This window comes from Heptranchias perlo, chromosome 20 (genome assembly GCF_035084215.1).
Source record: "Heptranchias perlo isolate sHepPer1 chromosome 20, sHepPer1.hap1, whole genome shotgun sequence".
In the NCBI taxonomy this organism is placed as follows: domain Eukaryota; kingdom Metazoa; phylum Chordata; class Chondrichthyes; order Hexanchiformes; family Hexanchidae; genus Heptranchias; species Heptranchias perlo.
The window spans coordinates 6,425,479-6,487,141 of NC_090344.1; the positions used below are offsets into that span (position 1 = coordinate 6,425,479).

A 61,663-nucleotide genomic window follows, 5' to 3' on the forward strand; every position below is an offset into this window, starting at 1 on the left:
CTCTTCCGCTGATCACAAGATCAACTCTTTTTACCAGGACACCGCTGTCCGTTTGATACGTCGCGATCTCCCAATCTCTGCACCTTCGTGGAAGGAACTGTTGCTGATTGCAGCAAACAACCCAAAAAGCTCGGTCTGCCGTTTCGGGAAGCACGGGACTCACATCCACACCTTCTGGATGGAGTGAATGAGAAAAACAAGACTTGAACACAATAACGACGAGTGTGGATTCGAACCCACGCGTGCGAAATACAATAGATTAATAATCCGTTGCCTTAACCTCTCAGCCACCGCATCACAAGAGTAGCACTCCGAAAGTCCTTTTATTCAAAATGAAAATACTGGCTAAGTTGCCAATCTGAAATAATAACAGTCGATGCTGGAAATCGTCAGCAGGTCAGACAGAATCTTTAGATACAGAAACAGAGTTAATGTTTCAGTTCGATGATCTTTCGTCTGAGCTGAGTCAGAATAAAAGCGCTTTCATTTTCTTTTTTTGAATGCAAAGCCCTGGACTCTGAGGACAAGAAAGTCGGACCATACAATGTGACCTGCCCATGCACCCAAATCGAGAATGTTGAAAATACCCAGTCAGCAGAAAACTTCGGTCGAAGAACAGATTTTATCACTGCATGCAGCGTGGGGAATTGCCAGGATGCCAAGCATTAGGATTCACTCGATATTTTGTCAGAGAGGCCGTTGATGAATTTCAGATGGAACAGCAACATGTTGAAATCCGGTCGGTGTGTGAAAGAAAGCGAGTGCTGATGGAAGGGGCTGGGAGTTCAGCAGTGTGGGGCCGTGTGCCCAAACACAGCAGTTAAATCCGATTCTCAATTAGTGAACCCATCCAAAAGATCTGTTTGTTTGGTTGAGGTTTTTTCTTATTCGTTCATGGGATGTGACCGTCGCTGGCGAGGCCGGCATTTATTGCCTATCGCAAATTGCCCTTGAGAAGGTGGTGGTGAGCCGTCTTGTTGAACCGCTGCAGTCCGTGTGGTGAAGGTTCTCCCACAGTGCTGTTCGGTAGTGAGTTCAAGGATTTTGACCCAGCGACGATGAAGGAACGGCGATATAATGTCGATGAAAACATAAATTACAAAGGGAGATTGATAGATTAGGTGAATGGGCAAAATTGTGGCAAATGGAATTCAATGCAGACAAATGTGAGGTCATCCACTTTGGATCAAAAAAGGATAGAACAGGGTACTTTCAAAATGGGAAAATGTTAAAAACAGTGGATGTCCAAAGGGACTTAGGGGTTCAGTTACATAGTTCATTGAAGTGTCATGAACAGGTGCAGAAAATAGTCAATGAGGCTAATAGAATGCTAGCCTTTATATCGAGAGGACTAGAGTACAAGGGGGCAGAAGCTATGCTGCAGCTATACAAAATCCTGGTTAGACCGCACCTGGAGTACAGTGAGCAGTTCTGGGCACCGCACCTTCGGAAGGACATATTGGCCTTGGAGGGAGTGCAGCGTAGGTTTACTAGAATGATACCCGGACTTCAAGGGTTAAGTTACGAGGAGAGATTACACAAATTGGGGTTGCATTCTCTTGAGTTTCGAAGGTTAAGGGGTGATCTGATCGAAGTTTATAAGATATTAAGGGGAACGGATAGGGTGGAGAGAGATAAATTATTTCCGCTGGTTGGGGATTTTAGGAGTAGGGGGCGCAGTCTAAAAATTAGAGCCAGACCTTTCATGAGCGAGATTAGAAAACATTTCTACACACAAAGGGCGGTAGAAGTTTGGAACTCTCTTCTGCAAACGGCAATTGATAGGAGCTCAATTGCTAAATTTAAATGAGCGATCGATAGCTTTTTAGCAACCAAAGGTATTAAGGGATATGGGCCAAAGGCAGGTATATGGAGCCAGATCACAGATCAGCCATGATCTTATCAAATGGCGGAGCAGATACGAGGGGCTGAATGGCCTACTCCTGTTCCTTTGTCCTATGTTCCTATATTTCCAAGTCGGGATGGTGTGTGACTTGGAGGGGAATGTGCCGGTGGTATTGTTCCCATGTGCCTGCTGCCCTTGTCCTGTTTAGGGTGGTGGATGGGGTGCCAATCAAGCGGGCTGCTTTGTTCTGGATGGTGTCGAGCACTCATCCAGGCAAGTGGAGAGTGTTCCATCACACTTCTCACTAGCGCCTTTTCGATGGTGGAAAGGCTGTGGGGAGTCAGGAGGTGAGTCACTCGCTGCAGAATATCCAACGTCTGACCTGCTCTTGTAGCCACAGTATTTATGTGGCTGGTCCAGTTAAGTTTCTGGTCAATTGTGACCCCAATGATGTTGATGGTTGGGGATTCGGCGATGGTAATGCCGGTGAATGTCAAGGGGACATGGTTAGATTCTCTCTTGTTGGAGACAGCCATTGCCTGGCATTTGTCTGGCGCGAATGTTACTTGCCACTTATCAGCCCAAGCCTGGATGTTGTCCAGGTCTTGCTGCATGCGGGCACGGACTGCTTCTTTATCTGAGGGGTTGTGAATGGCACTGAACACTGTGTAATCATCAGCGAACATCCCCATTTATGGCCTAAGGATGGAGGGAAGGTCATTGATGAAGCAGCTGAAGACCATTGGGCCTAGGACACTGCCCTGTACTGTACACTACTTTTTAAAATATTACAGATAAGCAGAGCACTTGAGCAGTCACAGCTGTGACTTTGACTTTTCTCCCTCTCCTCTAGATCTCCCCCGCAACTGCCACTAACCACAATCTTCTGTCACACTTCTCAACGAGAAATTTCCGTGCCTCAGTTTTCAGATGAAATAACGTCCATCTCTTCAGTCACGGACAGCCCAGAGAGAGTTTCTGAGTTTCAGGTCCCACTTTGCCTCAATCCTCCTTGAGGTACTATGAAAAAATGTCCTTCAGTTAATAATAATATTAATAAAAGTTCTTATCTTTTGGGGTTTTGTTTAGATTCCACGGCTTTTAAAGATCATTGCGGATATTTGACGAAGCGCCTCTTGATTGGCGGCTTCTCTTTGACAAAGATCCAGAAGCGATCATTGAGAGGCTGAAAATCAAGCTGTTTGATAAAAGCACTGATACTTCGGTATTTATCTAAGCAGTATGGGTTCTGGAAGTGCTCAGGTTGTGAGTTCAAGTTTCACCTTCAACAATCAAACCTTTCAATCCGGGCATTTTGACTGGAGTTCAAAGTACAACTGGTCTGTTCCATGATGCATCTACTTCTTAGTGTTCCCGTGTGGGCACTTGGGTTCCTCTGGCCTTCCGTCTTGCTTGAGCAGATGCGAGTTTCGTTGTTTTCGAGGGAGAGGGGGATCTCAGCGTCAGCTGTCATGGCAAAGGGGCCGGGATGAGATCTTTAAATCGAAGGAACCAAACATACGATTATTCTTTTCGTTAAGCGGATATTCATCCGTTGCAAATTTCGTGTGGGGAAAATTTGGAAGGGAAATATGCTGCCTGGTCTCACTGTGTAACGGGTGAAATTATTCAGCTTACAGATGTTAATACGCTGAAAGGTCGAGAGGCCTTTTCCAGCTCCCGTGTGGGACAAGTTCAGCTTTTGGGCCACTGGGTAAAGTGTTATTTTAATTCGTGCTAACGAATGACAAGTCATTTGGCACAAACAAGAAGGATTTTAAACTCACGAGTTCACTGTCCATGTTTCTGAGATCATGTTCAATAAAATCAAGGATACCCCTCAACACGTGACTGAGAATTTTATAACAGGGACCCTCACCCCCGTTCGACGTCTTCGAGGGATGATTCAGAGTCCTCTTATGAATATTTAAGATGGGAACTTAACGACGAGCGAGCCTGGGTAGCTCATTCGTTAAAGCATTAAACTTTTAAAGCGGGTAGTGATATCAGAGTCCAGTGTTCAAGCTATAAATTTTGAAACAGCTGGTAAGTTCTGCCTTTGTTGCGGAGCAACAGCTCCGGGACAGACGATGCCTGTGATGTGTTGTCAAAGCTTCGGTGGTGTCTTCTTTCCCAGGGATGGGCACTAATGCGTTGTCTGCAGCGGGAATTGCAGCTTCCCGCCAGCAACGTGTGTTTGGAGAGAGCGGGGCCGAAAGAGGGGCTTAATGTTGTTTCTGTCGTGGCCTCAATCAATCCGGGAGCTGGGGAACATCAAACATCGAAAAACTGATGTTTGTTGCCGCGGCCGCAATGCTGTCTTTAACTGTAGTTATTAACCGAAGCTGCACTTCAGGAGCCTTTAATGATCTCTCACAAATCAGCTGAAATTATTCGCAATGTGCAGCTTTGAGAGGGGCTTTCTGCACCGTCAGTTCAGGAAACGTGAGTGAGTGTTAAACACTGTCTGTATATGTGTCGTGTTTGAGTTTGTATTGAACTATACAGAGAAAGGAAAATATACCTGTTCTCTGAGGTGTGGTATTTTATTCACATTCAACCACAGACTGAATTCTTGCTTTTTTCACACTTATTGAATTTTAGTGGGTCACGTTTTCAAAATGTTTCTGCCCGGTTTCGAACCGGGGACTTTTCGCGTGTTAGGCGAACGTGATAACCACTACACTACAGAAACGCTGTTGCACACAATCGTATCGGAAGCCCTCAGAAGATAGCTGCCGTCTGCAAATGCTCTCAGTGTGGGAGACGGGTCCCTTTCCCGTTCAGAGGATTAACTTCTGCAAAATAGTTCACTGTATTAATTTCGCAATACTCATTAAACTCTGAAAAAAGACGAATAGTTGTTCAAATCGCCATTAATCAACTAATAACTTTTTGTTTCAGGCTGACGGAAATCCTAACTTTTTTTTAATGTATTCATTCACCAGGCAGAATATAGAAAGTTCAGAGGGGATGTGAAAGAGGAAATAAGAGGGTCAAAGAGAGAGTATAAGAATGGACTGGAGGCCAACATAAAAGGGAATCCAAAAGACTTCCACGGGCATGTAAACATTAAACGGGTAGTAAGAGCGCTACTCTGATGAGGGACCATAAAGGAGATCTGCACATGGAGGCAGAGGGGTTGGCACTAAATGAATACTCTGCATATGTCTTTACCAAGGATGAAGATGCTGCCTGAGTCTCAGTTTAGGAAGATATAGTTGAGATACCAGATGGGCTAAACATTGATAAAGAAGAGGTACTTGAAAGGTTATCTGTACTTCTAGGAGATACGTCACCCGATCCAGATGGGATGCATCTTAGGTTGCTGATATAAGTAAGAGGGGAAATTGCAGAGGTACTGGCCATAATCATCCAAATATCCAAAGATACGGCGGTGGTGCAGAGGAGCGGAGAATTGCAAATGTTACACCCTTGTTCAAGAAAGAGTGCAAGGGTGAACCCAGCAACAAGAGGCCAGTCAGGTAACCTCAGTGTTGGGGAAACTTTTAGAAACGATAATCCGGGACAGAATTAACAGTCACTTGCACGAGTGTGGATTGATTAGGGAAAGCCAGCGCGGATTAGTTAAAGGCAAAACGAGTTTAACTAACCTGATGGAATATTTTGATGAGATAACAGAGAGGGTAGATGAAGGCAATACAGTTGATACGGTGTATATGGACTTTGAAAAGGCATTTAATAAAGTGCCCCACTGTAGGCTTATCAGGAAGATTGCGGCCCATGGATAAAGGGGGCAATAGAAACATGGATACAGAATTGGCTAAGGGACAGGAAACAGAAAGTAGTGGTGAGCGGTTGTTTTGTGGACTGGAGGGAGGTGTACAGTGTTGTTCCCCAGGGGTTAGTGATGGGACCACTGCTTTTCTTCATATATATTAATGACTTGGACTTGCGTGTACTGGGCACAACTTCAAAATTTGCAGATGACACAAAATTTGGAATGGCGGTAAACACTGTGAAGGATAGTGATACACCTCAAGAGGTGATAGACAGACTGGCTGCATGGCGGACAAATGGCAGATGAAATTTAACGCAGAAACATGCATAGTGATACATTTCGGTAGGAAGAACGAGGAGAGGCAATATAAACTAGAGGGCACAAATCTAAAAGGGGCACAGGTTCAGAGAGTTCTGGGGGTTTATGTGCACAAATCTTTGAAGGTGGCAGAGCAGGTTGAGAAAGCCGTTAAAAATCATACGGGATCCTGGGCTTTATAAATAGAGGCATAGAGTAAAAAAGCATGGACGTTATGATGAACCTTTATCAAACACTGATTCGGCCACAACTGGAGTATTGTGTCCAGTTCTGTGCACCGCACTTTAGGAAAAATGTGAAGGCCTTCGAGAGGGTGCAGAAGAGATTTACTGGAATTATTCCAGGGATGAGGGACTTCAGTTACTTGGATAGACTGGAGAAGTTGCGTTGTTCTCCTTGGAACAGAGACGGTTGCGAGGAGAATTAATCAAGGTATTCAAAATGATGATGGGTCCAGACAGAACAGATGGAGAGAAACTGTTCTCATTGGCAGAAGAGTCAAGAAACAGAGGACATAGATTTCAGGTGACTGGCAAAAGAACCAAAGGTGAAATGAGGAAAAACTTCTTTACACAGCGAATGGTTAGGACCTGGAATGCACTGCCCGAGGGGGTGGTGGAGGCAGATTCAATCATGGCCTTCAAAAGGGAATTGGATAATTACTTGAAAGTAAAAGAATTGCACGGCTTCGGGGAAACGGTGGGGGATTGGGACGAGCTGGATTGCTGTTATATGGAGCCGAATGGCCTCCTTCCGTGCTGCAACCTTTCTCCGAAATCTATGATTTCATGGGATTTGACCGTCGCTGACAATGCCAGCATTTATTGTGTATCCCTAATTTGCCTTGAGAAGGTGGCGGTGAGCCGCCTTCATGAACCGCTGAAGCCCGTGTGCTGAAGGTTCTCACACAGTGCTGTTCGGCAGGGAGTTCTAGGATTTTGACCCAGCGTCACGTGAGCATGGTGTGTGACTTGGAGGGGAACGTGCAGGTGGTGTTGTTCCCATGCGCCTGCTGCCATTGTCATTCTTGGTGGAAAAGGTCGTAGGTTTGGGAGGTGCTGTCGAAGAAGCCTTGGCGAATTGCATTGCTACAGTGCATCTTGTAGATGGTACACACTGCAGCCACGGTGCGCTGGAGGGAGTGAATGTTAAAGATGGTGGATAGGGTGCCAATTAATCGGGCTGCTTTGTCCTGGATGGTGCCTAGCTTCTTGATTGTTGTTGAAGATGCATTCGTCCAGGCATGTGGAGGGTGTTCCATCACAGTCCTGACTTGTGCCTTGTAGATGGTAGAAAGATTTTGGAGAGTCATGAGCTGAGTCACTCGCCGTAGAATGCCCAGCCTCTGACCTGCTATTGTAGCCACAGTATTTACGTATTTTAATATATATTCGTTCATGGGATGTGGGCGTCGCTGGCGAGGCCAGCATTTGATGCCCATCCCTAATCACCCTTGAGTGGTGGTGGTGAGCCGCTTTCTTGAACCGCTGCAGTCCGTGTGGTGAAGGTTCTCCCACAGTGCTGTTAGGTAGGGAGTTCCAGTATTTTCACCCAGCAGTGATGAAGGAACGGCGATATATTTCGAAGTCGGGATGGTGTGTGACTTGGAGGGGAACGTGCAGGTGGTATTGTTCCCATGAGCCTGCTGCCATTGTCATTCTTGGTGGAAAAGGTCGTAGGTTTGGGAGGTGCTGTCGAAGAAGCCTTGGCGAATTGCTGCAGTGCATCCCAAAGATTGTACACACTGCAGCCACTGTGGGTCGGTGGTGAAGGGAGTGAATGTTTACGGTGGTGGATGGGGTGCCAATCAAGCGGGCGGCTTTGTCCTGGATCGTGTCGAGCTTCTTGAGTGTTGTTGGAGCTCCACTCATGCAGGCCAGTGGACAGTATTCCATCACACTCCTGACTTGTGCCTTGTATATGGGGAAAGGCTTTCGGAGTCAGGAGGTGAGTCGCTCGCCGCAGAATACTCAGCCTCTGACCTGCTCTTGTAGCCGCAATATTTATATGGATGGTCCAGTTAAGTTTCTGATCAATGGTGAACCCAGGATGTTGATGATGGGGGATTCGGCGATGGTAATGCCGTTTAAAGTCAAGGGGAGGTGGTTCGACTCTCTCTTGTTGGAGATGGTCATTGCCTGGCACTTGTCTGGCGCCAATGTTACTTGGCACTTATCAGCCTAAGCCTGGATGTTGTCGAGGTCTTGCTGAATGCGGGCTCGGACTGCTTCATTATTTGAGGGATTGCGAATGGAACTGAACACTGTGCAATCATCAGCGAACGTCACCATTTCTGACCTTATGATGGAGGGAAGGTCATTGATGAAGCAGCTGAAGGTGGTTGGACCTGGGACACTGCCCTGAAGAACTCCTGCAACAATGCCCTGGGGCTGAGATGATTGGCCTCCAACAACCACTACCATCTTCCTTTGTGCTAGGTATAAATCCAGCTACTCGAGAGTTTTCCCCTGATTCCCATTGACTTCAATTTTACTAGGGTTCCTTGGTCCCACACTCGGTCAAATGCTGCCTTGATATCAAGGGTCTGTAACTCTCACCTCACCTCTGGAATTCAGCTCTTTTGTCCATGTTTGGAACAAGGCTGTAATGAGTTCTGGAGCTGAGTGGTCCTGGCGGAACCCAAACGAGCATCGGTGAGCAGTTTATTGGTGAGTAAGTGCCGCTTGATAGCATTGTCGACGACACCTTCCAACACTTTGCTGATGATCGAGAGTAGACTAATGGGGCGGTAATCGGCCGGATTGGATTTGTCCTGCTTTTTTGGATAGGACATACCTGGGCAATTTTCCACATTGTCGGGTAGATGCCAGTCTTGTAGCTGTACTGGAACAGCTTGGCGAGAGGGGCGGCTAGTTCTGGAGCACAAGACCTCAGCACGACAGCCGGGATGTTGTCCGGGCCCATCGCCTTTGCTGGATCCAGTGCACTCCAGCCGTTTCTTGATATCACGTGGAGTGAATCGAGTTGGATGAAGATTGGCTTCTGTGATTTTGGGGATATCGGAAGGAGGCCCAGATGTATCATCCACACGGCACCTCTGGCCGCAGATAGTTGCAAACGCTTCAGCCTTGTCTTTTGCACTCACGTGCTGGACTCTGCCATCATTGAGGATGGGGAGGTTTACAGGGTCTCCTCCTCCCATGACTTGTTTAATTATCCACCACCATTCACGACTGGATGTGGCAGGACTGCAGAGATTTGATCTGATCCGTTGGTTGTGGAATCGCTTAGCTCTGTCGATAGCATGTTGCTTCCGCTGTTTAGCATGCATGTGGTCCTGAGTTGTAGCTTCACCAGGTTGGCACCTCATCATTTGGACGCCTGGTGTTGCTCCTGGCATGCTCTTCTACACTCCTCATTGAACCAGGGTTGATCCACTGGCTTGTTGGTAATGGTAGAGTGAGGGATATGCCGATCCATGAGATTACAGATTGTGCTGCTGCTGATGGCCCACAGCAACTCATGGATGCCCAGTTTTGAGCTGCGAGATCTGTTCTGCATCTATCCCATTGAGCACAATGGTAGTGTCACACAACACGTTGGATGCTATCCTCAGTGCGAAGACGGGGCTTCGTCTCCATGAGGACTGTGCAGTGGTGTCATGGAACAGATGCATTTGCGACAGGTAGTTTGGTGAGGACGAGGTCAAGTAAGTTTTTCCCTCGTGTTTTGTTCGCTCAACACCTAACGCAGGCCCAGTCTCGCAGCAAAATCCTTCAGGACTCGACCAGCTCGGTCAGTGGTGGACATTGAAGTCTCCCACCAAGGGTACATTCTGTGCCCTTGCTATCCTCAGTGCTCCCTCCAAGTGGTGCTCAACATGTAGGATGACTAATATCATCAGCTGAGGGAGGACGGTAGCTGATAATCAGCAGGAGGTTTCCTTGCCCATGTTTGACCTTATGCCATGAGTTTTCATGGGGTCCAGAGTCAATGTTGAGGACTACCCAGGGCCACTCCCTCCTGACTGTATATCACTGTACCGCCACCTCTGGTCGGATCTGTCCTGCCGGTGGGACAGGACAGACCCAGGGATGGTGATGGACGTTGGCTGAAAAGCATGATTCTGTGAGCATGGCTATGTCAGGCTGTTGCTTGACTCGTCTGTGGGACAGCTCCCCCAATTTTGGCACAAGTCTCCAGATGTTAGTGAGGAGGACTTTGCGGGGTAGCTGGGCTTGTTTTGACCTTTGTCGTGTCCCGTGCCGAGTGGTCCGTCCGGTTTAATTCTTATTATGACTTTTTTTTCAGCGAGATTTATACAGATGAGTTGCTTGCTCGGCCATTTCAGAGGGCAATTAAGAATCAATCACATTGCTGTGGGTCTGGAGTCACATTTCGGCCAGACCGGGTAAGGACGGCAGGTTTCCTTCTTTGAAGGATATTCGTGAACCAGATGTGTTTTCACGACAATCCGGTAGTTTCATAGCAACCCATTACTGATACCAGTATTTTAATTCCAGATTTTATTTAATTAATTGAAATTAAATTCCTCAGATGCCGTGGCGGGATTTGAACTTATGACTTGGAGATTATTCAGCCAGGCCTGCTGGATTACTATTTCAGTCACAGAACCACTCTGCTTCCGTACCGTATCTGGACAATAACATATTGATTTCACTCTGTTTATTAATTAGTATTAAAAAACCCGCATTCCCACAGGTCACACGGAGATGGGGCCTATTTTTAATAAACTATTAAAGGTGACGTTGGTTCTAAAAAATAAAGGTGACTAAAAAAGCAAAAAAAAACAAATAATGCGATTTGGTTCCAGTTTGGTTGAAATGAAGAAATAAAGTTGTCGTTGGACCCAGTCTCACCTTTATTCTGCCATTAAAAACAGGCCCATCCGTGTGAGCCGTGCGAATGCGGGTTGATGTTCGGGAGCTCGTGGGCCACGGACTCTGCCTCAGGCTGATTGGGACATTCCGTTACTGCGGGTTAAACAGCGCTGCTATAAAAAGGGGGAGTCGGCTTTCCCTTATTACTTACTTAGGAGAGTTTGCTTGTTATAATGGAGGGGTTGGGGATTCTTGTTTTATTATTTGTTGTAATCTGTTCAGCTCAGCCGCCCTCTCTTCTTTTCCCCGCCGATAAATGTTGGTTGTCTCCTAAAAACCGCAAAGTCTGCGGATTTCCGGGCATTAAAGCTCGTGAGTGTGTGCGGAGAGGCTGCTGCTTCGATGCGGGGAATCTGGATGCGCCGCCGTGTTTCTATTCACTGGACAATCTGCCAGGTGGGTGTATTCTTGGTCTGTCCATATTCTGGGCTGGGACTTTCCAGGGTCACCCGCCATCAAGCTGCACGCGGTTTCCCTGGACAGTTTCATCTCTTTCCTTCCTGTCCTACAACGCCAGTTGGAAATTCAAACGTTTCCAGTCCGGAGAGTGGAACCGGTGGTGGGATTGGGAGCTTCCAATCCCGCAGAGTAGATTTGATGGTGGGATTGGGGGTGGCTGTTAATCAGATACAGAAAGGGCAATAGTTAATCGCCCTTTGACCCAGTATCTGGAGTTCGAATCATTCTACTGTTGCTCGATAACTTGGGAGTCACACTGAGGAAGGGCAGAGTGAACTAGCTCCGGCCGCTGCTGTCACTGACCATTTCGATTTGATATTTGATTTCTATCGGAGATGCGGGCAATTTAATTCCAAGCAGCGCGGTGATGAGCTGTTGTTGGTCCACTGGTCTCCATTAGACAGATAATGGGGTGGGACAGAAACTGAAACATGGATGGGGTTGTCCCCCTCCCGGTAACGGTTCCCTTGACCCTCCCCGTGGGGCAACTAACCGCCTTTCATTGCCTCTCTTGCAGTCTGCACCAAGGATGGGCGGGTCCTGATCGCGATCTCCAAGGATTTGACGCTGCCTCCTGTAAACCTAACAACCCTCCATCTGAAGGATGGAGACGGAGCTGAGTGCAGTCCAACCGTGGCCTCTGCAGACACTGTGCTCTTTCAGTTCGCAGTCACTGAATGTGGCGCTACTCAGCGGGTAGGTATTGCGGGCTGGGAGTCCCGTCAATGGCTCAGTTCGGGACTGATGGTCTTCTGTCTCTTGTAGCTGGACGGCGTGAACATCCTGTATGAAACGGATGTGTTGGGTGAGTTTGAGATCTTGGATGGCGCTTTGGGATCGGTGACCCGGGACAGCCCTTTCAGGTGAGAATAGGAGCACATTCAGCGGGTAGAGACAGTGAGGAGCTGAATTCTCCAGCCGTGTCCGTTCTCTTGCAGGCTCCATGTCCAGTGCAGTTACAAGGGAAGCCAGGAGTCTGATCTGCAGGTGAAGCCCAGAGTTTTCACCCTTTCTCCACCACTGCCAGCCACTGAGGCCGGGATCCTGCTTCTGGAGCTGAGACTAGCGAGAGGTAACGAGTGCTCGCTGATAGTAGTGTCCAAATTCAGTCTCTCTCCAAATAGTGCCCGCCATTCATCTTTCTCTTTCCAGATGGTGGCTACCGGAGCTGGTACGTGGCCAGTGACTACCCGATCCTGAGTGTGCTCCGGGACCCCGTGTTTGTGGAGGTTCGTGTTCTGAACCGGAACGATCCGTCCCTTGTGCTGGTGCTCAATGACTGCTGGGCGACCCCCACCCCGAGCCGTATTCGGGGCTCCGATGGGACCTCCTGGTGGGCAGGTAAGGGATCGAGTGAGGGGGCTTGTGGCAGTGTGGGGATTGGGGAGGGGGCGACATGGGCGGGGATTAATACAGAAATCATTACTTCAGTCCGGGTTAGTGATTGGGGAAATATTCCTTCGAAGGTGACATTTTGGTCCATTCTCCGGAATAATTGGGTTGATGTAAACCTATAACCGTGTGGCCATCTATTGGAGGTCTCCTCTCCCCGTGACGCCCCTCTGTCTCTGTTCCAGGTGCCCCTTTGCTGGTGATAACTACAAAACCCGCCTCCTACCAGTAAACGCTGCTTCCCATTTGCGGTTCCCAACTCACCATAATCGTTTTGTAGTCAGCACGTTCGCTTTCTGGGACCGAGTTTCGGGCCGGGCTCTGACCGGAGAGGTGAGTTTCCTTCAGTGCTTCTTTCCCCGTCACTTGGTATCACTTGTTCCCTGGCTCTTAATAAGTGAGCAGGCCTCTGTTGGTCGGTTGACTGTAGAAGCATTAATCTGACTGTAACCTGTGGGATTGACCATACCGCACTGTCCCTTTGTAGGTTTATTTCCACTGTAGTGCTGAGGTTTGCTACCCTGCCACCCGAGAGAACTGCACGGCTCCCTGCAGCTCCAGTAAGTACCTGCGATCTGAATAGAAACTAAACCCTGATTGGGAGGGGTGGGTGTGGGACATCTGGACATGGGGCTCCCTCACCCTGTGCCCAGTGCTTTTTTTTTTCTTCAACCAGCACCTTTGTTTTTTTTGTGTCTTTAGGCCACCCTTTTATAAGAAGGGGGGGGGGGGTGTAGGGTGTGCTTAAGTACTAAAAATCAAATAAACCAAAACCAGGCATCAAATTAAAATTTTATTTTCCTCGTCCAGGATGCACTCCAGCCCCTGAGGTGCCCACCGGTCGCGGAAACTGTGCCCAGTGCTCGGCCACTTGCTCAGTGTCCCGGATCTGGGAACTTGTCCCGTTCCATTCGGTGCCGGTTTCCATTAGACTCGCAGTCTAGGTCAGCGGGTCTGAGCACATCTTGCACCAGGTCAGTAATTGTGAAGGATGCTCTAATCCTTGAGCTGGGATGAATGAAGTATTTTTGGTTCCTTGCTACTTGCCCGGATGCTGAGCTGTCCTAATTGCCGATCCCTGAGGAGCAGAATCCCCATTGTTGGCACGGGTGTGTTCCACATCCGGTTCGGAAGAGTCCACCCTTGGCCTTGGAGAACATTTAACCGGAATCTAATTTTCCCCTTTCTGACACCGGGAATTCAGGGTGGAACCGAACGGATGTCCCGGGGCCGGACACCTGGCCAATTGTCAAAGTCTCATGAAACTGCGGGTCAAAGTAATGCGTCAAACAGTGTCTCTTCACCAGGAGACCAGACTGGCCATTGTGGCGGCAGCAATTGCAAACTCTGCTCAGATGCCGTGTCCTTCTGAGAATCGGTTTGGTGAGAACTAGATGCAATTATAGCCGGAACTCTAAACTCAGTCCGGTACCCAGGGCCTTGATGTTTTTTGCATGAGGCCATCTGATTCCGGATTTGCAGAGAGCTGAAGATTTAATCATTCACTATAAACTCTCTCTTGTTCTCCTTGTCCCCCAGAAAGGCGAAGAAGCGCCGATGACCGGTCTGGTGTCTTGGTGACCGCTAATGGACCCATCCTTTTCCTGGAAGGTGAAGCGAGGTTGGCTGCTCGAATCCACCAGGACGAGAAAGGTAAGCAGTAAGCTCCACTTGTGTCTAGTGATGGAGTATCTGGTGCCCATCTAACCCTGGATTCTCCCCACAGATGCTGCTGTTGATTCACCCTCCCGTGTTCCTGGATTGGCGATTGGGGTAGCGCTGCTCTCCATGGCCCTGTTGGTCGGGGCTATTGCTATGTGGAAAATGGAGCCTGGCCGCAGTGTGGGCTCCGAGTGCAGCTCCATGGAACTGTAGATGTCTGTTGGATAATAAACTCCTGTTATGGATGATTGCAGGTCTCGTGTTATCTTCCAAATGCTCGCTGGATTTTACTCTTTGCAGTGAGTTAACTTGGTGCCTGGTTTGAGAATTGTTTGTGCAGCATCCGACGGCTGCAGCCAACAATTACCCCTGCCCCCACCCCCACCATTCGGATTGAGATCCGAGGCAAAGTTGCGGTGGGTTTGTCGTAAAATGGTGTCGGGCAGGAATGACTGGTTCATTTGCCTCTAACTCTGATCCTGTGGGTTGGTCCTGGGCCCATGTCTCTGGAATTACCTATTCCCTGAGGGCATCGATTTACCAGTTTGCCAAGCCTGAAGTGTTGGGCTCTCCTCGCATGCCTGCTGGCTGCTGGTCTCTCCAGCTTTTGGAACAGGAGAATCGACCAGATGAATATGTGGCTGCAGGGATGGTGTGGGAGGGATTTAAGTTCCTGAGACATTGGGACCGGTTCTGCGGAAGGTGGGACCTGTACAAGTTGGATGGGCTACGCCGGAGCAGGACCAGGACCGATGTCCTCGTGAAGGTGTTTGCTAGTGCTGTTGGGGATGGGAATTTGAGCAGGGAGGCGGAGGAGGTTGAAACAAGACAGAACGGGAAGAAGCAATAGTGGAAGGCAGAAAAAACAAATAGGCTCATAGTGTAAAATAATACTAAGATGGCTAGCAATCTTCAAAACCAGTCTAAAGGCGTTGTCTTAATGTGCAGAGCATTCGCAATAAGGTAGATGTATTAAATGCAGATCGATATTAACGGGTATAATATAGTTGCGATTATGGAGACATAGTGTCAGGGTGACCAAGGATGGGTACTGAACATCCACGGGTATTCAATATTTAGGAACGACAGGCAAAAAGGGGAAAGGAGGTGGGGTAGCGTTGCAAGTAAAGGAGGAAATCAATGCAATAGTAAGGAAGGATATTTCCTCCGAAAATCAGGATGTGGAATCTCTATGGGTGGAGCTAAAACACCAAGGGGCAGAAAGCGTCGGTGGGGGTTGTCTATTGCCCCCTCGCCCCAATCTGTAGGGGAGGGCATTAAACAGAAAATTAGGGACGCATGCAAGAAGGGTACAACTATAATCATGGGTGACTTTAATTTACACATCGATTGGTCAAACTAAATTAGCAATAATACTGTGGGGGAGGAATTCCTGGAGTGTGTACGTGATGGATTTCTAGACCAATATGTTGAGGAACCAACTGGAGAACAGACGATCCTAGAATGGGTATTGTGCACTGAGAAAGGATTAATTAACAATCTTGTTGTGCGGGGTCCCTGAAGGAAGAGCAACCATAACTTGATAGAATTCCTCATTAAGATGGAGAGTGAAGTAGTTGAATCCGAAACTAGGGTCCTGAATCTAAATAAATGAAATTACGAAAGTATGAGGTGTGAGTTGGCCAGGATAGATTGGGGAACTTTACTAAAAGGGATGACGGTCTGGAGGCAATGGCTAATATTTAAAGAACGTGTGCAGGAATTACAACAATTATTCATTCCTGTCTGGCGCAAAAATAAAACAAGAAAGATGGCTCAACCGTGGCTTGCAAAAGAAATTAGGGATAGTATTAGATCCGAAGAGGAGACATATAAAATTGCCAGAAAAAGCCGCAAGCCTGAGGATTGGGAGCAGTTTAGAATTCAGCAAAGGAGGACAAAGAGATTGATTAAGAGGGGAAAGATAGAGTAAACTAGCAGGGAACATAAAAACTGACTGTAAAAGCTTCTATAAAAATATGTCAAGAGAAAAAGATTAGTGAAGACAAATGTAGGTTCCTGACAGTCAGAAATGGGAAGTTATAATTGGGAACAAAGAAATGGCAGAACAATTAAACACATACTTTTTGTTCTGTTTTCACAAAGTAGGATACAAATAACCTTCCAGAAATGTTAGGGAACCAAGGGCCTCGTGAGGGACAAACTGAAGGAAACAAGTATTAGTTTAAAAAAAATAGTGCTCGGCAAATTAATGGGGCTAAAGGCTGAAAAATCCCCAGGGCCTGCTAATCTCCAACCCAGAGTACAAAACGAAGTGGCCCTGGAAATAGTGGATGCATTCGTGATCATCTACCAAAATTCTATAGACTCCTGAACGGTTCCTACATGACATTTATCCACGTTATACTGCATCTGCCATGTTCTTGCCCACTCACCCAACTTGTCGAAATCACATTGGACAATATATGATATGGATGAGGGAACGGAATGTAACATTTCCAAGTTTGAAGACGACACAAAGCTGGGGTGAAATGTGAGCTGTGAGGAGGATGCAAAGATGGTCCAATGTGTCGTTGTGGACAATGCAAGGACAAATCAAGTATGAAAATACTCAACTGGGAAGAGCGAATTTCAGCGAGTTGAAAAGGGATCGGGTCCAGGTGGATTGGAATCAAAGGTTGACAGGTAAAACAGTAAATGAGCAATGGGAGGCTTTGAGTGAGGAGATAGTTTGGGTACAGACTGGACACATTCTTACTCGGGGAAAGTTAGGGCATGGAAAACTAGAGCTCCGTGGATGACAACAGAGTATTTGAGACAGCATTTTGTACATTCTGAATACTAATGTCCGGACAGGTGTGCCCGCGGTTATCAACCACAACCTCGTCACCTCCACGCTGACAGATAAAAAGCGGCCACATTCTGCTTCAGTGAGATGAAATCTGAGAGCGGTTTCAAGGTCAATTGCAATTGCAAGTAGAATGCGTTCAGAGGACGTGAGATCATTGAGATACCTCCAAACACCCTGCCAGTTTGAACAGCAGCTCAACATCAAAAGTCTGGGGGGGGAAAAATGAGGGCTCGTCCGGGATTTGAAACCGGGATCGCTCACATATTTCAAGTAACAAACCCGAAGCGAAAATCTTCGCCCAAGAGCAACGAGCCCGCTGGGAAAAAAAACGCCAAGCATTAATTTCTGACTATCAGCGGCCACTTTCCCCAAATCTCCCTTAAAGGACCGGAAATAAAAATGTGTCCGTACATTAGTGAAGAATCATAAAGCCAATGTCTTCTCTGTTGGGTTTTGTTTAGGTCTCCCGACGCTGATAAAGAGGATTAGGGACAGTTGATGAGTTAATGGTTGTAACGGTGCAGATACTCCGGTGTAACGGTGCAGATATCCCAGTGTGAGGGTGCAGATACACCACTGTGAGGGTGCAGATACTCTGCTGCAAAGGTGCAGATGCTCGGATTTAAAGGTGCAGATACTCCGGTGTAATGGTGCAGATATTCCGGTGTAAGGGTGGAAATACTCGGATTTCAGGGTGCAGATACTCGGATGCAGGGATTTGTTGCCGCGACTGAAATGCGGCTGAGAACTGTTGTTATTATCCAAGGCAGCGCTGCAGGATCCTTTCATGATCTCTCACAAATCAACTGAAACCCATCGGAATGTGAATACAATTTTGCGTTTCCAAAACAAAAGGGAGTGACATTCATTGTGGAAACAGTCTGGCGTCACTCACTGCAGAAATATCCATGTCAGAGTGAAGCGCCTCTCCTGCAACCTTCGAACCTTGTCTGTCAAGAAGAATTCAGATTTCCGCGAAGCCAATCACAGGTCAAATGGTGGAAGATCGGCCGTGCTCAGCTGGCCATTGAAACCGGGCATTTGTTTTGCAGCCAAAACAAACATCAGAACCAGGAAATGCGAGACCATGAAGACAAAACTGTCCCCACCGTCCCTGGGTGGGATCGAACCACCAACCTTTCGGTTAACAGCCGAACGCGCTAACCGATTGCGCCACAGAGACAGCACACGTTTGTGTTGAACTACTGATTCAACGAACTAAAAATTCAGGTTGCAGCGATCAAAATAAATTCTCTCTGCTATCAGTTTACTTTTCCAAAATAAAGTGTGTGAAGTTTGCACGAGTGAAAATCTGTGCTCTATTATTCCTGAATATTAAGCTCACCTTGTCATTAAACACCTGTATGTTGGAGGACTCAGTCCCCTCGTGGTCGAGAGGATTGATTTCTCGAGCTGTGATTCGCCATTCTCCATTCCAGTAATATTCAGGTTTGCTGAAAATGAGATGAGATGAAATGAGCAGGTCCGACGAGCAGGTCTGTGACACGACTCGGTGTTTACAAAGATGTCTCTTGCACTTACAGTGAAGCGGACGGCACTTTTCACTCTTAAACCAGTAAGCATGATGTTCAGAAAAAGTGTGTCCGAGACATACTCGATTTCAGCGAGGTGACACTGGGTCAGAGTAAAGTTCAGTTCATGCGATTGCCGAGTGGCGAGAAGGTGGATTTGGAACTCCTGTGCGGCTGCACTGCGAGTTGTCCAGATCTGCTTGGAGCGATATTCACTTCAATTCATCACTGACAGGGACAATTTGATTCTAAGTTTCTTTTTCTCTGCTGCTTGGTGAGATTTCAAAAGTTGTAAACGACCCACACCGACCCCAAACTCGTCACTTCCACTCTGACAGATGTAACGCGATCACACTCTTCACTTCAGTGAGATGAAAGCCGGGAGCGATTTCACGGTCGAATGCAATGGCGAACAAAACTCATTCCAAGAAAGTGCAGGTCATTGAGGTGCCTTTAAATTCCTGATTCTTTGCACTGAACGTCTTCCCAAAGCGTTTAAGATTCACGTGGAGCGATTTGGGGACTTATTTTCCATCTTTGCAAAAGTTTCAACCGCAGGTCAAAATCAAAAGACGAGGGCGGAATGAGACGCCTTCCTGAAATTTGAGAACCAGGGAAGCAGACTTTAGAGCAAGGTTCTGTTTATTGAGAAAAAGCAGATACAATATTCATCCCGGAACGATCCAGAATCCGATCAGCTCGAAAAGTAACGGTTACCCCGTGATTTGAACACGCAGCCTTCTGGTGACGCAATAATTCATGAAGATTGAAGCAGGAAGTTGAAAAGTGGGAATTGATCGATTCAGTGAGTCGTCAAAACTGCGGCAAATATAGTTCAATGGGGTTGAGCGAGATCATCCAATTTAAATCTAAGAAAGATAAATCAGAATGTTTTCTATATGGTGAGAAACTGGGAACTGTGGAGGAGCAGAGAGATTTCGGGGTCCAAGTACAGAAAGCGCTACCAACTAGCGTACAGTTACAGAAATTAATTAAAATATCTAATGGACCGTCAGTACGGCCGGTTAACTCATTTGCTCAGAGTGTGTTGTAACGCCTTAATCACGGATTCGATTCTTATAATTTACTTTATTTATTTCGTCTTTTTGTAACTTTCAAAATCGAAGCTTTACAAAAAAATATATCAAGACAGATTCGAGGGGACAGTTTTTTGAATAACATCCATTCTCACTTTGCCCCTGGACCGGAGAAACACGTCTTTCTTTTTACTCGTTTTTTTGGCAACTGTCCCTGTGGTGCAATGACTACTATGTTGGACTTCTACTTGTTTTGTTTGATGAGCCATTCAAAGGTTGTGGATTCGAGTTGCAACGGCGTTGGATTTTAGTTCGGGAGCTGGGAAGTGAAATTTTGCAGCAAAACCGCAACAGGATCATTAATGTCCGTCAGGGATGTGAAACTGCCCCCGACACTTCATCTTACACAAGTGGCTCCAGTCACACCCGAATTCATGATTCTTAAACCACTCTGAGCTGGATTGGCGAAACTCTCTCAAGAAGGAGACTCAACATCTGCTCAGACCGAAAGTCAATCTGCTGGACTTCCGGCTCTGTCAGACTGCATGTTCCTTCAGACAGGTTTCCAACTGGACACATTCATCCTGCTGCCGTGGCAGCATTGGTGCTTCAGGGGTAGAATTCTTGCTTGCAGTAATTCTGTTCCTGTAAAACTAGCTCCTGAAGTGTAGGATGGAAAGTATCCTGGCTGAGCGGCCTCTGGCGCTGGTTTAAAGCTCCAGTTAAATCCCACGATTTGAAGATGGATCAAAATCATAGTTTGTGTCTACAAAACCGCAGCCTCCCTCCTGAAAACAAGTAATACTAAACATCTCATCTGGTCTTGCAACAGCGTAGTCCGGAGGAACCACATGGCAATTCAGATAATTAAATGAATTTTGGAACACAGCAATTGTACCTTCAACTCCGGTCGAAATGTTCACAAGGAACAGGATAGTTTGATCTTGCTGAGATTCGAATTAAAAACCCCGGCATTTCCTGAGCCTGTAACTAATATAAGGACTGATTGCGCCGCTGGAGCCCGGTCACTCTGATCACCTGTCCCACTCTGCTGGAAAGAATCTTAAGGTGAGAGGTCATTACCTGTGGAAACGTGTCCAGTCACTGTGATGAAACTAATATCTGCACTTTCACTTTCAGCTACTTTCACATCCTCTGCTCCATCGCACTGCAATCGGGTTTTCTGTGAACAGGTCAAAATGGATATTTGCAGAAATTCTGTCAGTGGTAAAATTAGAATCGAGAAACGCACCAAACATTGAAACCAGCGATTAAAACGATCAGATCACACTTCCACAAAACAAGGCCTGTCTTAAAAGGTCTGTTTAATGATCGAATAAATTAATTGAAGCCATTTGACCGCATTTGCCTCGTGCTGGGGTTGTTCGCCTTGGAGCAGAGAAGGTTCAGAGGAGATTTGATAGAAGTGTTCAAAATCATGAAGGGTTTAGATAAAGTAAACAAAGAGAAGCTGTTTTAATTGGCGGAATGGTCGGGAACCAGGGGACACAGATTTGAGGTGATTGCAAAAGAACCAAAAGCGATATGAGGAAAAACTTAATTACGCAGCGAGTAGTTCTGATCTGGAATGCGCTGCTTGAAAGGGTGGTGGAAGCAGATTCAATCGTGACTTGAAAAAGGAATTTGAAGGGGAAAAATACAGAGCACCGGGAAAGGGCCGGGGAATGGGACTAATTGGATTGCTCTTATAAAAAGCCGCCACAGGCTCGATGAGCCGAATTGCCTCCTTCTGTGCTGTAACCATTCTATGATTCGATGGACAGAAGCGGTCTGAATGAATGGGCGATCGGTTGTGGGTAACAGGGAAATTTTTGACTGTTTGTCCGGTTGTGTTCCTGACCGCTCCTTGTTCTCGGATTATGGTTTTCATTTTGGCCGTTTCACTGTTTGATATGTGAGAGGTCCCCAGTTCAAATCCCAGAACCCTCCTGTTTCACTATTTCCAGTGAGGATTCACTCATTTCTTTCTCACATCTTTTCAGCGTTGCAGAAAGCAGCATTGATTTAATTCTCGAGCATGTTTGAGTTCCAGAGGCCAGAATGCAGCCGGTTTATCGACGCAACACACACGGAGAAAGTAAAATGCCTCATGGCGGTGTGCAGATTGAAACTGAAGGTGAATTTATCCCAATTCAGGCGATCTCAGAGGTGCAGAACAAAAATGCTCCTTAATTGGTCGGGAAAACGAACCCTGTTCCCTCGCGTGCTAAGTGCAAATTCTACCAGTGAAACGGCAACGTTTGCATGGTATCGGGCTCTCTGTGTCCAGTTGGAAACCTGTTTGAAACAACATATAATTTCACAAATCTCCTCTGAGCACCTTGCGCATTCTGATTTACAGCCCTGCATTACTAGCACTCACTGCTTGTGATGGCCGAGTGGCTAAGCCGTTACATCTGAAACTCGACAGGGTCTTTCGGTGATTCATTGGAATCCTGCTCGTGGCGCTATTGTTTAAAGTTTTGTTCAATGCTCAAATAAATATGAACTGGAGATAACGGGCCGCATTTCCTTCTCTCAGACAGATCCTCCACCGCGGCAGAGCCTTTTAATTGGGAGCCCAGTGGTCTCTTGCAAAACTTCAAGGTGCTTGAAGGAAACTTCACAATAATCCACAACTGGAATATTGTGTCCAATTCTGAGCACCGCACTTTAGGAAGGATGTGAAGGCCTTAGAGGTGGCGCAGAAAAGATTTACTGGAATGGTTTCAGAGATGAGGGACTTCAGTTACGTGGATAGACTGCAGAATCTGTGGAGATTTGATAGAAGTGTTCAAAATCATGACGGGTTTAGATAAAGTAAATAAAGAGAAACTGCTCCCGTTGGCGGAAGGGTCGAGAACCAGAGGACGCAGATTTACGGTGGTTGACAAAAGAACCAAAGGCGACATGAGGAAAAACGTTTTAAATCAGCGAGTAGTTATAATCTGGAATGCATCTCCTGAAAGGGTGGTGGAAGCGGATTTAATCGTTAATTTCTAAAAGGAATTGGACAAGTATTTGAAGGAAATATATTTGCGGGTCTACAGGGAAAGAACGGGGAAATGGGACGAACTGGATTGCTCTTGAAGAGATCCGGGGCAGGCTCAATGGGCCGAATGGCCTCCTTCTGTGCAGTAACGATTCTATGAGCTTCATTTCAAATTCTGCTAACTTGATATTCAGGCTTATTTTCTATACTTTTATCTCTCTATCTCTCCCTGTCTCTGTCCCGCTCTGTTTTCTCCTGATGGACTTCTCAGGCTTCATTGAACGACCCAAGCTCATCGAACCTGCGACACCAGCAGAGAACGGTAAAGATCGAAAGACTGAGACGGTCGGAAAAGTAAAGGACCAACCCAGATGATGAATTCGGAGCCAATGTCCACATATTGATGTCTCTTCGTCCTCATAGTGAAATTATCAGTGCTTTTAGCCCAGCATAAAAACAAAGTCTTGTATTTATAAAGCGCTTTTCACGACATCAAGACGTCCCAAAGCGCTTTACAGCCAATGAAGTATTTTTGAAGTGTAGTCACTGTTATACTTGTGGTGGAGAGGATAATCTGCGGATGCCGAGACAGACAACAATGAAGCGACAGAGCAATTAATTCTGCAAAGTCTCACTTGATATTACAAGTCGCACATTCGAAACGAATGTGGTAAAGAGAGGCTAATATTGTTGATATGAAATAGTTAATGTAAGTCTTCACATTGCCGTACATCAGAATAGAAAAAGTGATAGGATGGACAGAATGGTGGCCGATCGGCTGTGGGTGGCACAGAATTCTGCATTGGTTGCACCCCTCTGTTATCAGTGGCTCGTTGGTCTTGGGGTATGATTCTCGCTTTGGGGATTTGCTGATTGTTATGTGAGAGATCCCGGACGAGCCCTGCGGTGTTACCATTTTTAGTCCAAAATCACTAATTGGCTTCTCACGTCTTGTCAGCGGTGTAGTCGGCAGGATTGTCTTAATTCCAGTGCATGGAGGAGAGAATGCAGAGGTTCTGTCGACGACAACACACATGGAGAAAGGAAAATGTCACAAGATGGTGTTCAGATTGAAGCTTGATGTCAACGTATCCCAATTCACATGACCACATGAATGGAGAATGAAAAATGCTCCTCGATGGAGCGGTGATCGAACTCGGGCCTCCCGCGCAGAAAGCAAGAATTTGATCACTGAAATAACAAAGTCCACACAGCAGCCGGCGGCATGCGCTCAGTTCGAAACCTGTCTAAAAGAACATACAGTCTCAGAGTTCTCCTGTCATAACCTTCTTCATTCTCTTCTGCAGCGGTGTCGGATTTGTCGCTTGCAGCAGCGATGACCAGATGATTAAGGCGTTAGACTTGCAATGTGATTTTCCAACCCAGCTTCGACGCAACACACGTGGAGAATGGAAAATGTCTCAAATGGTGCGCAGATTGAAGCTGAGGGCGAATGTCGCACAATTCACGCGATCTTATGAATGGAGAATGAAAATAATCCGAAACGAACCGGAAATCGAACCCCGGTTTCTCACGTGATAAATGAGAATTCTATCACCGAGACAGCAAAGTCAGCACATTAACAAGCTGTAAGTTTCCAGTTGGAAACCTGTCTGAGAGAACAAAGTGTCACAGATCTCGTGTGATAACCCTCCGCATTCTGATTTTTTGCTGTGCATCATCGATGTTTGCAGCTGCGATGGCCGAGTGGTTAAGGCGTTGGACTTGAAATCCACTGGGGTTTTCCTGCACAGGTTCGAATCCTGTTCGCAGCGCTACTTTTTAAAGTTTGTTCAGTGTTCAAATTAATCTGAACTTGAACGAACGGACCTTGTTCGCTCCCTCAGAGAGGTGCTCCATCGCCAACGACGCTTTTAACTCGGAGCCCAATGATCTCTTGCAAAATTGCAAGACACGTGAAGGAATCTCTCCCAAGCTCCATTCTAAATTCTGCTCGTTCGCAGAACTTGACATTTATACAATTTATTTCTATGTTTTAATCTCTCCCTGTCTCTGTCTCTTGACTTTGCCTGTTTTCACCTGATGGACTTCTCAGGCATCGTGAACAGCGAAGAATGATGGAACCTGCAACACCAGCAGAGAAGGGTAAAGATGGAAAGACTGAGACGGTAGGAAAAGAAAAGGTGCAACCCAGCTGATGAATTCGTAATTAATGTCCACACGTTTATGTTTCTTCCCATCACAATGAAAAAATCAGCAATTTGAGTACAGTACACTTATGGTAGAGTGTATAATATGCGGATGTTGAGACCGACAATCGAACCTTTGCTGTGGTGATGAAAGCGCCGAATCCTAAACACTAAACCCCAAGGAAACGCTGAAAATTCTTTGCTGCGAACAAGCAGAGCAACGCGGCCTTTCCTACTTGGCCCTTTGTAATTCAGGTCATTTTCCTGCCAGACAAACTGCTCGCACAAAATGGCATTTTCTGTTCGAAATAATATCGCGATAGAGGTGATGTTCAGGCAATGACATCACCAAGTGCAAGTAGGCATGTACATGAAATGGAAAGTGAGGTAAAATACGACCACAAGCTGCTGATGGACATGTTTCCATTTCCAAAATTCACGCACTGAATACAGCTCCTTGGAAAACTGCAAGGTCACGCAGGTCAATCGTGAATCGTTTGAAGCAACTGGCAGTTTAAAGTGGCATCTCCTGCTGCTTCTGTGGGGAGTGAGAGAGAGGCACTGTCGGTATTTGCGTGCAGTTTGATTTTGCACAGAACTGCACAGAGAAACAGCAAATATACCGGGGCTGTGAGATGTTCTATATTATTGATATTTCACCACAGGAATATCCGCAGTCAGAAGCTGAAAAGAAGGAGAGATAAGAGGCCTGAGAATAAACACAGAGCTGAATGAATCATGAAAGAGCGAAAGAAAAACAAATGTCATCAGTTCCACTTTCTCTCGTGCGCAATATTGGGAGCTCCCCAATGCCCTGGTGGTGAGAATTCGGTACTCTCACCGCCGCGAGGTTCGATTCCCAGTTAGGGAATTAACTTCAAAAAAGAGTTATGAACTTATTAAATTAATTACATGAAGCTAATTAAATCCTGTTCGTAGTTGAATCCCTGTTTTAATCACCATGAATCAATCGATAACTTTCTATTTCAGACTGAAGGCGATGTTGACGTGGTTACCGAGAGACAGTCAAAACTTTAAGAAGATTTTTATGCTTTGAATGTGATGATTTTTTTTCATTTTATAGACTGCATCTTAAGAGTGGGATTAAAAACGCAGTGGAGTCGTTGTTAAATTTAACATTAACTGGCAATTGTCGCTGTTTATCACAGGAGCGCCCGAACTGGTTCTCCGATCAAGATGAAAGTAACGCAACGAGGAACATCTGATACAACACGAAAGGCATCGGGCTATGACAAAAATCCCCACCGTTTTGCTTTTCCAAAATAAAGGGTGTGAAATTTATTCTCTGAACATAGGAACAGTCTGGTCTCACTCACTACAGAAATCTCCATGTCACAGAGAACCAGCTCTCCTGCTGCGAATGCAACCTCCCTTCGGGCCTTTCGGTGGCTTGTCTGTCAAGGAGAATTGTAATTACCGTGAAGCCAATGTTCCATTCCTTTATATGATTCATGTGCCTGATTCCCGACCGCAGGGTAAATGGTGGAATATCAGCCCTGCTCAGCTGGCAATGATTCCGGTACATTTTCTTGATTCCAAAACATGCGTTGAAACCCTGGAACTTTGAGGCGATGAATCCTGAGGAAAAATAAAATAAGGGCTCGAACAATCAAACTTTCACGCTGACGGATAACACCGCCGAGAACAGGTGAAGAGATCACCTGCTAAACCAATAATTCACTGGGCTAAACTTTGAGATTGCAGCGACCAATATGACAACTGTCTACAGTCAGTGAAAAATGAATGATGAGAGCTTGTAGGAGTGAAAATCCAACAAGTTGGTCTTCACTCTTAAACCAGCAACTATGAAGAAAAACTTGCCGGAGAAATACTCGATTTCAGTGCGGCGACACTGGGCCAGAGTAAAGTTCATTCAATATAATTGCCGAGTGGCTGGAGGGTGGATTTGGAACTCCTGACCGATTGCACCACGCATTTTCCAGATCTGCTTGGATCACCAATCCCTTCAGTTCATCACTTAGAGGGACAATTCGATTCTCGGTTTCTTTTTCCTGACGATTGATGAAATTTTACAAATTGGAAGCGATCAATATCAAAGCTAAACACGCCACTGACATGATCACAGATGCAAAGCGGCCACACTCTGCTTCAGTGAGTTGAAAGTCAAGAGCGATTTCACGTTCGAATGCAATGGCTAACACAATTCATTCAACGAAAGTTCAGGTCGTTGAGGTGCCTTTAAAGTCCTGATTGTTTCTATTGGACTTCTTCCCAAAGCATTTGAGATTCACGTGGGACGATTTGGGGACGTTATTTTCTTTTGTGCAAAAGTTTCAACTGCAGTTCAAGATCAAAATTCCTGGGACGACAGTTGTTCACAATTTATCGGTGCTGGGACCACTGCTGTTCACAATTTATCGGTGCTGGGACCACGGTTGTTCACAATTTATCGATGCTGGCACAACTGTTGTTCACAATATATCAGTGATGGGACCACTGTTGTTAACACTTTATCAGTGGTGGGACCACTGTTGTTCACAATTTATCGGTGCTGGGACCACTTTTGCTCAAAATTTACATTCATGATTGTGACACGGGAATCGGAAGTACAATTTCAAAATTTAGGGACGACACCTAATTGCGAGCTGTAGTTAATACAAAGAAAAATGCGAATAATAAAGGAAGACATTAGTAAATTTACAGAATGGGCGTGTAAATGGCAAATTAATTGCAATATTTATTATATACTCCCTTGCTTTTTTGCCCCCCCACTAAATGCATTACCTCACACTTCTTCAGATTGAATTGCATTTGCCACTTTTCTATCCACCTGTCCGCTCTATGGATATCTTCCTGCAGTCGACAGCTTTCCTCCTCACTCTCAACCACAGGAACAATTTTTGTATCATCTGCAAATTTCTTCATCATGCCACCTACGTTTAAGTCCAAATCAATGATCTGTACCATGAAAAGCAGGGACCTAGTACGAAGCCGCATGGAACCCCACTCGAAACAGCCTTCCAGTCACAAAAGCACCCGTCGACCACAACCGCTTGCTTCCTGCTGCTCAGCGAATTTTGGATTCAACTTGCCAATGTCCCTTGCATCCAATGGGCTTTTACATTTTTGACTAATCTGCCATGTAGGACTTTGTCAAAAGCCTCGTTAAAATCCATGTTGACTCCATCAATCGCGATACCCTCATCGATCCTCCTTGATACCTCCTCAAATAATTCAATTCAAACGACCATCCCTTAACAAATCCACGCTGACTGTCCTTGATGAATCCGTGCCTTTCTGAATGACGATTCATACTTCAGCTCGAGTTTAGGCCGACTGGCCTAATTTATCGGTGCTAATTTATCTATCCCTGTCTCCCTTTTTCAACAATGGTACAACGTTAGCAGTCCTCAAATCCTCCTGCACGACACCTTTTGCCAGGGTGGATTGGAAAATGATGGTCAGAGCCTCCGCTATTTCCTTCCTTGCTTCTGTTAACAACCTGGGATCTATTTCATCTGGGCCTGGAGATTCAGGTCGAGCGATTTGAGGACTTCTTTTTCCTCTTTGCAAACGTTTGTCCCGCAGGTCAAGATCACAAGTCTTGGTCCAAATTAGGATGTCTTCCGGCTTTGAACCTCAAATCGTGAATTATACCCCGATCCCAACGAGCCCAGAAACAAGAACGTGTCCTTAAATTAACGTGTTCCAGACACATTCTCTGAGAGGTCTGTCTGTGGAATGAAAGGGCGTTTTTGAACAGTCATTCTGGTATCCGTTTCCTCATGAAACCTGAAAAATATGAACACCACGTTGTTATTTTGTCGCTTAATTCCACAAATTCGGTAAAATAATAAGCTGCACAAGGCACTGCTGTGAGTTGAACCCAGGATCTCTTATTTACTAGACAGATGCTTTAACCAGCTAAGCCACAGCGCCAATTGCTAATATTTTGCCCCCACCTCCTCGCACTAATATCTATCAGCGACACTTCACTGTTGGGGGTTCAGGCCGTTTCATCTCTGTCCATTTCGCTTGTCCGTTCACCTGTGCATCCCGATCCTGCCTGCATTTCTCGCTGTGTTTATCTTTGTGTATCCATCAGTGCGTTGATACACGGATGATTACGTATGATTGTATTTGTTACATTAAATAAATTAGGGATTCAGACAATTCTCGCTCTGACATTGGAGAACTATTGAGCCGAACTTTCCAGCGAAGTGTTGTTTATTGTGGTGCTGAAACGAAAAAATCCTCAGAGGAGCAAAAAGGGAAAAGGAGAAAAACTTGTGAGGGAAAATGAGGACAACTCTCAAGGTTTTTACAAGTGTATTCAGAGAAAGAAGGGAGGCTTGGAGTAATGGGGGCCGCTTAAAGACAGATGGAGGTGATATTGTAATTGAAAATCAGGAAATGGCAGATTTGCGAAATTTTTAATTTGCATCGGTCGTCACAGAAATGGATGAGGCTAACATACCAGAGACACGAGGAAAACTGTTAATAAATCAAGGGGATTCGTACAAGTAAAATAATGGCAATGGAGAAAATAATTATGCTAAAGATAGACAAATCTCCAGGATCTGATTGTTACCATCCCAGGGATTAAAAGGAACAGGTGAGGAAATTGTACATACTTTAGTCATGATCGATCAAAACTCTCTTGATTGAGGAATTGTTATTTAACGGAGAGCATCTTGATTGGAGGTTTCTTTTTGAGAAAGATCTCGAAGTGGTAATTGAGAGACCGCAAATAAAGCTGTTTGGCAGGAGCGCTGATGCTGTCGGTTGTTCGCTGCTCTCGTGTTGCACAATTGTTAAGCGTGCGTTCCTTATTTATAGCAGTATGGGCTCCAGAAATGACCAGGTTGTGAGTTCGAGCGTCGTTTAAAATAATCAAACCTTTTACTCCGAACATTTTGACCGGAGTTCAAGGTACAACTGATACGCTCCATAACGCATCTTGTTAACAACCAATCCTTTTTACAATACGCCCTTGTGGGACAAACGTATGGAGGTCAACAATCTACTTCTTAGTGTTCCCATGGGAGCTCTTGGGTTCCTCCGGCCTGCCGTCTTGCAATAGCAGGTGCCAGTTTACTTGTTCAAAGGGGGAGAGGGGGCTTTTCGCGGCAGCTCATATGGCAAAGGGGCCGGTACGAGATCTTGAAATCTAAAGAACCAAACAAACAATTCTTCTTCTCGTTAATCCGATATTCATCGGTTGGAAGTTTCGTGTGGGGAAAATTTGGAAGGGAAATATGCTGCCTGGTGTCACTGTGTAACGGGTGAAATTATTCAGCTTACAGATGTTAATACGCTGAAAGGTCGAGAGGCCTTTTCCAGCTCCCCGTGTGGGACAAGTTCAGCTTTTGAGCCGGTGGGTAAAGTGTTATTTTAATTGCTGCTAACGAATGACAAGACATTTGGTACAAACAAGAAGAATTGTAAACTCACGAGTTCACTGCCCATGTTTCTTGCATCATTTTCAACAGGAACAAGGATTCTCCTCAACACGTTGCTGAGAATTTTATCAAACGGACCTCACCCTTGCTCGACGGCTGCTGGGATAATTCAGAGATCTCCCATGAATATGTACGATGGGAGCTTATGTAGTATCGAGCCTGGGTAGCTCAGTCGGTAGAGTATCAGACTTTTAAAGTGGGCAGTGAGCTGAAGGTTCAGCGTTTAACTCCCTGTCCAGGTTCCAAATTTCGGAACAGCTGGCAAGCTGTGACTTTGTAGCGGGACCTTCGATGTGTTGTCAAAGTTTCGATGGTATCTTGTTTCCCAGGGATGGGCAGTAATGCGCCGTCTGAGGCGGTTTCCCATCAGGAATTCAACTTTACTGTATTAGTTCACTGTATTAATTTCGCAAAACTCATTCAACTCTGTAAAAAAGACTAATACTTGTTCAAATCGCCATTAATCAACCAGTAACTTTCTGTTTCCGGCTGAAAGAAATGCTAACTATTTATGTGCGCTCATTCACCAGGCCGAATTTCGAGAGTTCAGAGGGGAAGTGAAAAAGGAAATGAGAGGCAAAGAGAAATATGACTATAGACTGACGGCCAGCATAAAAGGGAATCCAAAAGTTTTCGACAGGCATGTAAACAGTAAACGGGTAGTCAGGGGAGGGGTGAGGCCGATTAGGCACGATAAAGGAGATCGACTCATGGAGGCAGAGGGGATGGCACAGGTACCAAATGAGTACTTTGCATCTATCTTTACCAAGGAAGATGCTTCCTGAGTCTCAGCAAAGGAAGGTGTAGTTGAGATACTGGATGGTCGAAAAATTGATAAGGAAGAGGCACTTGAACGGCTGGCTGTACTTAAAGTAGATAAACCCCCAGGTCCGGATGAGCTGCATGCTCGGTTGCTGAGGGAAGTTAGGGTGGAAATTGCGGAGGTACTGGCCATAATCTTCCAACATCCTTCGAAATGGTGGTTGTGCCAGAGAACTGGAGAATTGCAAAGGTTACACCCTTCTTCAAAAAAGGGTATACGGATAAAACCATCAATTGTAGGCAAGTCAATTTAACCTCAGTGGTGGGGAAATTTTTAGAAACGATAATCCGGGACAGAATTAACAGTCACTTGGACGAGGGTGAATTGATTAGGGAAAGCCAGCACGGAATTGTTAAAGGCAAATTGCGTTTAACTAACCTGTAAGAGTTTGTTGATGAGGTAACAGAGAGGGTCGATGAGGGCAATTCGGTTGATGTGGTGTACATGGGCTTTCAAAAGGCGTTTGATAAAGTGCCGCATGGTCGGCTTATCATCAAGATTGCGGCCCATGGAATAAAGGGGGCAGGAACAACATGAATGCAGAATTGACAAAGGTCAGCTCACACCGCAACTGTAAAAATTGTTAAATAAATCAGAGCTGTAATTACTAAGCAGTGCTTATTTCTCCAAGAAATAACAATATAATCCAGCCGTATGTCCACCTCTAAGATTTCACGACATGCGACAAATTGCCTTTAAACTGTACCTTAAATTCTGCTCAATCACATAATTTGGAGATTTATACTATTTTTCTTTGCATGTATCTCTCTACCTCTGTATGCGTTTCTTCTCTCTATGTCTTTCCCCCTGATGGACTTATCCGGCTTCTTTGAACGGCCAGGTCTGGAAACCCGGGCGTTCCAGACGGGTTTCTGGAACGCCCAGGTTTCCAGACTGTCGGATCTTCAATTCAATTGTCGTGTTTCGACGGGATGAGCTTTGCTATTTTCCGCCTCCGTTTTCAGAAAATATAAACCCAGATGGGATTTCATCTCCTCGGGTCCCGTCACCTTCGGGTGATGGGAATGAACCCAATCTAACACTCGGTCTGAATATCCGTATTCTCATTGCTTCAGAATAAAATTACGGGGTTACAGTTATTTTGAGGACACATTTTAGAAATTAACACATAACAGACTTATTCGAAAACTAGAAGCACGTGGGATTAAAGGGCCGGTGGTAACGTGAGCACGTAATTAGCTAAAGGATTGGAGGCAGAGAGTAGTGGTGAACGGATGTTTTTCTGACTGGAGAGAAATATGCAGTGGGATCCCCCAGGGGTCGGTATGAGGACTATTGCTTTTCTTGTTATATACACATGACTTGGATGTAGGAATAGGGAGTACAGTTTCGAAGTTGGCGGATGATACAAAACTTGGCAACGTAGAAAATAGTGAGGAAGATAGCAGCAGAATTCAGGAGAACACAGACAGACTGGTGAAATGGGCAGTCACGTGACAGATTTAACGCCGATCAGTGTGAAGTGATGAACTTTTGGAAGAAGAACAAGAAGAGGCAGTATAATCGAAATGGAACAATTTATGGGGGGTTGCAAGAGCAGAGGGACCTGGGGGAGCATATTCACAAAACAGGGCAAGTTGATAAGGTAGTTAAAAAAGCATATGGGATGTTTGGCTTTGTAAATGGGGGCATTGAATTTAAATACAAGGAAGTCACATTAAACCTTTACCAATCACTGGTTAGGCCTCAGCTGGAATGTATTGTTGATTTCTGGGCACCACACTATACAAGGATGAAAAGGGATTGAAGAGGATTCAGAGCAGGTTGACCTGGATGATACCAGTGATGAGGGACTTCAGTTATTTGGAGAGATTGCAGAAGCTGGGATTATTCTCCTGACAGCAGAGATGGTTAACGGGAGACCTAATCGAGGTATTCAAAATAATGAGGGGTTTTGAAATAGCAAGTAGAGAGAAACTGTTTCCTCTGTCAACTGGGTCGGCAAACAAAGGTCATCGATTTAAAATATTTGGCAAAATAACTAGAGAGGAATCTAAGAGATTTTTTTTCACACAGAGGGTTGTTGAGATCAGGAACGCACTTCCTGAAAGGGTGGTGGAAGCAGATTCCACAGGATCATTCAAAAGGCAATTGGACATGTACTTGAAGAGGACTAATTTGCAGGGTTATGGGGAAAATCTGGGGTGTGGGTCTAATTTGGACAGGTCTTCGAAAAATAGCCGGCACAGGTACGATGGCCGAATGACCTCCTTCTATGCTGTAAGATTCTATGATTCTATGATTACCTTCTGAATCGTTGGAATTGATAATATTCAGTGTTGTGGAGCCAAGAAAATTATAACCATGATATTCGGCTTCTCCATTCCCTTATGAATATCGCAGATTATAATGTCCAGGCGGGGGTGGGACTGAATGGTGGATAGAGTGCGGAGATTGGAATGGAAGCCCAGCAGAATAAATTTGATCTCAACAGCAGGTGGTGAACCTTCTTCTCCGGAGAGGATCGTCATTTCAGTTCAGAAGGAAAAAGGTATCAAGAAAATCGGGTAAAACAGATACGGAATGATCCGGGACTGACAGCACATCCCTTTTAAACAGACACAGACACGGAATGATCCGGGACTGACAGCACATCCCTTTTAAACAGACACAGACACGGAATGATCCGGGACTGACAGCACATCCCTTTTAAACAGACACAGACACGGAATGATCCGGGACTGACAGCACATCCCTTTAAACAGACACAGATACGGAATAATGAGGGACTTACAGTACATCGCTTTTAAACAAACACAGACACGGAATGATCCGGGACTTACAGCACATCCCTTTTAAACAGACACAGACACGGGACTGAATCGGGACTTACAGCACATCCCTTTAAACAGACACAGATACGGAATGATCCGGGACTGACAGCACATCCCTTTAAACAGACACAGATACGGAATAATGAGGGACTTACAGTACATCGCTTTTAAACAAACACAGACACGGAATGATCCGGGACTTACAGCACATCCCTTTTAAACAGACACAGACATGGAATGATCCGGTACTAACAGCACATCCCTTTAAACAGACACACATGCGGAATAATCAGGGACTTCCAGCACATTGCTTTCAAACAGATCGACACACGGAATGATCCGGGACTTACAGCACATCCCTTTTAAACAGACACAGACACGGAATGATCCGGGACTTACAGCATATCGCTTTTAAACAGATACTGACACGGAATGATCCGGGACTGACAGCACAACCCTTTTAAACAGACACAGACACGGAATAATCAGGGACTTACAGCACATCGCTTTTAAACAGATAGACACACGGAATAATCCGGGACTTTGAACACATCGCTTTTAAATAGACACACACACGGAATGATCCGGGACTTGCAGCACATCCCTTTTAAACAGACACAGATTCGGAATGATCCGGGACTTACAGCACATCCCTTTTAAACAGATACTGACACGGAATGATCCGCCACTGACAGCACATCCCTTTTAAACAGACACAGACACGGAATGAATCGAGACTTCCAGCGCATCGCTTTAAAACAGACACAGACTCGGAATGATCCGGACATAAATCATAATTATGGTACATAAGCTTCTCTTACGTTGACCATAAGATTTACTCGTTTAACAATGACACCACTGTGCACTTTGATTATTCGCGACCTCACAATCTCAACACCTTCGTGGTTGGAACTGTTGCTGATTTCAGCAAACAATGAAAAAACCTCCGTCTGCAGTTTCGAGAAGGAAGGGATCCGACTTTCTGGATGAAATAAACAAGATTAAACACATCACCGACGAGGATGGGATTCGAACCCACGCGTGCAAAGCACAATGAATTAGCAGTCCATCGCCTTAACCACTCGGCCACCTCGTCACATGCGCAAACTTGTGAAAGCTCCTTTAGTCAAAATGAAAATACTGGCTGTGTTGCCAAACTGAAATAAAAAAGGAAATGCTGGATATCCTCAACAGGTCAGGCAGAATCTTTAGATATCGATACAGAGTTAACATTTCATATCGGTGACCATCACATGAGTGTTCTATTATAATCCTGACTTGCGCCTTGTGGGATGGCTTTGGGGAGTCAGGAGGTGAATCACTCGGCGCAGAATATCCAGCCTCTGACCTGCTCTTGTCGCCACAGTATTTAGGTGGCTGGTCCAGTTAACTTTCTGGTTCATGGTGACCACCAGGATGTTGATGGTGTGGGATTCCTGGAAAGATTCCAGGAATGAGGGGCTTTAGTTTCATGGATAGACTGGAGAAGCTGGGGTTATTCTCCTTGGAATAGAGACGGTTGCGAGGATATTTAATAGAGGTGTTCAAAATCATGAAGGATCTGGACAGAGTAGATAGACAGAAACTGTTCCCATTGGCGGAAGGGTCAAGGACCAGAGGATTTAAGGTGTTTGGCAAAAGAGCCAAAGGTGACATAAGGAAAAACTTTTCTACACGGCGAGTGTTTAGGATCTGGAATGCACTGCCCGAGGGGTTGGTGGAGGCAGATTCAATCATGGCCTTCAACAGGGAACTGGATAAGTATTTGAAACGAGAAAAAAAATACAGAGCTACAGGGAAAGAGCGCGGTGGGGCGGTGGGGTCCAGCTGGATTGCTCTTGCAGAGAGCCGGTACGGACTCGATGTGCCGAATGGCCTCTTTCCATGCTGTAACCTCTCTATGATTCTATTCTATGTGTCGGGGGCGATGCAAAGCGACCGGAGCATGACGTAAATCGACCTGCTCATGTCCATTCCCTGATAATAAATCCGAGTGTGATGTAAAGAAGAAATACATAATTATGGTACATATCTTTCATCTTATGCTCACCATAAGAGATACTTCGTTTACCAGGGGGCCATTGCGCACTTTGATTGATACTTCACCTGGATCACCCCTTACACTCCCAACATCTCCGAGCAAGAAACAGTTTGGGTGGCAATTCAGACTTTGCTGATTTGTGCAAACAGATGCAAGCCAGCAATGCGGAAACGCACTTCTTTGGAAAGAAGATTTTTCGGTGAGGCGGCCAAAATAAACAGCTCGACGAATTGTGGTCGAGGTGAGATTCCAACCAACATAATCGAAAAATTGGCTCCAGCATCTCAGACAGCTAAGCTACTCTCCAACATACCAGTCTGCCCATTTCTGATGAAAACGTTCAGAGGGCTGAAACCTGACCTCTGGTTCTTTCTCCACAGGCGCTGCCTGACCTGCTGAGTGTTTCCAGTATTTTCTGTTTTCATTTTTGTGATTTTACAATGGCTGTTTTCCTGAAAACACCCAATTTGACCCAAGGACAAAGCTCACACTTCACTTTCCCCACGCGCTTTGAGGTCTGTCGTTTCTGAACAAAATCCCCTCCGCGCCGGACATTCAAAGGACCTTTCGCTCACGGCCAACCTCCTGTCATCCACACTTTTTCACCATTGCCGCTCTTCTCATTTCTCCTCATTCCTTTTCAATCGGACATTTCCACAGACCTATTAAGATCAAGCGGAACATTTCCGACCTGACTGCACCGCTCAGATTGCCAAAAGTGCACCTTTCAGCCGTCATTCGCAGCTATGTCGCGCCGCCCGTCTCTCCCGCACATCAACTGCTCGGGAAAAAGCGCCAACGACCATGAAAACAAAACCCAGTTCTTCAGTTAACATCCCCCGTGTCAAAAGACACCCCATGGAAATTTCACGGAAAAGTATGCCGCTGTCCTTCCGAATGCCTGCCCTGCTTTCTTAGTGCTTGTCTCTGGAACAGTCACGCAGATCGAAATGTATCGATTGGTTTCAAGGCACAAATGAACATTGGTGCGAGCGGGACATGTGGCCCGAGAAACAGCGGTCGATGTGGAGCAAACTGAAAGGCGTAAGAATGTGAAAGTGAATGTTACAGTTGGCAAGGCCGCAGGAAAGTCTCAATGAAATGGACGATGATTGTGGAAGGAAGAAAATGCTGGAAGAAGCGACAGGTCTGAATTTTGGATCATCCAGCAGAGACACATGAGAGAACAAAAACAGGATACAGACAAAGGTGCTGGAGGCAGAAAGAAAAAGCACGAAATAAGAGGAATGAAAAGAGAGTGACTTAGTGGAGCGCGAAGAGATACAGTAGCATAGTGGTTATGTGAAGTTGCTAATAAGCCAGAGACCTGGACTCATAATCCGGGGTCACGAGTTCATAATCCCGCCATGACAGCTGGAGAAATTCAATTCATGAAAAATAAAAGTTGGAATTAAAATACCAGTATCAGTAATGGTGGCCATGAAACAACCGGATTGTTGCAAAAACCCGTCCGGTTTACTCATGCCCTTCAGGGAAGGAAACCTGCCTTCCTTACCCAGTCTGGCCTCTATGTGACTCCAGACCCACAGCGACCAATGTGGTTCATTCCTAATTGCCCTCTAAAATGGCCTCGCAAACCACTCAGTTGTAAAATCTCGATTAACAACAAAGTCATAATAAAACCGTACGGGCCACCAGGCATCGGACACGACAAAGGCTCAAACCAAGCCCAGTCGAGTCTGCAAAGTCCTCCTCACGAACATCTGGGGACTTGTGCCAAAATTGGGAGAGCTGTCCCACAGACTTGTCAAGCAACTGCCTGACATAGCCTTACTCACAGAATCATACGTTTCAGCCAAAATCCGTAGACTCTTCCATCATCATCCCTGGGTATGTCCTGTCCCACTGGCAGGACAGACGGACCAGACAGTGGCGGTACAGTGATATGCAGTCAGGATGGGAGTGCTCAACATTGACTGTGGACCTCATGGCATCAGGTCAAACATGGGCAAGTGAAACCACCTACTGACAAGCCATCAGCAGCTGATATCAGTCCTCCTCCATGTTGAACAACACTTGGAGGAAGAACTGAGGGTAGCTGGGGGACTTCAATGCTCATCACCAAAGGTGGCTCGGGAGCACCACTACTCGCCGAGGCCTGAAGGGCATTGCTGCATGATTGGGCCGACTGTAGATGGTGAATGAATCAACACGAGGGAAAAACCAACTTGACCTCGGCCTCACCAATCGACGTGTCGCAAATGCATCTGTCCATGACAGTATTGGTAGGAGTGACTACTGCACAGTCCTCGTGGAGACGAAGTCCTGTCTTCGCACTGAGGATACCATCCAACATGTTGTGTGGCACTACCACCGTGCTAAATGGGATAGATTCAGAACAGATCCAGCAGCTCAAAACTGGGCATTCCATGAGGTGCTGTGTGGCCATCCTGCAGCAGCATAATTGTATTCCAGCACAATCTGTAACTTCTTCGCCCGGCATATTCCTCACTCTGCCAACAAGCCAGGGAATCAATCCGGGTACAATGAGGAGTGTGGAAGAGCATGCCAGAAGCAGCACCAGGCGTACCTAAAAATGAGGTGCCAACCTGGTGAAGCTACAACTCAGGACTAAATGCATGCAAAACATGCGATAGATTAGAGCAAAGCGAATCCACAACCAACGGATCAGATCAAAGCTCTGCAGTCCTGCCACAGCCAATCGTGAATGGTGGTGGACAATTAAACAACCAACGGGAGGAGGAGGCTCTGTGAACTCTGCAGACATCCCCATCCTGAAGTGATGGACGAGTCCAGCACGTGAGTGCAAAAGACAAGGCTGCAAGCGTTTGCAGCCAGAAGTGCCGAGTGGACGAATCCATCACGGCCTCCTCCCCATATTCATAGCAGCCAGACATCAGCCAATTCGATTCACTCCACGTGAGATCAAGAAACGGCATAATGCACTGGATACAGCAAAGGCTGTGGGCCCCGACAACATTCCGGCGGTAGTACTGAGGTCTTGTGCTCCAGAACTAGCTGCGCCGCAAGCCAAGCTGTTTCAGGACAGCTACAACACTGGCACCTACCCGACAATGTGGAAAATTGCCCAGGTATGTCCTGTCAACAAAAAGCAGGACAAATCCAATCTGGCCAATTACTACCCCATCAGTCGACTCTCAATCATCAGCAAAGTGATGGAAGGTGTCGTTGACAGTGCTATCAATCGGCACTTACTCACCAATAACCTGTTCAACGATGCTCAGTTTGATTCCGCCAGGACCACTCGGCTCCAGACCTCATTACAGTCTTGGTCCAAACATGGACAAAAGAGCTGAATTCCAGAGGTGAGGTGAGAGTGACTGCCCTTGACATCAAGGCAGCATTTGACCGAGTGTGACACGAAGAAGCCCTAGTAAAATTGAAGTCAATGGGAATCAGGGGAAAATTCTCCAGTGGCTAACACAAAGGAAGATGGTAGTGGTTGTTGGAGGCCAATCATCTCAGCCCCAGGTCATTGCTGCAGGAGTTCCTCAGGGCAGTGTCCTCGGCCCAACCGTCTTCAGCTGCTTCATCAATGACCTTCCCACCATCATAAGGTCAGAAATGGGGATGTTCGCTGATGATTGCACAGTGTTCAGTTCCATTCGCAACCCCTCAAATAACGAAGCAGTCCGAGCCCGCATGCAGCAAGACCTGGACAACATCCAGGCTTGGGATGACAAGTGGCAAGTAACATTCGCGCCAGACAAGTGCCTGGCAATGACCATCTCCAACAAGAGAGAGTCCAGCCACCTCCCCTTGACGTTCAACGGCATTACCATCACCGAATCCCCCACCATTAACATCCTGGCGGTCACTATTGACCAGAAAATTTACTGGACCAGCCATGTTAATGCTGTGGCGACGAGATGCTGGGTATTCTGCGGAGAGTGACTCACCTCCTGACTCCCCAAAGCCTTTCCGCCGTCTACAAGGCTAAGGTCTGGAGTATAATGGAATACTCTCCCCTTGACTGGATGAGTGCAGCTCCAACAACACTCAAGAAGCTCGACACCATCCAGGACAAAGCAGCCCCCTTGAATGGCACCCTAGCCACCACCCTAAACATTCACTCCCTTCACCACCTGCGCACAGTGGCTGCAGTGTGTACCATCCACGGGATACACTGCAGCAACTCGCCAAGGCTTCTTCGACAGCACCTCCTAAACCGACGACCTCTACCACCTAGAAGGACAAGAGCAGCAGGCACATGGGAACAAAACCACCTGCACGTTCCGCTCCAAGTCACACACCATCCCGACTTGGAAATATATCGCCGTTCCTTTATCGTCGCTTGGTCAAAATCCTGGAATTCCATTCCTAACAGCACTTTGGGAGAACCTTCACCACACGGACTGCAGCGGTTCAAGAAGTCGGCTCACCACCACATTCTCAAGGGGCAATTAGGGATGGGCAATAAATGCCGGCCTCGCCAGCGACGCCCACATCCAGTGAACGAAGAAAACATTAATGTGAAGACATTGGCTGCAGCAGCGGGGTTGCACTTTTTATTTTCCTACTGTCTCAATCTTTCTTTGTTAACTGGACAAATCAAATTGGGCAGGGAAGCCTTGAGGAAGAGTTTATTGAGTGTATTAGGGATGGATTTCTTAAGCAGTATGTAACTGATCCAACAAGGGGCCAAGCAACCTTGGACCTGGTCCTGTGGAATGAGCCAGGATTAATTATTAATGTCCTAGTTAAGGATCGCCTTGGAATGAGTGACCATAACATGGTTACATTCCATATCGAATTAGAGGATGAGAAGATTGGTTCTCAAACAAGCGTACTGAGCTTGAATAAAGGAGACTATGATGGTATGAGAGCGGAATTGATTAAAATGGACTGGGAAAATAGATTAAAGGGTAAGACGGTACATGAGCAGTGGTGTTCATTCTAGGAGTTATTTTACAACTTTCAAAAAAAAATATTCCACTGAGGAAAAAAGGGTGTAAAAGAAACGACAGCCATCCGTGGCTAAGTAAAGAAATTAAGGACAGTATCCGACTAAAAACAAGGACATATAAGGTAGCCAAACTTACTGGGAGGATAGAAGATTGGGAAGTCTTCAAAAGACAGCAAAAAGTAACTAAAGGATTGATTATGAAAGGGAAGATAGATTATGAAAATAAATTAGCAAAAAATATAAAAGCAGATAGCAAGAGTTTCTATAGTTATATAAAAAGAAAAAAGGGTGGCTAAGGTAAACGTCGGTCCCTTTCGAGGATGAGAACGGGAAATTAATGGTGGGAAACATGGAAACGGCAAAAATGCTGAACAAATATTTTGTTTCAATCTTTACGGTAGAGGACACTAAGAATATCCCAACACTGGACAAACAGGGGGCTCGAGGGGGGGAGGAGCTAAATACGATTAAAATCACTAAGGAATTGGTACTCAGTAAAATAATGGGACTGAAGGCGGATAAATCCCCTGGACTTGATGGCTTACATCCGAGGGTCTTGAGGGAAGTGGCAGTAGGGATTGTGGATGCTTTGGTAATAATTTTCCAAAATTCTCTGGACTCGGCAAAGGTCCCGGCAGATTGGAAAACTGCTAATGCAACACCCTTATTTAAAAAGGGTAGTCGGCAGAAGGCTGGAAATTATAGACCAGTTAGCCTAACATCTGTGGTGGGTAAAATTTTGGAATCTATTATTAAGGAGACAGTAGCGGAACATTTGGATAAACATAATTTAATAGGACAAAGTCAGCATGGCTTTACGACGGGGAAGTCATGTCTGACAAATTTGCTTGAGTTCTTTGAGGACATAACGTGCAGGGTGGATAAAGGGGAACCAGTGGACGCAGTGTATTTCGACTTCCAGAAGGCATTCGACAAGGTGCCACATAAAAGATTATTGCTTAAGATAAAGAATCACGGGATTGGGGGTAACATTCTGGCATGGGTGGAGGATTGGTTATCTAACAGGAAGCAGAGAGTTGGGATAAATGGTTCATTTTCGGACTGGCAACCAGTAACCAGTGGTGTTCCACAGGGGTCGGTGCTGGGTCCCCAACTCTTTACAATCTATATTAACGATTTGGAGGAGGGGACCAAGTGTAACATATCAAAGTTTGCAGATGATACAAAGATGGGAGGGAAAGTGGAGAGGGAGGAAGACATAAAAAACCGACAGGGGGATATAGACAGGCTGGGTGAGCGGGCGGAGATTTGGCAGATGCAATACAATATTGGAAAATGTGAGGTTATGCACTTTGGCAGGAAAAATCAGAAAGCAAGTTATTATCTTAATGTCGAGAAACTGGAAAGTACTGCAGTACAAAGGGATCTGGGGGTCCTCGTGCAAGAAAATCAAAAAGTTAGTATGCAGGTGCAGCAGGTGATCAAGAAGGCCAACGGAATGTTGGCTTTTATTGCTCGGGGGATAGAATATAAAAACAAGGAGGTATTGCTGCAGTTATATAAGGTTTGATGAGACCGCACCTGGAATACTGCATACAGTTTTGGTCTCCATACTTAAGAAAATACATACTTGCTCTCGAGGATGTACAACAAAGGTTCACTCGGTTAATCCCGGGGATGAGGGGGTGGACACATGAGGAGAGGTTGAGTAGATTGGGACTCTACTCATTGGAGTTCAGAAGAATGAGAGGCGATCTTATTGAAACATATAAGATTGTGAAGGGGCTTGATCGGGTGGATGCGGTAAGGATGTTCCCAAGGATCGGTGAACCTAGAACTAGGGGGCATAATCTTTGAATAAGGGGCTGCTTTTTCAAAACTGATATGAGGAGAAACTTCTTCACTCAGAGGGTAGTAGGTCTGTGGAATTTGCTGCCCCAGGAAGCTGTGGAAGCTACATCATTAAATAAATTTAAAACGGAAATCGACAGTTTCCTAGAAGTAAAGGGAATTAGGGGTTACGGGGAGCCGGCAGGAAATTGGACATGAATTTAGATTTGAGGTTAGGATCAGATCAGCCATGATCTTATTGAATGGCGGAGCAGGCTCGAGGGGCCGATTGGCCGACTCCTGCTCCTATTTCTTGTTGACCTTCTCTGCTGGTGTTGCAGGTTCGATCAGGCATCGCCGTTTCAGGAAGCCTGAGAAGTCCATCAGGGGACAATACAAGAGACAGAGACAGGGAGAGATAAAGAAATGCATGCAAAGAAAATAAAGAGAATACATAGAATCATACAGTCATAAAATGGTAACAACACAGAAGGAGGCTATTCGGTCCATTGAGCCCGTGCCGGCTCATTGTAAGAGCGATCCAGTTCGTCCCACTCACCCGCTCCTTCACGTGTGTTGCGCCTTGGAAACTTCCACACCCTGTCCTCTGGAGCTCAAATATTCTCTGGAAAAAAATCAATTCTCCCAACAGCAACACCGAAATGATGTCGGAAGCTAATTGCTGACTTTTCACGAAAAGCACTGAGATAGGAAAGATCGTGCGGAATTTGAAACTGAGATCTCACGTATACCATTTAACGCAAAAGCTCTAAGCGAGAATCATACCCCGAGACCCACGAACCGCTGACATTGAAATCGTACACCAGTTAAAATGTGCGCTGCCTCCCACTGCCGATCGGCCATCCTTTCAGACCTCTTCTGTCCATCCAATCTCGTTTTCTATTCTGGTGCACAGCAATATCAAGTTGTGCATTAACTACTTCCAGCGACCAATATTAGTCTCCCTTTACCAAATTGGTTTCGACTGTACGACTTGAATTATGAAGTAAGACGTTTCAGAATTAGTTGCTCTGAAACTACATTGCTTGGGAGGATACTGAGAGATCCAGATGAACAGTGGAACGTTGGAGTGCATGTCCACAGATCCCAGAAGGTAGTAGAACAGATAGATAAGGTGGTTGTGAAGTCACAAAGGATACTCTCCTTTATTTGCGAGGCATAGAATAAAAGAGCAGGGAGGTTATGGAAGAAATGTATGAAACAATAGTTAGGCCACAGCCAGAATACTGCGTACAGTTGTGGTCACACATTACAGGATAGGTGTGATTGCACTAGAGAGGGTACAGAGGACATTTACGACAACGTTGCCAGAACTGGAGAATTTTAACGATGACGATAGATTGGATAGGCTGGGGTTGTTTGCTTTGGAACTGATGAGGCTTTTGGGAGATTTAATTAAGGTGTATACAATTATGACGGGCCTAGATAGAGTGGATAGCAAGAACCTATTTCCCTTAGCAGGGAGGTCAATAATCAGGGTACATAGATCTAAGATAATTGGTCGAAGGATTAGAGGGGAGCGGAAGATTTAATTCCCAGCCAGAGGGCGGTGGGTGTCGGGAATTCACTGCCTGAATGGGTGGGAGAGGAGGAAAACCTCATCGCATTGAAAAATAAAAACTTCAACATGCACGTGAAGATCCGTAACCTACAAGATTAGTGACCAAACGCTGGAAAGTGAGATGAGATTCGGTACCGATTTTTCGGTAAGCACAGGCAAGATGTGCAGAATGGCTTCCTTCAGTGGCCTAACTTTCTATGATTGGATGATATGATTGCCGTCTGTCTCGGCATCGCGATAATATACACTCTACCATAAGTATACTTTAATCAAATTGGTGCTTTGTTTCACTGTGAGAGCGAAGAGACATAAGTGTGTAGACATTGGCTGCTGCAACTCGGTTGCACCTTTACTTTTCCTACCGCCTCAGTCCTCTTCTCCAGCCTTCTCTGCTGGTGTTGCAGGTTAGATCAGCCTTCGCCGTTCAAGGAAGCCTGAGAAGTCCATCAAGGGACACACAGAGAGACATGAGACAGAGACAGGGAAAGATAGAGATATGCATGCAAATCAAATAAAGAGTATAAATGTCAGGTTTTGCAAACTAGAAGAATTTAAGTTACAAATTGGGAGAGATTCCTTCTCGGATCTTGAAATCTTAGAAGAGAAGATTGGACGCCCGATTAAAAGCAATGGCCACGTTGAAGCATCTGGGAGAGAGGTAAATGTGGTCAATTAATTCCATTTAATGTATTTGAGCATTGAAGAGATCTTTGAAGAGTAGCGCTTCGAGCAGAATTCAAACCGAGGCAGGAAAACCACATCGGAGTTTTGAGACCACCGCTTCAACCTCTCGGCCATCCCAGATGGAAACGGCATGTTCGTTCAAACAGGATTCCATTCAGAAACATGCAATTGCTGTATAAGTCAGCATTGGTGGCTCAGGGGTAGAATTCTCGCCTGCCACGCGGGAGACACGGGTTCGATTCCCGGCCAATGCACGATTATTTTGCATTCTGCACCAAGGAGGAACTTCGGAACAGGATTGTGGTTTTTGGTCCTTCCAGCCTGTTCCGCAACTCAATGAGATCATGGCTGAGTTGTGACCGAAGTCACTGTACCCGCCTTCGTCCCATAGTTCTCAATACGTTTGGTTAACAAAAATCTATAAATTACGGGTTTGAAATTAAAAATTGAGCTTACATCAACTGCCGTTTGTGGAAGAGACTTCCACACTTCTACCTCCCTTTGCTTGTGGAAGTGTGTCCTAACTTCACTCCCGAAAGTCCTGACTCTAATGTTTAGGCTATGCCCCCAAGTCCAAGACACCTCAACGAGCGGAAATAGTTTCTTTGTAACTACCCCATCAGTTCCTCTTAATATCTTGATAATTTCGATCATATCAGCCTTTAATCTACTAAATTGCAAGGAATACAACCATAGTTTGTGTAATCTCTCCTCGTAATTTAACGCTTAGAGTCCAGGTATCATTCTAGTAAATCTACACTGCACTCCCTCCAAGGACGGTATATCCTTCCTAAGGTGCGGTGCCCAGAACTGAACACAGCACTCCAGGTGTGGTCCAACCAGAGCTTTGTGTGGATGCAGCATAATGTCTATTCCCTTGTATTCTCATCCTCGAAATATACAGGCCACCATTCCATTAGCCTTTTTGATTATTTCCTGTACCTGCCCATGACATGTTATTGATCTATGTACATGTACACCTAAGTTCCTGTGGAACTTCACAGTTTCGAATTATTCACCTTTTGTAAAGTATTCTGATCTATCATTGTGAAGTCCAAAGTGGATGACCTCACACTTGCCAAAATTGAAATCCATTTGCCACGGTTTTGGCCATTCATTTATTATATTAATGTCTCTCTGGAATGTTATGCTTTCATCTGCACTGCTCACAACGCTGCTCATTTTGGAGCCATCCACAAACTTCGATATGTCGTTCTCGAACCCGTCATCTAATATTAATGAGAACGCCTGAACTGGGGGAATTCACATTCAGCATCAATCTCTTCATCATCCAGAGACATTTTATTTACATGTGTTGCGCCTTGGGAAACTCAGCACTCTGTCTTCTGGAGCTCAAACATGCTCTGCATGTAATTCAATCCTACCAACAGCAATACTGAGAAGATGTCAGAAGCCAATTAGTGTATTTTCACTCAACGTTGTGGAATAGCAAGGCTCATCCGGGATTTGAACGCGGAACTTCTCGGACTTTAATTAACTGAAGCCCCAAAGCGAGAATCATGCATTTGAATCAACCAGGCGCTGTTACTTGCTGTGTGCAGCCAGTGACAAGTTTCGTTGTCTTCCAAAGCCGATCGGCCATCCTTTCAGACCTCTTCTGTGCATCCAATCTCGTTTTCCATTCCGGTGTGCACTAATATCAAGCTGTACACTAACTATTTCCTGTCGCCAATATTAGTTTCCCTTTACTAAATTGGTTTCGTCTGTGCGACTTTTATTATCAAGCAAGACGTTTCAGAATTAGTTGCTCTGAAACTACATTGCTTTGGAGGGCACTGAGAGGTATCGATGAAAAGAGGGACCTTGGAGTGCATGTCCACAGATCCCTGAAGGTAAGAGGACACGTAGTTAAAGTGGTTAAAAAGGCATACAGGATACTCTCCTTTATGAGCTGACGCATAGAATGTAAGAGCATGGAGGTTATGGTAGAAATTTATAAAACAATGGTTCAGCCTCAGCAAGAAAGCAACATATAGTTGTGGTCACCACATTACAGGAAAGATGTGATTGCACTAAAGATGGTACAGAGGAGATTTACGACACTGTTGCCAGAACATGATAATTTTAGCTATGAGATTAGATTGGATAGGATGAGGTTGTTTGCTTTGGAGATGAGGAGGCTGTTGGCAGATTTTATTGAGGTGTATAAAATTATGACGGGCCGAGATTGAGTGGATAGCAAGGACTTATTTCCCTTAGCAGGGAGGTCAATAATCAGGGTACATCGATCTAAGGTAATTGGTAGAAGGATTAGAGGGGAGTGGAAGATTTTTTTCCCACCCAGTGGACGGTGGGGGTCGGGAAATTACTGCCCGAAAGGGTGGGAGATGCAGAAACCTTCATCGCATTGAAAAAATAAAAACTTCAATATGCATGTTAAGATCCGTTCCTAAAAGTATTAGGTATCAAACGCTGGATAGTGAGATAAGGCTAGGTATCGATTTTTTCGGCCGGCACAAGCACGATGTGCAGAATGGTTTCCTTCTGTGGCCTAACTTTCCAGGATTCGATGATATGATTGCCGTCTGTCTCGGCATCGTGATAACATACATTCTCCCATAAGTATACTTTAATCAAGTTGGTGCTTTGTTTCACTGTGAGAGCAGAGACATAAGTGTGTAATCATTTGCTACAGCAGCTGGGTTGCACCTTTATTTTCCTACCGTCTCAGTCCATTTTTTTACCCTCCTCTGCTGGTGTTGCAGGTTCGGTCGGCCTTTGCCGTTCAAAGAAGCCTGAGAAGTCCATCAGGGGTCACACAGAGAGACAAGAGACCGAGACAGGGAAAGATAGAGAGATGCATGCAAAGAAAATAAAGAGTATAAATGTCAGGTTTTGAAAACTAGCGGAATGTAAGTTACAGTTTGGGAAATATTGCTTCTCGGTCTTGAAATCTTGGAAGAGAAGATTGGACGCCCAATTAAAAGTACCGGCCACGTTGAAGTATCTCTCATGCTGGGACAGAGGTAAATGCGGTCAATTAATTCCAATTTATGTATTTGAGCATTGAAGAGATCTTTAAACCGGAGCACTGCGAGCCAAATTCAAACCAAGGCAGGAAAACTCCATTGGGGTTTTGGGACAACAGCTTTCACCACTCGTCCATCGCAGCTGGAAACGGCATGTTCGTTCAGACAGGATTCCATTTAGAAACATGCAAATTCTACCCAACCCAGCATTGGTGGTTCAGGGGTAGAATTCTCGCCTGCCACGCGGGAGACCCGGGTTCGATTCCCGGCCAATGCATGATCGTTTTGCATTCTGCACCAAGGAGGAACTTCGGAACAGGAGTTTGGTCTTTGATCCTTCCAGCCTGTTCCGCAACTCAATGAGTTGTGACCGAACTCCCTGTCCCCGCTTTCCTCCCATATCTCTCAATACCTTTGGTTAACAAAAATCTATAAATCCGGGTTTGAAATTAACAATGGAGCTCGCATCAACTGCCGTTTGTGGAAGAGATTTCCACACTTCTACCTCCCTTTGCTTGTAGAAGTGTGTCCTAACTTCACTCCTGAAAGTCCTGACTCTAATGTTTAGGCTCTGCCCCCAAGTCCTCGACACCCCAACGAGCGGAAATAGTTTCTTTGTAACTACCCCATCAGTTCCAAATAATATCTTGATAATTTCGATCACATCAGCCTTTAATCTACTAAATTGCAGTGAATACAACCATAGTTTGTGTAATCTCTCCTCGTAATTTAACGCTTCGGGCCCAGGCATCATTCCAGTAAATCGACACTGCACTCCCTCCAAGGACAGAATATCCTTCCGAAGGTGCGGTGCCCAGAACTGAACACAGTACTCCAGGTGTGGTCCAACCAGAGCTTTTTGTAGCTGTAGAATAATGTCTATTCCCTTGTATTCTCGTCCTCTAAATATATAGGCCACCATTCCATTATCCTTTTTTATTATTTCCTGTAGCGGTCCATGACATGTTATTGATCTATGTGCAGGAAAAACCTAAGTGCCTATGGAACGCCACAGTTTCGAATTTTTCACCTTTTGTAAAGTATTCTGATGTATCTTTGTGAAGTCGAAAGTGGATTACCTCACACTTGCCAAAATTGAAATCCATTTGCCACGGTTTTGTCCATTCATTTATTATATTAATGTCTCTCTGGAATGTTATGCTTTCATCTACACTGCTTACATCGCTTCCCATTTTGGGTCCATCGGCAAACTTCGATATGTCGTTCTCTATCCCGTTATCCAATATCAATTAGACCGCCTGACCTGGGGAAATTCACATTCAGCATCAATCTCTTCATCATCTTGAGACATTTTATTTACTTTACATGTGTTGCCCAGGCATAGAATGTAAGAGCAGTGAGGTTGTTCTTGAAATGAATATAACACTAGTTAGGCCACAGCTGGAGTATTGCATACTGTTGTGGTCACCACATTACAGGAAAGATGCGACTGCACGAGAAATGGTACAGATGTGATTTACGACGATGTTTAGAGGACTGGAGAATTTTAGCTATGAGAATAGATTGGATAGGCTGAGGGTGTTTTCTCTGGAACCGAGGAGGCTGAGGGGAGATTTAATTGAGGTGTACAAAATTATGACGGGCCTGGATAGAGTGGAAAGGAAGGACCTGTTTCACTTAGCAGGGAGGTCAATAAAAAGGGCGCATAGATTTAAGGTAATTGGTCGAGGATTAGAGTGGAGCAGAGGGGATTTTTTTCCACCCAGCGGGTGGTGGGGGTCTGGAACTCACTGCCTGAGAGGGTGGGAGAAGCAGAAACCCTCATCGGATTTAAAAAGCACTTCAATATGCACTTGAAGAGCCATAACCGACAAGACTACGGACCAAACGCTGGTAAGTCGGGCGATGCTGGATACCTCTTTTCCGGCCGGTACAAACACGATCGGCGGAATGGCCTCCACTGGCGTAAATTTTTCAGAATGTCTGATTCTCTGATATGATTGCCGTCTGTCTCGGCATGGTGATAACATACACTCTACCATAAGAATAATTTAATCAAATTGGTGATTTGATTCACTGTGATAGCGACGATACATAAATGTGTAGACATTGGCTGCAGCAGCTGGGTTGCACCTTTACTTTTCCTACCGTCTCAGTCTTTATTTAATCTTCTCTGCTGGTGTTTCAGGTTCGATCAGCCGTCGCCGTTCCATTTCTCGCTCAGGCCTACCCGCACTCGGTACTGTCATGGCCTGAACACGTCTTTCGTGTTCTCACAGAAAATGCCACTTTTGCGAGCAGCTTGTCTGGACTGGACTGCACAGAGCTGGGACACTGGGAGTATTCCATTAATGAAATCAATACTTCAAACAGAAAAAAATCTTCACTCACTCATCCTGATACATTAGGGTCTCATTAGAAGCCTAAAAAGCCCATCAGGCAACAACACAAGAGACAGAGATAGGGAGAGAAAGAGAAATGCATGCAAAGAAAATAAAGGTTTTCAATAGAATCATACAATCATAAAATGGTTACAGAACAGAAGGAGGCTATTCGGCCCATCGAGCCCGTGCCGGGTCATTTCAAGAGCAATCCAGTTAGTCCCATTCCCCCGCTCCTTCCGGTCGCTCGATATTTTTATGCCTTCAAGTATTTATCGAATTCCTTTTTAAAACCCACGATTGAATCTGCTCCCACCATCCTTTCAGGCAGCGCATTCCAGATTATAACTACTCGCTGGGTAAAAAAGTGTTTCCTCATGTCGCCTTTGGTTCTTTTGCCAATCACCGTAAATCTGTGTCCTCTGGTTCTCGATCCTTCCGCCAATGGGAACAGGTTCTCTTTATTTACTTTATCTAAACCCTTCATGACTTTGAACACTTCTATCAAATCTCCTCTTAACGTTCTCTGCTCGAAGGAGAGCAACCCCAGCACGGGGTAAATGCGATCAATCAGCTTCAATTCATTAATTTGAGCATTAAACAGCTCTTTAAACATTACTGTGACATTATGGTAGCGTGGCCTCGCGGTCTAAAGTGTTCCATCAAATTTCTATGGAGGCGTGGGTTTGAATCCCACTGATGCTAGAATTTCTGGCAATGTTTATTTTGATCTGTTCACAGAAAACCCGATTGTCGTGCGATGGAGCAGAGGATGTGAAAGAAGCTGAAAGTGAAAGTACAGATATTATTTTCATCAAGGGGACAGGACACGTTTCCACAGGGAAGGCTCTCTCACCTTAAGATTCTTTCCAGCAGAGTGGGACAGTTGATCAGAGTGACCGGGCTCCAGCGGCGCAATCAGTCAGTGCGTCGTCCTTTTATGACTGTGCACGGCAGGGAAATGGCGAGGTTGTTTGTCGAGTCTCACCTTGATAAACGAATCTTGTTCCTTTTGAACATTTCGAACGGAGCAAAAGGAATAATTGAGGTGTTCCAAAATGCATCAATTATTTGTGTCGCCACGTGGTTCCTCTTGTTGCAATAGCAGATGTGATATTTAGTGTTATCAGTTTACAGGAGGGAGGCTGCGGAATTGGAGCCACAAACTATGATTTTGATCCATCTGTAAATTATGGGATTTAGCTTGAGCTTTAAACCAGCGCGTTAGACCGCTCAGCCACGATAATTTCCATCTTGCGATCTTCAGGAGCTACTTCTACAGCATAGAATTACTGCAAGCAAGAATTCTACCCCTGAAGCACCAATGCTTGCACGGCAGCCGGATGCATTTGTCCAGTTGGAAACCTGTCTGATGGAACATGCAGTCTGATAGAACCGGAAGTCCAGCAGATTGACTTTTGCGGTGAGCAGATGACGAGCCTCCTTCTTGAGAGTGTTTCGCCAATCCAGCTCAGAGTGGATTAAGCATTATAAATTCGGATGGGACTGGAGCCACTTGTATCAGAGGAAGTGTAGGGGGTTGTTTCCCTTCCTTGAAGGGCATTAATGATCCTGTTGTAGTTTTGCTGCAAAATTTCACTTCCCAGCGCCGAAATCATCGAACCCTGAGCTAAAATTCAACGATGGTGAGATTCGGACACACAACCTTTGCAGTGATAAGAAGAAGTCCCACGTGCTACCCATGGCACCACAAATCGGCTATCGATTAGGTAATTTCACGTAACCCTTATGCTGCTTTGGAACTTTTGCTGCGGTGCAGTAAGTGGTTCAAAAGCTCAGTGGGGATTCATAGCGCTCCTGAGAAAGCAACACTGCGACGGTTTGTGCAATGCATAGTCCTCTCTCTCTCTCCCATTTGCACACTCTCGCTTTCTCCCTTGAGCTCTCACTCTCCCCGTTTATCTCATGAGGGCTGGAATACAAAGGGGTGGAAGTTATGTTAAAGCGACACAGAACTCTGGCGAGACCCCATCTGGAGGACAACATTCAATTCTGGGCACCCCACCTCAGGACGGATGTATGATCCTGGATGTTCGAGGGGCTGAATGGCCTACTCATGTTCCTATGTTCCAATAAATGAAATAATAATTCAAGTATAGAGACCCTAATGTATCAGGATGAGTGAGTGAAGAATGTTTTCTGTTTGAAGTACTGATTTCATTAATTGAATACTCCCAGTGTCCCAGCTCAGTGCAGTCCAGTCCAGGCAAGCTGCTCGCAAAAGTGGCATTTTCTGTGAGAACACGAAAGACGTGTTCAGGCCATGACAGTACCGAGTGCGGGTAGGCCTGAGCGTGAAATGGAAAAGTGAGGTCAAATACTCCCACAAGCAGCGGATGTCTCTGTTTCCATTTCCACATTGCACGCATGCACGGGCCGAATCGAAGCAGCTCCTGGGAAATCTGCGAGGCGACGCAGGGCTGCCGTGGATCATTTGAAGCAACTGGCACACACAAGATTCGGTCCGTTTCACGTGGAATCTCCTGTTTCTGAATCTTCTTTCCTTCCTGCTTCCTCTGCTCCTCCAGCTGCCAGTTGAATTAGATGCTTGATGCAAACACAGCGAATACATGAAACCCATCTTGACCTTGTCAGCATGGAGAGGGAAAGAACGGTGCTGGCCATTGAGAAGGGATGGATTTTGCACATACCAGGAAAAATAGTCGCAAAGGTCTCATCTCCCTGCTTCTTTGCTTTGCGGAATATCTTAGTATTCAGGAGATGATCTCACTGCCCCCCAGGCCCATGATCCCCACTCGCACTCTCCTTCCAATCTCAAACACTTTACTTAGGTTTGAAATCGTATATGTTTTCACTCTGGGGTTTAATTTGCAGAAAGCGATGCTGTGATAAGCCGGGACTATTGAGGAGATGCAGTGCAAGAAGATACATAAAAGGCTAATGATCACAATGACTGTTCTCACACTGTGAGCTACAGTTAAAGGCTGACAACATTTAAAGTCTCATGCAGCAGGTCCGGGTCGAAATCTTTCACGTGGCATCTCCTTCGGCTTCTGTCACTCCGTTTCCTCCACGTAGACTTCATTTGGAATTCCTGTGCGGCTGCATTGCGCATTTTTCAGAACTGCTTCGAGCGCAATTCGCTCCAGTACATCAATTGCAGATATTAGTTTGATCAAGGGGCGAGGACACCTTTTTCACAGGCAAGGGCTGTTCATCCTATTGTTTTTCTGCCAGATTAGGGCAGATGATCAAAGTGACCGGATTGGGTGAACTCTCTGTAAAGGTGCCTGGTGGGCTCGTGTTTATGATTCGGCGCTCACACCTATATAATTAATTACATGAAACCAAATAAACTCTACAAAAAGAGGAACATTTCTGTAAACACCATTAACCAACCTATAACTTTCTGTTGCAGACTGAAAGAGACGCTAACATGGTTACCGAGTGACACGCATAAGTTTAATAATGATTTGTTTTGTATGTGAAACGCTTTTCAGACTGCATTTTAGGAGACTGTTCGGAAATGTTCAGTGTGTATCACACCAGGAGTTTGGTGCAGCCGTTGTTAAATTGAACAGGAACAGCCGATTGTCGACCTATCAACACAGGAGAAGAAACTCTCCCCTGGAGGTACATCTGGAGCAAGTTCCAAAATAATGAAAAAATTCTGCCCGGGATCGAATCGGGGGCTTTTTGCTTGTGAGGCGAACGTGATAATCGCGACAATACAGAAACCAGAACAGGGTAAGTATTTGTAAAAATGCTCAGTGTTTATCACACCAGAAATCTCAGCGGGTATATTTGTTGCAATAATTAGTGACCATCTCGATTTCCATTGAATATTTCAATCAGCAAATCCCAGCGGGTATTTTGGGTTTGATAATCTAAATTAATTACTTGACTGTTTCCTGGAAGTGATGCCGGATGTGTGGCCGAGAGAACAATCGCTGGAGGAGAACTGGCGGTAACCTAACATACCCACTGTGGCATTACTCATGGTCGGTCGGATGACAATGTTTTATATTGAATGAATGGCTATGGAAATAACACACAACGGATTTACTGCTGCTTTAACACCACAAAGTATAATCACCATAAATGACCAAAGTCTCAGATCAGTTCGAATTGAATTACTGTTGGTGAGGGGAGTTTGTACATTGGAAGGAGTTTATACATTTACAGCTCCAGGTCAACCTGCAAACCTCGCTCGCCTGTCGGTGACGTCACCATGAGCTGTCTACCTTTCTTTGCGCTTCTGGACTTCTGAAGTGTGATTGAACCTGACCAAAAGTTTCCTATAATTATTGAGGAAGGAAGGTATCAGTGTAAATGTGCGATATAAACGTGGATGTTTCACTGGGTAACCATGGGAACCAGATACACTGCTCATTCCAGTTATTTGTCCAGCAGGAAACAGAAATCATTCTCTTCAACTGTACTCGCCCGAAAGAAAAGGAAAGAAACAAAACTGCTCAGTTCTTTGTTTTCGTTTCTTCTGCTGGTTTACGTTCACTCACCGAGAAAGTGAGAGAGAGAGAGAGACTGAGAGATTGGATTGGCTTTTTCACTTTGTAATCGATTATACTTTGTACTTATTGCAAGAGACGGTTTCATCCCAATTGTCATGTGCCTGATATTCTCATTAATACGAAGATGTGTTCAAAATGAGTTTCTGCTAATTTTACAAAAGCTGAACAGCGAAAACTGCTCTGAAACGAGTATCGCTTCGTAACTTTTAATGGAGATGGGTTGCTGGTTGTAACTAAATGAGTTTGTAAAATCAGCCCTCTGGAACAGTATCCTCGAAACGTGTTTCGGAGACATTGCATGAGAGGTCCGTCTGTACAATGAAAGAGCACTTCCGCACTGCAGTTCTGGAGTCCTTTCCTTGTTGACTCTGAAACTAATACAAATATTATTTTGTTCAAGATCATTTTGTTGCTGAACTCACAAATTGGGTAAATATCACATCGGAGGCTTAAGTCAATAAAGGACCGGACGAAACAGGCACTTTGAGCAGCGAAGCCACGGAGCCAAATCAAGCTGCAAAATCACCATCTCCTCTCACTGATACCTGTCAGATACTCGCAACTGTGTGTTGGAGTTTGAAGCCGTTTGGTTCATTTCTGTTTCTCTTGTCGATTTCGCTGTGTTTATCTGTGTCAACCTGTCGGTTGATTCTGAATGAAAAATGAAATAAAATAAAATCATTGATATCACATGGGCCAGTGGCGCAATGGATAACGCGTCTGACTACGGATCAGAAGATTGTAGGTTCGACTCCTACCTGGCTCGGGTTCGTGCGATTTTATCTCTGACTTTGGGGACGGAAGAATCAAATTTCGGAATAAGGTATTGTTTATGGTGAAGCAGCAATGAAAACATTCCATCTTGAAAGATTTAGGTTCAATTACAAAAAGAAACTGTGACCACAACGTTTTCCAACAAGCCGCCTTTTAGTTTCATGTCAGACACACGAACATTGCAGCACGACGTGGAGGCACCGCGCTGATGACCTTCAGGTGGATCCGGGCCGTTCAGACACTTCGTGTGACACAAGAGCTTTCCAATCCCCGCCAGCTCCTGGACGCCGAGACTTTCGTTAAAAGCAGCATTCACCGGCAGGACCGCTATTCCGCTCCCTTTGCCGGTCTGCGGGAAATCCGATGCTGAAAAACACAAAGCAGGACGGACAGTATCTGGAAAACAGTTGAACTTTCAGTGTTCAGACTTTGATGAGAACCATAAACAAGACTTTGGGTACATATAAAGTGGGTGTGGTGTAGCAGTGCGCTGTTCCTTTATAAACTGTGGGAGTGTAGATATGAGTGCGATGTTTATATATGAACTGTGGGAGTGTGGACATGAGTGCGATGTTTATATGTGAACTGTGGGAGTGTAGATATGAGTACGATGTTTATATATGAACTATGGGTCTGTATATATGAGTGCGATGTTTATACATGAAGTGCGGAATGACCGGGAGGGGCAATTCCTCCCGGGGTTATACGTTCTTCCAACATAAGGACACAACGTTCAATTAACAGTGGGGCGGAAATAGCTCAGTTGGGAGGGCGTTAGAATAAAGGTCTTCTGATCTCGTGTTTCGGCAGTTTGAGTTATTTAGTTTCTGCTTCTTTGAATCCTAGAATCATAGAATGGTTTCAGCACGGAAGGAGACCATTTGGCGCGTCGGGTCCGTGCTTGCCCTTTGCAAGAGCAATCCAGCTCGTCACACTCCCCCGCAGTTCACCCGTAGCCCAGCACCTTTTCCCTTCAAGTACTTATCCAGTTCCATTTTGAAAGCCACGATTGAATTTGCCTCCAGCACTCACTCAGGCAGTGAATTCCAGATCTTAACTACTCGCTGTGTAAAATCGTTTTACCTCATGTCGACTTTGATTCTTTTGCAATCACCATAAATCTTTGTCCTCTGGTTCTTGACTCTTCCGACCATGGGAGCAGTTTCTCTCTATCTACCCTGTCTGGACTCTTCATGATTTTAAATACATCGACCAAATCTCCTCTCAACATTCTCTGCTCTAAGGAGAACAACCCCAGCTTCTCCAGTCCACCCACGGAACTGAAGTCCTTCATCCCTACAACCATTCTATTAAATCTCTTCTGCACCCTCTCTAAGGCCTTCACAGCCTTCCTAAAGTGCGGTGCCCAGAACTGGACACAATACTGCAGTTGTGGCCGAAGCAGTGTTTTATAAAGGCTCATTGTAACTTCCTTGTTTTTACACTCTATGCCTCTATTTGTAAAGCCCACGATCCCGTGTGCATTTTTAACCGCTTTCTCAATTTGCCCTGCCACCTTTAAATATTTGTTCAGATTTCTCGGTTCTTGCAACTCCTTTCGAATTGTGCTCTTTAGTTTATTCCGCCTCTCCTCGTTCTTCCTCACAAAATGTATCGCTTCGCACTTATCTGCATTAAATTTGATCTGCCATGTGTCCGCCCATTCCACCAGCCTGTCTTTGTCCTATCACTGTCCCCCTCGCTGTTCACTACACTTCCAAGCTTTGTGTCATATGCTAATTTTGAATTTGTGCCCTGTACACCAAAGTCCAAGTCATTAATATATATCAAGAAAAGCAGTCGTCCGAGTACCGGCCCGTGGGGAACACGACTGTAGACCTCCCTCCAGTCTGATAAACAACCGTTCACCACTGCTCTCTGTTTACTGTCACTTAGCCAATTTCATACGGTCACAGCCCCTTTTATTCCATGGGCTTCAACTTTGATGACAAGCCTATTATACAACACTTTATCAAACGCCTATTGGTAGTCCATACATATCATGTCAACCACATCGCCCTCATAGACTCTCTCTCTTACTTCAACAAAAAACTCAATCAAGTTAGTTAAACACGATTTGCCTTCAACAAATCCGTGCTGCTTTCCTTAATTAATCCACACTTATCCAAGTGACGATTAACTTTGTCTCGGATTATCGTTTCTAAAAGTTTCCCCTTCACCGAGGTTAAAGTGACTGGCCTGTAGTTCCTGGGTTTTTCCATACACGCCTTTTTGAACAAGGATGTAATATTAGCAATTCTCCAGTCCTCTGGCACCACCCGCATATCTAAGGATGATTGGAAGATTATGGCCAGCACCACCACAATTTCCACCCTTCATTCCCACAGCAACCTTGGATACATCCCATCCGGACCAGGTGACTGATCTACTTTAAATACAGCTGGCCTTTCTAATACCTCTTCTTTAACAATTTATAGCCTCGTATCTCAACTACTTCTTTTACTGTAACTTTGCAGCATCTTCTTCCTTGGTAAAGACAAATGCAACGTACTCATTTTGTACCACAGCCATGCACTTTGCCTCCATGCGTAGCTCTCCTTTTTGGCCCCTAATCGGTCCCACCCCTCCTCTTCCTACCCGTTTACTGTTCATGTGCCAAAAGAAGACTTTTGGATTCCCTTTTATGTTTGCCACCAGTCTATACTTATACTCTATGCCCCTTTTTCACTTTTCAGTTCCCCTCTGAACTCTCTACATTCTGCCGAGTTCTCACTTGTATTATCAACCTGACATCTGTCCTACGCCTCTTTTTTTCTGTTTCACCTTACTCTCTGTCTCTTTCGTCATCCAGGGAGTTCTGGCTTTATTTGCCCTACTTTTCCCCCTCGTGGGAATGTACCTAGACTGTACCTGAACCATCACTTCTTTAAAGGCCGCCCATTGTTCAATTACAGTTTTGCCTGCCAATCTTTGATTCCAATTTACCCTGGGAGACCCGTACCCAACCCACTGAAATTGGCCCTCATCAATTAACTAATTTTACTCGAGATTGCTCCTTGTTCTTTTCCATAAACCTTATGGATTCTAAATCTTATGATGAAATGATCGCTGTTCCCTAAACGTTCCCCCACTGACATTTGCTCCACTTGGCCCATCTCATTCCCCAGAATCAGATTTGGGTCGATTCTTGCATTTATTTACAGTGATATTTTATATCCGCCACTGAAGGATTGAGGATGGAATAGAAAGGAATGAAGTTTGGGAAAATTTCGATCGTATTCCTTTAGCTTTTATTTCTCTATTCCCCTCTGCCTTTTTCTCTTGGTTTTATCTCCCCCGGTTCCAGGTGACCATTTTATTTGATGCATTTGTCCTAAACTGATGTCTTTTCCAGATCTCGGGGCGGTCAGACCCGCTCTGTCTGTCTGTTACTGCTTCTGGCCATTAATGGGAACAGGCCGCGATTTAAACGTTTATCTGCAAACCAGAGGAAGACAAATAAAAATAAAGATCTGTTTTTTCCGCCCCGGGGGCAAAGATGCAATCGATGTTAACCAGAAAAATTCCCTTGACTCGGAGTGTGGATTTGCTTGTAAAGGTTGGATTTTAAGAGTTGCAAAAAACCGGAACAAATGCAGTGAGCTTCTGATTGCCCGCACAGGGATCAAACCCGCGATTTTGACTAATCACGTGAGCTAACGAACCATTCAAATAGTCCGTTATTGATCTGAATTATGTTTTGTACCTGCACGCTCGTTGGCAGTGGTTTCTGTGATTAGACCCCTAAATCTGTCTACTCCGCCACAATTCCTAGCTTCTCGTCATTTAGAAAATACTCTGATCTATCTTTCTTCGGACAAAAGTGGATGACCTCGCACTTTCCCACATTGAACTCTATTTGCCGCAGTTTTGCCCACTCTCTTAATCTGTCAACGTCACTTTTCAACTTCCTGCTTCCATCCACATTACTTATTGTGTCACAGGAAAGCTGCGTGTTCAAATCACGCGGGGTTAACAGTTGTTTTTAGAGTTGATCGGATTCTGGATGTTCCAGAATTAATGTTTTATTTGCTCATTCTAATTATACAGAACCTTACTCTAAAGTCTGTCTCCCGAGTTCCCCAGTTTCAGGGAGGTGTCTCTTTCTGCCCTCGACTTTTACATAGAGTCTACAGCACCGAAACAGGCCATTCGGCCCAACTTGTCAAAGCTGGCGTTGATGCACCACACGAGCCTTCTCTCACCCTTCCACATCCATCCCGATCAGCATATCCTTCTATTCCTTTCTCCTTTGTGTGCTTAACTAGTTTTCCTTTAAATATATCTGTGCTGTTTGTCTCAACTACTCTTTGTGCTAGCGTGCTCCACATTTCGACCACAGCCTGGGTAAAGAAGTTTATCCTGAATTGACTATTGGATTTATCAGTGACTATTTTATACTTATGATCACTAGTTTTGGACACCTCCACAAGGCAAGTGGAAAGATTTTCTCCATGTCTACCGTATCAAACCATTTCATTATCTTCATTACTTCTATCAGGTCACATCTCGGCCTTCTCTTTTCTAGAGAAAAGAGCCTTAGCCTGTTCAGCCTTTCCTGATAAGTATATCCTCTCAGCCCTGGTAGCATCCTTGTGAATCTTATTGCACCTTCCCCATTACCCCTATATCCTTCTTATTATATGGAGACCTGAACTGTAGCCAGCACTCCAAATGTTGTCTAACCTAGGCTCACTGAAAGTTTAATATAACTTCTCTGCTTTTCAATTCTATCCCTCTAGAAATGAACCCCGGTGCTTGGTTTGTTTTCTTATAGCCTTATTAACCTGCGTCGTGACTTTTAATGATTTGTCTATGTACCCATAGATCCCTTTGCTCCTCTCCTCCATTTAGACTCTTATTATCCAGCAGTATGTGGCCTACTTATTCTTTCTACCAAAATGCACCCCCTCACACTTAACTATATTGAAATTAATATGCCATTTACACGCCCATTCTGCAAGTTTACTAATGTCTTCCTGTATTTTTCGCATTTTTCTTTTGTATTAACTACAGCACCCAATTCGGTGTCGTCCGCAAATTTTGAAATTGTACTTCCGATTTCCATGTCCAAATAATTAATACAAATTGTGAACAACAGTGGCGCCAGCACCGATAAATTGTGAACAACAATCGTCCCAGCACCGATAAATTGTGAACAACAGTGGTCCCTGCACGATAAACTGTGAACAACAACTGTCCCAGCACCAATAAACTGTGAACAACAACGGTCCCAGCACAGAAAAATTGTGAACAACAATGGTCCCAGCACCGATAAATTGAGAACAACAGTGGTCCCAGCACCGATAAATTGAGAACAACAGTGGTCCCAGGGCTTTTGACCTTGAACTTCAGTTGAAACTTTTGCATAAAATGAAACGAAGTCCCCAAATCGCCCCACGTGAATCTCAAACGCTTTGGGAAGAAGTTCAGTGCAAACAATCTGAACTTTAAAGGCACCTCAGTGACCTGCACTTGCTTTGAATGGGTTTTGTTGGCTATTACATTCGACCGTGAAATCGGCCTCGGCTTTCATCTCACCGAAGCTCACTGTCGCCGCTTTGTCCCTGTCAGCGTGTAAGTGACGAGCTTGGACCAGGCACGGGTCTTATCCAATTTTTGAAATATCACAAGCGCCAGGGAAAAGGAACTTGGAGTCGAACTGTCCCTGTTCGTGATGAGTTGAAGGAACATCGATCCAAGCAGATCTGGACAGCGCGCAGTGCAGTCTCACAGGAATTCCATATCCACTGTTCAGCTGCTCGGCAATCATAATTTTTAACTGAACTTTACTCTGGCCCGGAGTCACCCTCTGAAATCCAGTCTTTCTCCGACACATTTTTTTCTTAACATTACAACCACTGGTTTAAAAGTGAAAACTACGGTCCGCTTCACTGTGAGTGCAAGAGACAACTTTATAGATGCCGTGTAGCGTTATAGGCCGGTTCGTTGGATTTGCTCATTTCAACTCATCTTATTTTCAGCAAACCTGAATATTACTGAAATGGAGGATGGTGAATCACAGCTCGAAAGATCAATGCTGTCCATCACTGGGTGACTGAGTCTTCCAACATAGAGGCATTTAGGGGCAAGGGGAGTTTGAAGTTCAGAAATATGACAGCACCGATTTTCAATCGTGCAAGCTGCACAGCCTTTATTTTTGAAAAGTA

The 61,663-nt window shown here is 45.3% G+C and overlaps 1 protein-coding gene and 7 non-coding genes across 8 annotated transcripts; 5 read left to right on the plus strand and 3 right to left on the minus strand.

Annotated features, from left to right (window-relative positions):
• Positions 1-4,468: 4,468 nt before the first annotated feature.
• trnav-aac (transfer RNA valine (anticodon AAC)) lies at positions 4,469-4,541 on the minus strand. The gene has a single exon. It is a non-coding gene; the product is annotated as a tRNA-Val (tRNA).
• A 7,509-nt stretch (positions 4,542-12,050) lies between these two features.
• LOC137335589 (zona pellucida sperm-binding protein 4-like) lies at positions 12,051-14,499 on the plus strand. The gene is made up of 7 exons (XM_068000897.1): positions 12,051-12,067; positions 12,166-12,299; positions 12,380-12,560; positions 12,805-12,952; positions 13,107-13,179; positions 14,159-14,272; positions 14,346-14,499. Exons 1-7 carry the CDS (start codon positions 12,051-12,053, stop codon positions 14,492-14,494), a joined length of 816 nt encoding a protein of 271 aa, XP_067856998.1. The 3' UTR covers positions 14,495-14,499.
• Positions 14,500-18,202: 3,703 nt separating this feature from the next.
• Positions 18,203-18,276, minus strand: trnan-guu (transfer RNA asparagine (anticodon GUU)). Its single transcript has one exon. It is a non-coding gene; the product is annotated as a tRNA-Asn (tRNA).
• A 6,071-nt stretch (positions 18,277-24,347) lies between these two features.
• trnas-uga (transfer RNA serine (anticodon UGA)) lies at positions 24,348-24,429 on the plus strand. Its single transcript has one exon. It is a non-coding gene; the product is annotated as a tRNA-Ser (tRNA).
• Positions 24,430-34,880: 10,451 nt separating this feature from the next.
• On the minus strand, positions 34,881-34,962 carry trnas-gcu (transfer RNA serine (anticodon GCU)). The gene has a single exon. It is a non-coding gene; the product is annotated as a tRNA-Ser (tRNA).
• Positions 34,963-45,056: 10,094 nt separating this feature from the next.
• Positions 45,057-45,127, plus strand: trnag-gcc (transfer RNA glycine (anticodon GCC)). Its single transcript has one exon. It is a non-coding gene; the product is annotated as a tRNA-Gly (tRNA).
• Positions 45,128-48,069: 2,942 nt separating this feature from the next.
• trnag-gcc (transfer RNA glycine (anticodon GCC)) lies at positions 48,070-48,140 on the plus strand. The gene has a single exon. It is a non-coding gene; the product is annotated as a tRNA-Gly (tRNA).
• Positions 48,141-55,412: 7,272 nt separating this feature from the next.
• trnar-acg (transfer RNA arginine (anticodon ACG)) lies at positions 55,413-55,485 on the plus strand. The gene has a single exon. It is a non-coding gene; the product is annotated as a tRNA-Arg (tRNA).
• Positions 55,486-61,663: the final 6,178 nt, after the last annotated feature.

What these genes read in the sequence shown, in the direction of transcription:
- LOC137335589 (XM_068000897.1), top strand. An exon ending in GGCTCCGATGGGACCTCCTG is followed by an intron (nt 12,561 to 12,804) that starts GTGGGCAGGTAA and finishes TCTCTGTTCCAG; the next exon opens with GTGCCCCTTTGCTGGTGATA. An exon ending in AATCCACCAGGACGAGAAAG is followed by an intron (nt 14,273 to 14,345) that starts GTAAGCAGTAAG and finishes TTCTCCCCACAG; the next exon opens with ATGCTGCTGTTGATTCACCC.